Source organism: Miniopterus natalensis, chromosome 2 (assembly GCF_054644295.1).
Source record: "Miniopterus natalensis isolate mMinNat1 chromosome 2, mMinNat1.hap1, whole genome shotgun sequence".
Taxonomy (NCBI): Eukaryota; Metazoa; Chordata; class Mammalia; order Chiroptera; family Miniopteridae; genus Miniopterus; species Miniopterus natalensis.
The window spans coordinates 181,194,034-181,246,135 of record NC_142082.1 but is presented as its reverse complement, the minus strand read 5'-3'; the positions used below and the strand labels follow the sequence as shown (position 1 = coordinate 181,246,135).

The window sequence follows — 52,102 nt, the reverse complement described above, 5'->3', positions numbered from 1 at the left end:
ATCCATTCTACCCTGAATATGTCAACCTCTTCCCCCCCCACCTACTCCTCCAGCTGATTCTGCCCTCTTTCCACCTCCCACGGAACCCTCACTACTGCTTATGCATTCTCTCCTCCAATTCTCCATGATTTGCCTGGGCACTCCTGCCATCTGGAAAGGGCCAGCTCAGAAACACTTTTCCTTGCCCCTGACTTCTCCAGGAGACTCTGCTTTCCCTCCCTCAGCCTCCTGTAGCAGCCCAGGCATCCCTGGGACTATGAGAGAAGCACTGTGTCAGGCCTGGCTCCCCCAGTGGATTTGTTCTGGGCATCTCGGAAACCTTGAAGGGGCTCACAATGAGCCTCCCCAAAATGTGCCACTTTGGCATGTGGATGACTTTGGGCATTCAAGATCCAGCAGGCTCAAAAAGATATTTACCTTTCCCTTAATTACATAAAAATACATAGATGGGGGCCTGGCCTAGAAAGAGAGATGACTTTTTATTTGAATGATCTTTCTGTGTGACAGGACAAATATCTAAATCTCAAACATGTCTCTTCTCACCCTGTGAATTAGCCTTCTCCCCTTGGAAGCCCCAGGCTTCTGTTCCATTCCTTAGCTCAGAATGGCATATAAACCTCAATTGCCCAACTCCTCCTCGGGTCTCATATTCTTATGGGGCCCCAGTATGTATGTAATTTTGTTTTTCTCCCTTGAATCTGTCTTATGTTAATTTGACCAGCAAGAGAATCTAGAAGAGTAGAATGAAATGGTTTCCTCCTTTATACCCCCAAGCACTAAGCTGGGCTTAAATGATCATATCCCTTAATTTTCACAGCTCCCAGCAAAGTAGAGTAGGTGAAGTGACATGCCCAAGGTAGCAAGACTGGGGAGCCCTGGAACTGGACTCGACCCCAGGTTTGTGGGGCTTTCTCTACTTCACTCCTTGCCAGGATGTGAGGGCAGTCTGTAGCATTGGTCTGTCACCCAGTGTGTGCTCTTTCTGCCCATGATGAGCTCTGCTCCCCCCAAAACTATGAGCCCTGCAGGTCTGGATCAAGCCTGAGCCACAAACACGCCTTTTTGCCCTTTGAAAATAGTTAATTGATTTGGGTGAATAGATAATAGTCATGCAGTACAAATTTGAAAATTATTGAAGGGCGTCCAGTAAGATTAGAAAGAAGCATCCTGGCCCCCACCCTGGCTTTTTATCCTTTGAAAATATGCCCTTTTGTCCTTTGAAAATAGTTAATTGATTTGGGACAATAGTTAATAGCCATACATAGCACAAATGTGAAAATTATTGAAGGGTGTCCAGTAAGACCAGAAAGTAAGAAAGAAGCATCCTGGGCCCCTCCCTGGCTTTTTGTCCTTTGAAAATAGTTCATTGATTTGGGACAATAGTTAATAGCTACACATAGTGCAAATGTGAAAATTATTGAAGAGTGTCGAGTAAGACCAGAAAGTAAGAATGTGAACGTCCCAGCCATAGCCACAGCTACCCAGTTTCCCTCTAAGTAAGAATTTCACCTTTGTGATGTTTTTGGATGCAGTCTGTTTGATGTGAAACCATTTTATTGTGACCTAAAAACCAATCCACTACACTTATAGCTTGACTCCTTTTTTTTTTTTTTTTTTAATAAAGTACATAACAGACATCCTCACCTGTCCTGGAACCCCCAGGCCCTGCCCATGGGGCAGAGTGGGAGGTAAGGACTCGTGGGGAGGGTCCTACTGCACAGTGGTCACTGGTTTCAATCTAGGGTTTTGTACAAGTTACTTAATTCTCAGTTTCTTTGTGTGTGAAATGGGAATAAAGAGGTTCCCTCATCAGGCTGCTCAGAGGGTGAAATGGACCCTATATAAGAGGTGCCCTCCCTGGGGCCTGTCCTCCAGTCTGTCTTAGCTGGCACCATGACTGCAGGGCCACTGTCTTCTGAGCCCAGAATACAGGGCTGGGCATGCAGGACACACTCAATAAATATTTGGTGAAAAAGTGAACAAATGGCCCAGCTGGCGTGGCTCAGTGGTTGAGCATCGACCTACGATCCAGGAGACCGAGGTTCCATTCCCGGCCAGGGCACATGCCCAAGTTGTGGGCTCCATCCCCTGTGGGGGGCGTGCAGAAGGCAGCCAATCAATGACTCTCTCATCATCAATATTTCTGTCTCTCTCTCCCTCTCCTTTCCTCTCTCTCTGAAATCAATAAAAATATTTTTTAAAAAGAAAAGAAAAAATGAATAAATGAATGCCATTTGTGTGCAGATTACTTGTCATTAGCAAAACAGTGATTGTCCATTTTGGTCTAAAAATGGCTACTTTGGAAAACTGTGTCCCCAAAACCCTGCTGCAATGGGCTATACCTTGCATCCTTCACAAGGGCACCCCCACCCACATGTGGGTGCTATTGGGCCCATGCAGGGGGAGGGGCCCCAAGGCAGCCTCCCCCAGGGCAGAGCTGGCCGGGTCAGGAAATTCCTGTGGGCCTCCTCCTGGAGCGCCATCCTCCCCCTTACTCTGGCCTTTGTTCTTCTGACCTTTCCAGATTCCCAAGCTTCTTGGGCAGCCTCAGGAGAGTCAGCCCTTGGTTGGGGCCCTGTCAGAGTCAGCCTCTGTCTTCCCATTGCACTCTCACAGTGTCTAGGGAGCTGTGTGTGAAAATCGCTTGCCCTTCCAGCCCAACAGAGATGACAAGTGATTTACTTAGTCACACACAGCCTGCCCCTGGCAGAGCCGAGCACACCGGGCCTCCGCGCCACCCTCCTGACCCGGCCCTGCAGCACCAGGCGCCCACCTCTGAAAGAGCTGGCCAGGAGTGGGAACCGCTCCCACAGGCTTCCCTCTCAGCCTCTTCCCCTCCAGCATCTATAGAGGTCTGGCACACAGAAGGTGTTGGCAGGTGGGGAAGCTAAAATTATTGTGATTAAGACCTGGGTTCAAGTGGCAGGTAGCTCACTTGGTTAGCGTGTCGTCCTGATTTCAGTTTCCATCTTTGGTCAGGGCACATACAAGAAACAACCAATGAACGCATAAATAAATGTAACAACAAATCCATGTTTCTCTCTTTCTCTCTAAAAATCAATAGTAATTTTAAAAGATCTGGATTATAATTCGGTTCCAGTCATTTCAGTGCCCTAAGCCTCAGTTTCTTCATCTGGAAAAATGGGGAAAATCACTGCCCTGCTATGACAGTGCTATCAGTGGAATGGGACCTTTCCGTCCTCTCCCGCCCTTTATGTCCTATCTCCAAGCCATCAGAGGGGGTGTGGGGAAGGGCTGTGGCTCAGTAGGTGGTCCTCCCTCCCCACCCCCTCCTCTGGGGCCAGGCTGCCTGACAAGGAGGCTGTGGGAGCCTGGAGCCAAGAGGAGATACAAGATTAGCCAGCCTAAGGTGGTATCACCTTACAGCTCTGCTGTCCCCTTTCACCTGGACCCGATTTAGCTCTGGGAACAATTGCTAGGCCTGTTACCTCTTTCAGGCACTGCTGCTTGGCCCCTGCGGGAGCACATTCACCCTCCGCCCTCCGAGTCCTCTCAAGCCTAGCCCTGGGCTCCAGGGAGGAGTCCCCGGCCCTGTGCTGCAGGCAGAGTGAGCTGGCTCCAGAGTTTTGGCTTCATCTGTAGAGCGGTCATGAGGGCGGAGGCTTCCTGACGGCTGGCAGTAGTGGTATTCCAGTAACGTTTGGCCCCTTCCCTTCCTGAATTTCACCTTCATGGCCCACCCCAGGTGTCTGGGACCCTGTTAGGACCCTGAGCACTTCCCGCCTGGTATCCTGGCCTCCCTGTGAGCTCTTTGGGCACAAGGACTAGAGGGGTTTCCCCTGGCAGGGGTCTCGTCATGCTCCAGGTTGGCTGTTTGAGCCAAATCCTGCTGGCTAGACCCTCTCTGTCTGGGTGACCTTGGACAAGTCCCTTTCAGCAAGCCTGAAAGCAGGGGGGGTGGGTTAGACGGGTTCATTCCCTGGGGGTAGCACGGTGTGTTTGTGAGCATGTGAATGTGCTCGCCCATGCGTGAACATGGGTACGAGTATACTCTGTGCATGTGTGAGCCTGCCTGTGTGTGTGGATGTGTGCGCACGTGTGCATTTTTCTGGGAAAGCGTCCATGGCTATTATTGGATTCTTAAAGTGCTCAGGACCCAGGTGAGGGACTCCTGGCTCTCCCCTTTCAGAGGCCGGTCCCCCATTTCTCCTTGCTCCTCCCACAGCAGGGAATCCTGGGGGCTCCAGAAATGCACTCTCCCCCCTCTGTTGCACGCTCCCGCCTGTGTTTTTGCCATATCTTCCCCACTGGTGTTTCTGCTTCTGCTCCTGCCCCACAGAGCAGCCAGGATGATCCTGGAATGCAGGTCCCCTGCCTCCTTTGCTCAAACCCTTCTGTGGCTCCCACCTTACCCACAGTAGGGCCTGCGTCCTTCAGGGCCACAGGGTCCTCCCAGCCTGGCCTGGTGCCTCCCTGGCCCTTCCCTCCACACCCCCTGTTTGGACGGCTCTTCCTCCCAGTCTCGGTGCAAATGCCCGACCTCCCCAACCACCCCCTTCCCCGCCCCTCGCCTGCCCTCCTTTCTCCCCTAGCACTTTTCCCCTCTGTCACACTAGGTCATTTCCATACTTCTTATTCTTTCGCTTGCCTCCCCCTGTAGAACAAAAGCACTACCAGGGCAGGGCTCTGCGTCCTGACTTTGCTGTTGGCTCCCCAGCACCTAGCACAGCCGGCACATAGCTGCTCAGGAAATGCTGTTGCTTAGGAAGGATCCTCAAGAAGCTCCTGTGTTGGCCTCTGTGAGTGTGTTTGCGGGGATGCCCCGCATCTGTAAGTTCTTCTGTGGGATGTGGGAGGGTTGGTGGGATCCTAGAGAGAAAAGTGCCAGCCTTCCAGGCAGGGAAGACCTTTGGACTGGAAAAGTCCTCCCACGGTCCTTGGCTGCCATGTGGTTGCCGATGGATGTGACCCAGGATCCAAATTGCCTTTTATACGAGGAGCTGCACATGCAGCTGGGCCCTGGCAACCACCCCTGGAAACTCGGCTCTGTCTCCACCCTCTGCCTTCCCCAGGCAGCCCCTACAACCTCACATGCCTAATCCCCAGGTGAGGAAATGGAGGCACAGCACAAAAAGACTGGCCCACACAGAGGGAATAACTCATCCTGAGGACCCCACAAGCTCCAAGGACGCCACAGATGCTGAGAGTTAGGCTGAGTCACCAGCTGGAAGCTAAGCAAGTGACCCACTGCAGCCTATGGCCAGCACATGCCTGGCACGCCTATGGAGTGGGCCCCCCATCTGCTGGCAGGTGCACCCACTGGGAGACTCCCCACCCTAGTGTCACACACCCACATCCACACATACACACCAAGTGTACACACTGACTCACAGACACACTCCATGTGTACACACACGGGACACACTTTGCACCCACAAAGCCAGGCTGGGCACTCCCACAAGCTCATATGACAACATTCCACAGTGCCACCATAGGGAGGGCAGGGCTGGGCACGACCCATCCAGAGACCCCTGTCCTGACTCCCACCCCCTGCTCTCATCCCTCCACCATTTCTCCTCCCAGGTTCTTTATTGGTCAAAAACGGAGATGGGGGCACAGCCCAGTGATGCCAACTCACAGCCTGTCCATCTCTAGCAGCTCCAGCTCCTGGGGCCATCAGTGAGATTCCATCCTGACAGCTGCCAAGTCCTTGCCTGTGATCTTTGGAACATCCAGTCTGTTTTCCCTTGTCCGAGCCTGAAAGCCACAGGCCCAGAGGTGGCCTGCTAAGGGTCTCCGAGGTCCTTTGGGTCAGCAGGCTGTCTGGTCCTTTTTGATGACCAGAGATGTAATTAACAGATGCTGCTAGGAGCCCTGATCAGGGGGCCTGGCTGTTCAGCTGGAGCCAGGCTGATGGGGGAAACTGGAAGAAGAGAGAAAGTTGCCCATGAAATGCAGGGTAGGCCACAGGAAAAGGCCACAGGGCTGGCTTTCTGCCTGGTGGCCAGAGCTAGCAGCAGGAGGCTCAGCCCTGACCTTTAACCCATGCACACCCTGAGGCTACCAGGAATATTCAAATGTGGCTCCGTTGAACCTGCAAAGTGGGGGAGCAGTCTCAAGGTCACCTCTTCTGGTCCTTGTCCCCCCCCCCATGCAGGGTTGATTAGACGCCTCTTGTGAGGTGACACTCAAGCTCTCCCATGGCAGCCCTTTATCATGGGACAGCTTTGGATGCTAGAAATCCTAGACCCCGCCGCCTGGAGCCAGTCAGAGCAAGTCCGTTTCTGCGTTGGCACCAGGGTTCTTCAGAAATTTGGCGAGAGCCCCTCCACCATTTCTCCTCCCAGGTTCTTTATTGGCTCCTCCCATGACAGAGTTTCCAGACCTTTCCACCCCAGTCACTGTCCCATGTGCAGCTTCTTTCCCCAGTCACAGCCTGACCACATGGGCCCATGCAGAGGGCCCCTCAGCTCCCTGACCGGCCCATCCCCCAGTTCACGGGGCCTGCCTTTCCCGTAAGGTTTCTGGCTGCTGTTGTCCACATCCTGCAAACTACTACATGAAGGACAGGGGCTTGGCACTTGGAAAGGCTCAGGGGCTCAAAAAAAAATCTGGTTTCAAAACCCCTCCGCCCCACAATGGTAAAGGACTCTGGATTAGAGCATGGATTAGGAAGGCAGGGTTTGAATTCTGCCATCGCTGAGGCTTTGGGCTGGTCACTTGACTTTCAGTTTCCTCTTTAGTGAGATGGGGATAATAACTGCCACCACTGAGGTGGGTTGTTGCAAGGATTAGGTAAGTTTGTACATGCTAAGAGTTTAGAACACAGAGAGCACCCTCATTTCCAGAAACTCCGTCTGCTCAGCTTCTCTATGACTCTCCCTCCCCTTCCTTCTGGAAGTTTAGACTCATGGAATCTTCTAGTTGAGAGGGGCTTTGGAGGCCATTCAGTTCCAGCCTGTGCCCATTACACCAGTGAGGAAACTGGGCTCCAAGGTTGGGGTAGGGCCGGGGTGGAGCTGTTTGGAGGAAATCTCTTAGTATGGGGGAGGCACAGGGCAGGGCCGATGGAGGGCACAGGCCACAGCATGCTCTCTGCCAGCAAAGCCAAGGCAGGGCCCGCCTCATTCCCCACTGGGGCTTGGCCATCTCACCCTCATAGGGCAGGGAGCAGCGGGCAGGGGCGCGGGGTGGGGGGTAAGATCGAGCCTGAAGAGAGAGGCTCTGAGACCTCTGGGTCCCCTGGGCCTGGCCAGAGCCAGCCTGTCCTTCTCGTCCCACTGTAGCTGGGCCCCGGAGCCCCCTGGGCCCTTCCTCCACCGTATTCTCTGGGTCACCATTCACTCTCCACGCTTTGTCACACAAGAGTTGTCAGCAGGCAGCAGTCTGCTCTAAGGGTGAGATCCTTGCGTAGAATATCTGCCAAGACAGCTCCCAGCAATTCCTCCCCAGAAGGTAACTCGGGCCCCAGGCCCCACTACCTCCCCTCCCTTGGAGCCTGGGTGGCCTGTGTGCAGCTTGCCTTGACCGGTAAAATGGGGTGGAAGTGACTGAGAGATTCCAAGCCTAGGCCTTAAGAGGCCTTGCAGCACCCATATTCTCCAGCTTGGAAGCCAGAGGCACGTGAGCAAATCTGATCACCCTGCTAGAGAGAAGCCACGGGGGGGGGGGGGGGGGGGGGGGGGGGCTGAGAGACCGTGAGGGGAGCAGAGAGGCCCAGCCCCTGGCTGCCGAGCTGCTCCCGCCAGGAGCCAGCCTGCGGGAGGCCAGGCGCTCACCCCAGCCTACGCTCACACGGCAGAGACGTGCGGTCCAGCGCGCCCGCCCAGCTCTGTCCAAGCTGCAGAACTGTGAGAAAATCCACGCTGGGGGTTGCTTGTTACTCAGCAGTAAGTAACCAATACACCTCAAGTCCTGAAGTCTCAGGCTCACAGCAACATGACAGTCAGCTTCCTTCCACTGGTGGCCTGGGCAAGTAACATCACCTCTCTGGGAAACGCTTTCCCTCCAACAGGGATAACAGCACCCCAGGCCTGGGGTGAGGGTGCACGGCCAGTGAGTGTGGGGGCAGAGCCCAGGCGGGCCCAGAGGCTGTGTTTGAGAACATGAGCGAGGTGTGGGGGCCCAGCTGCTCCGGCTCCCTGGAGGCTCCCTGGGCCCAGCCCTGCCCCACAGGACAATGGTTTCTCTCTGCCTGACAGACAGACAGTACGGGGCTGGCACTGCTGCTTCCACCCAACCTGCTGAGGTGGATGGAGGGGGAGGCAGAGAGGGTCATCCTCTGCTCCCACCTCAGGGGAGTCATCGGGCCCCTGGAATTTGGGTCTTTTGAGTTAAAAAGTTCTCCAGGGACCTGGAGACACCAGGATCCTATCAAGGCTATTGCTGTGGGACCTACTAGGCGCCCTGACATCACTTCCCCTAGGGTCTAGGTGTTTGTGACTCAACCCAGACAGGCAGCTCCTCACATGTCCTTCCAGCCCACCTGGTCCTTTCCTGTTCTGAGAAAGATAGAGGGGGGTCAGTGGCCACCTGCCCGTGTGAGGCCACCACCGGCCATACCTCTGCAGCGCAGCAGCTCTGCGGTCAGCACTTCCCCACTGAGCCACTCTTGGGGGGAGGCGTGGAAGGGCTCAGCTGAGATGGCCCTGGAGGGCCCCGAGTCCCAATGCCAGGCCAGCAGCCCAGCCGGCCCCTCTGCTGCACCCCTTCCCCTTCTCCCCCAGCTGTCTCCAGGAACAGGGGCGCTCACCCCCACGGAGGAGCTGTGGGACCAAGTTTCTGCGCAGCAGGGCTTGTGCAAGAAGAGGCCTTGAGGAAGAGCGGTGCCCAGGGCTGCTCTTGATGGGGAGCTGCCTTTTTTTAAAACCTCAATTGTATATTAACTCGGGGCTGGGGAAGATCGGGGGAGCTGGTGGAGATTGGGGGTTACCAAGACCCCCTGAAGACCGCCTTGGTGCTCCCACGACTGCTGTCCACAGGTGTCTGCGCACCAGTCATGGGTCCACACTGACCACGTGCCCAGCTCTGCCCTCCCATCTTCCACCCCCTTTCCTGTGGGCCCGACCGACACACTGGCTGCCTCCCGAAAGCCCTGTCCCCACGCTCTGGCCCCAGGGAGGGGGTGGTTCCAAACAGCTGGGGCCTGGGGCTGCACCTGGGGTGCCGGTTCCTGAACTGTCTTCAAGACCAGGCCGCAAAGAGGAAGCAGAGGCCCAGAGAGGGTGCAACATGCTCATATCACACAGCGGGAAGGACACTAGGCTGGGCCTGAAATCCGCCCCCCCCTCCTTCCCGGCTCACAGGAAATGGCTCCTCTGGGACTGAAGGGAAGATGTGAGGTGGCCCCAGCTGACCCTAACCACCTCTCCTCTGCCACCAAAATTATCACCAACTTTAAAAACCACTCATTCCTAGCAGACGGCGCTTTGCCTTACCTCCACTTGCACCTCTGGATCGGGAGGGACCATCTCCACACAGGAGGGGCCATCTCCACTTTACAGATGTGGAAACTGAGGCTGGGGAGAGGTTTGGAAGTCCCAGGGCTCACAAGTGTGGTGCCAGCCCTGAACCCAGGCCTGTTAGGGAGGCTTCAGAGCTCCTGCTTTCTGACCCTGTGTCCTCCAGTGCCCAGCTCAGAGCAGGGAGTTTGCCCTGCCTGCCTCCTTCACCCACAGTCCCAGGCCTATGGGCATTGACAGTCACATGGCAGACCCTGAGGCTGCAGGAGGGGCATCTGCCACCTGGACTCCCTGGCCAGGCCTCCTGCATTTAGGTTTGCAAACAACTGTGACATTCTGGAGTCTCCAGCCCTGGTCTCCAGCCCTGGAGCCAGGAGAAGGGCTGCTTCTAAATCAGGACAAGATGCCAGTCACTCCTCCCTCCTTGAGCTGCCCCTCCAGAGTCCCAGGAGAGTTCCAGGCCCTGCTGATTCCTGTGTGTTCCTGTCCACCAACCCTAAGCCCATCCTAGGCTAGAGAAACTGAAGCTCAGACCTAGACGGTGACCTGCTCAAGATCACACAGACATGCCAAGTATAGTGACAGCCAAGTGGGGTCAGAGCCCTGGGCCCCTGCCCCAGCCCAAGGAATACCCCCAGCCCCACACCCTAAGGTATGGGGGAGGAAGAGGGAGTGTGGGGCTGACTCCCCAGTGGGGTGTCTGATGGGAAGTCTGGCCCCTTGGCCACCTACTCATGACAGCTGGGCTCAGGTTGGGTGCCGAGTATGACATCGCAGGGCAGAGCCAAGCTTGGTCTCTTTGCCTTGGGCAGGGACTGAAGCCTCACATCCAATAGGCTCACCAATAGGCTCACCCACACCCCATCTACTCAAACTTCCTCTTGCAGGATACACACCCCACCCCTGGAAGCCTTCCCTGATTCCCCCCCTCCACACCCAGCCCCACAATGAACTCCTCCTCCCTCTCCATTTGCATCCATGTATCTACTCACTCACTCACTCACTCACTCACTCAGGAAACAATCCTGAGACTGGCCCTAGTGCCAACCCCATGGGGACACAGAGATGACAGTGCCTCAAGCGAGACAGACCCAAAAGCCAAACCACAGTATTAATCAAAACCAACAATGCATGAAGGCTCTTTTAAAAAGAAAATATCTCATGGACCCGGGGTTTTCTGCAGTCATTTTTATTGCAGAGTTTAACTGTGCAGAGCTGGCTGTGACCTCCTGCACTTGTGCGCACCTCCATTAAAACCAGAGCAAACTTACAAAACAGGGTAAAAATATTAGCAGAACCAATAAAAATTCAAATTGACAAGAGGAAGGGACTTTGCCAGCTCTCACCACAAACAGTCGAGGGCCTAGGGCCTCAAAGAGGGGCTGGTTCTCTCCGGCCAGGTGGCCTTGACCACAGTGTGGGGGCCTCGCTCCTTCCTCCTCTGTGCACCCCCACACACCTGCGAGGCCCTGGCTGGGTCAGATCCTGGGCAGCACATAAGTCTCTCCCATCTTTTACCAGCCACCAGTGACTATAAAGTCTCAGCATCCCAGTCCACGCAAATCCAAACACGCTAGACTTATTTTTTTAATAGTGGTAAAACATACATAACATTATATTTACCATTTTAACCATTTTAAAGTGTGCAATTCACTGGCATTCAGTACATTCACTTTGCTGTGCAACCATCACCACCATCCATCTCCAGAGCTTTTCCATCTCCCCGAACTGAAACTCTGTCCCCATTAATCAGCAGCTCCATCCCCCTCCCTCAGCGCAGTAGCCACCATTCTCTTTCTGTCCCTGTCTCTCCGAGGGCACACGAGTGAGTCACGCAGTGTCTGTCCTCCCTCGACTGGCTTATTTCGCTTAGGGTAACGTCCTCAAGGTTCACATGCTGTAGTGCATGTCAGAATTTCCTTTCTTTCAATGAGTTATTTCCCATCGTGTGTGGACCACATTTTGTGTTCAGTGGCCCGTCCCCGGATTTCACCCAGCGGTGGGTCGTCCTCCCCTTTCCACGCTGGTGAACAGTGCTGATCAGCATGCGCGCAGAGATCTGTTCAGGTTCCCGACTTCAGGGGCACATGCTCAGAAGTGGAACTGCTGGATCTGATGGCAATTCTACGTTTAATTCAGGGCTGATTTGTTTTTATTACAGTTTACTTTCAGTATTATTTTGTATTAGTTTCAGGTGTCCAGCTCAGTGGGCAGACAATCATACACTTCACAAAGTGCTCCCCCCGATATTTCCAGGACCCACTGGTCAATATTATTGACTAGCTCCCTATGCAGTACTTTACATCCCCAGGAGTGTCCTGTAACCACCAATCTGTACTTTGTAATCCCCTCGCCCTTTTCACCCAGCCCCTCAACCCGCCTCCCCTCTGGCAACCAACAGTAGGACTTACTGCTGAGGCGACTGTTCCCAGGATCCTAAATAGAATTACAGCCAATTTATTTTTAATTCATAGACTCAAAACCCACTAAATTTTAAAACCCTCATAAACCACAGACATGTCCTGAGACTCCAGTTTGAGAGCCTCCAGATCTGTACCCAGGGCGAGCCTGGCTCTGCAGTGCAGGAACGCCGGGGCCCACAGGGAGGTGTTCTGTGTAGGTGAAACGCTCCCATATTTCAAAGACTTGGTATGAAAAAGAGATCTCATTAGTAATTTTATATATTGATTAGTAACTAGTAATGTTGCTATATTGAAATGATAATATTTTGGCTATATTGAGTTGAAGAAACTATAGCATTAAAATTAATTGCACTTGTTTCTTTTTACTTTTTAAAATGTGACCACTAGAACCTTGGCCGATGTGGCTCAGTTGGCTGGAGCTTCGTCCCATGCACCAAAAGGTTTGGGGTTCAATTTCTGGTCAGGACACATGCCTCAATTGCAGATTTGATCCCCAGTCGGGAAGGCAATTGATTGATGTTTCCCTCTCTCTCCCTTCCCTGCTTTATAAAAATAATAATAAATAATAATAATAATAATAATAATAAATGAAATGAACTGTGACACTGGCAAATCTAACATGGAGTTTGTGGCTCACATTATGTTTCTGCAGGAAGCTTAACCTAGTGGCTTAATCCAGGTGCTTCCCAAGTCTAGAGGAGCCGCTTAAAACCCAGAAGCCGTAGCTGGTGCTTTTATGTACTTATTTTGAATGGAGGTGAAGTTCATATAACATATAATTAAGCATTTTGAGTGGCACTTAGTACAGCTCTAATTGGTCAGTACAATGAACCGATTCTAAGTGGCATTTAGTGCTTCCTCCATGTTGTAGGACCACTACTTCTCTCTAGCTTCATACTTTCTCATCCATTAAGTAAGCACTCCCCACCCTCCCCTCCCTGGCCCCGACAACCACCAGCCTGCTTCCTGTCTCAGTAGATTTGCTTACCCCAGACATTTTATTTAAGAGGAATAGTACAACATGTGACCTTTTGTATCTGCTTCTTTCGCTGAGCAGAATGTCCTCAAAGTTCATCTGCCTTGTAGGAAGTGTCAGAACTCCATTCCTCTTTATGGCTGAGTAATAATCCACTGTATGGATGGTACCACCATCAGTTTATCCAGTTTTCTGCTCCTGGACATTTGGGTTGTCTCTGCCTTTTGGCTATTATGAGTAATGCTACTATGAACATTTGCATATACTTTTTGTGTGGACATATCTTTTCATTTCCTGGGTAGAACTGCTGGGTCATAAGGTTCTGTTTGTCGTTTTAACATTCATTTTACTTATTTATCAAAGTTCGAGATACACCCTGTCGAAGAGTCAACTTGGTCTTTAGGGTGTGTTGGGACAGACCCTTGAACTCCACTGAAGGGAGGCCTGGGGGGTGTTGGCTGGGGACCCCCTATGTCAGTGCTTTTAGGATTTTGTTCCTGGGAGGACCAGGTTCTCCAGGGAAGACACTTCAGTGTCCTGCCTGGAGGGTAAAGGCCCCACGGCCACTGGGAGCAGGGCAGGGGACCAGGCAGGGACTCGAGCACTCAGAAGCCCCAGGTACTCAGCTCCCTGTTTTGGGTGTGATGCCCCTCCCCCTAGGCCAGGGACCCCTGGCTTACCATCACCCGAGAATGACCAGTTTTCTGCCATGGTTGGGAAGGGTGAGTGGCTGGCAGTTCTGGGAGGAGACCTGAGGGACTGACTGATCATTACTTTGCCCCCACCCATTACCCCTGCCTGGGGTTGCCAGCTGGGGTGGAACCCTTGGCAATTTTGGGGTTAACCATGCTGGTGTTCAGCCCCACTCACTTGGGATGTGGCTTTTCTGAATCCCTTAAAGTTAGGTGGGCCAGGTATGGAAACCCAGGTATAGAAACTCACCAGGGCAGGAAGCCCCGATGCCCAGCAAGGGGCAAAACTGGGAAAACAAGAACCTCGTCCCCAGGGTAACCTTTCCTCCCCAGCATATTGCTGGTCATTTGGTTTAGCCCCCTGGAGTGTTTCCTCCCTAAAGATAACATCTAGGCCTCAGTGGTATTTCAGCTCCAGGCCCAGAAAAGCAGCAAAACCAGACAAGTGGCGCTGTGGTTGCCTCAGGACCAGATGCATTGACTGATGCCCCGGCACCGACCAATCAGTGGGGACCACGACCGTGAAAGAGCACATCTGGAGAGCTGATGAGTATTCTGAGACACTCCCCTGAGACCTCACCTCAGAGTCCTGTCTGCAAGAAAGCGACAAATAGGCTCAGGACCCAGGACCCAGGGCACACTCCCCACCTGGGGAGCACTCCAGTGTCATTTCCATTCCTCCAAGGGGACCCCATGAGACTTGCAACCAGGGGAGCTATGGGTAGCGGCAGCTTGTCCTGGGCTTAACCCCTGAACCTGTCTTCAAGGTCCCCAAACCTGCCTCCAAGGCCCCCTTTTCTCTGACTTCCCCGTGAGCCAAAGCAGCCCAGCCCAGGCTCTCCTGTGTCCCTTCCTTATTTCACCTTCCCACGTGTATTTTGCTGCCATCATGGACCCAATACCCTTTGACTCAGTGCTGTGTCGCCCATCCCTCCGGATGTCCCCACCCCCTTTTAATAAATTTAATTTTTCTTTGTCCCGTGTCTGGGATGGTATTTGGCCTGCCTGAGCACCTCCCCCAGTGACTGTCAACCTTCCCCTCCAGCCAGCTGCCACTCTACACCTGCTTGCCAGATTCAGAAACGGTGCAGATGTCGCCCCGTCCTGCTTGCCCATCTTTGTGGGCTCATACCTAAAAAAGAAAAAAAGAGAAAAAGTCTTCACGAGGCTTTAGAAGGGGAGAGAGTTGGTGCATGGGTTTAATCTGCCATCTTTAGCAAAGCCATCAAGTCAAGACTAGCCCGGCGGTAGCGGATGTCCCTACCCTTCAGAAAACATTCCAGGGCCCGGCGCCAGGCCCCCCCTCTGGGAAGCTTCCCAGAACCCACCAGGGGGAAGGGCCTCCCCTTGGCCTGGGGCTCAGGGCCCATTCTGTCTGGAATTCCAGGTGCTGGTTTATCTCCCGGGGAGACTGGGAGCCCTTCCAGGGCAGGAGGGCTCCTGACTCTTTTATGAGCTGTCCCCTCTTTGCCCTTCTGACCATGGTCCCCAGCGTGGGCTGCGCAGCGCCTGTGCTCAGGCTGCTTTGTTGCTAGACAAAGAGAAAAAGAGAAGGGCACGTCAGGAAGAAATACAGCCTGGGCGAAGGCCATCATCTCAGATGCTCTTTCACCTGCTCTTGAACCCTCCTCGACCTTCTCCCTGGGTCTAGGACCGACCCCAGGACGCTTGCAAGTTCAGGAAGGCTGGGCCCGGGACCTCAGCTGCAGGCGCCCCACTGAGGGAACTGACCGAGGCCCTCCTGTTCCCGCGTGGCAGGCACAGCAGGCACGGAGCCTCGGGCCCACCATACTTTCATGGGTCCACGGAAACCGTTTGCTTTCTTTTAAAGAAAAAGAAAAAATTTAGCTCAGTTCAAAAAAGTTTTAATAATAAATTTATTTGTCTTTATACCAATGCAGCCATGAAATACAATGTTTAATGCCTTTTTGTGGAAGAAGAGGCCACGAAAGTCACCATGTTTCCTTGCCCTCTGCTCAGGATCTGAGTGGGGTCCTGTTCCTTCCCTCAGAACATCTGGGTCCAGCTCAGTTCAATGCCACAGACACGGCTGTGTGCTGGGCACCTGGACCCAGAGGCCAAATGTTCATGGGACCTCACCAGGAGCCCCAGGTTCACTGCAGCCCTGCCCTGTGCCCAGGAGCCAAGGAGCCTGGGAGAGGGGTTGAACAGGGAAGGGAGCCCTGGAGAGCGCCGATGTTAGCTGGGTCCTAAAGGATGGATAATTCTCACCCTGTGAAAAAGGCCTCCCAGGCAGCAGGGACAGTGTCAGCAAAGACAGATGCACAAGGCTGAGCCCGTTCCCAGCAGCGTGGGGCCTGCAAACCAGGCTGGGCCGGGCCCAATCCTCGCCCCCCGCTGAGCGCCAGGCAGGAGCGGCCGGCCTCTGCTCCCCTACCGTGATGGCTGGGGCTCCTACCGCCCACGGGCAGCCCTGCCAATGTTCAACAACTGATATGCCACTGGAAAGTTCTTTCCGATTCTCAGCCGAAATCTGCCTCCTGATTACTCTGCCGAAACCCCTTAACCTATCTGTGCTCTAATTCCTCATCTCTAAAGTGGGGGCCAGCAACGGAACCCAGGGGACCTTCGGACATAGTCCCTGCCTGGCGGCCACCAGGAGTCCTCCCGTTGGAGATAAATGCCTTGCAAGTTCCCACCTGGCCTCAGCAATGATCATCACCTGGGCCCCTCAGCCTGGGCCCTGCTGGGTTCCCTGTGATGTGCTGAGGTCTACAAATCTATAGGCCTGAATCAGTGCACTTCCTTAAGTATCTATCTGATAGTAATTTTAAACATTATTTTTGGAAAAAAAGTTGCTTCTGTACCAAAACAAGCATGGGATATTATGGATTTGACTGCAGAATTCACCTAGATATTCGAAATAAATTAGGAAACATCTGGTTTCTTACAAACCCCAAACTTTGGGGGTCCTGTGGTGAGAGTTGTTTTCTGTAGGGTAAAGGTATTTCCTGTAGGAAAGTTCCAGAAGCTCTTCACAGGGTAACTCATCTATCTGTTCCTTCTTGTACATGTGACATTGCTGGGGGCAGGGCTCTCAGGGCTGGGGGAGATAATGAACACAAGTGACTCTGGTACATGGGGGGCTGGTGCCATGGAAGCTGTTGAGCTCAGCACTGTCTGGACCACAGGACAGCTTTGCAGAAGTGACAAGTGTGGGAGCTCAATCATGGAGGATGTGGAAACAGCAAAGGGGCTCTGGCCTTGAGGCAATAGGTGGGCTCTGAGGTCCCGGGCCCAGCCTTCCTGAACTTGCAAGCGTCCTGGGGTCGGTCCTAGACCCAGGAAGAAGGTCGAGGAGGGTTCAAGAGCAGGTGAAAGAGCATCCGAGATGATGGCCTTCACCCTGTCCCCTACCCCCGCCCACTCTGTGACCTGGGAGAATAAACCAGGGCAAGAAGGGGCTGCACTGGCAGCTGGTCCACATGGCCCTGGGGCCTCTGACCCCTCTGGGGATGTCAGGGCAGGAATGGAGTTTGTGAACTGGTGTCAATATCCCTCAAAGCAACTGCCGGACACTGTGTCTGCCCTGGAGGAGGCCATCGGGCTCACGGAAAGGGCACGCACCTGTCTTTGCCCTGGGCTGACATGGCCTCTGCTCATGCTGAGCCTGCCCAGAACGGCAGTGATCTGTGTCCTTGCTGGGTTTCAAAACAGGGGCCTCGGAAGGAAGAATCATGAAAGATGTTTTTGTTGAAAAAATGTTTGGGGGCCCATCTGAGAGCCTCTCTCTGGGCTTCAGCAGGGAAGAGACAACATCTGGGCTCCAGGAGAAGCCGCAAGTAGCACCTGCTACATCGGAGGCCCCAGGTGGAGCCTTCACTATGCATGACTTTATAGTGTGCGCCCACGTGTGGTGGCGGTGGCAGTGGCGGCGGGTGAGGGGCAGAAATCTCAGCTCATGCTCTTGCAATGTGTCCCAGTCCTTTTCAACATCGTGGGACAGGGCCATTCTTACCTCTGTGGTGGCTCAGACATATCAGGCCATCTTATGAAGTAGTGGGTCAGATCCTCATTTTATAGATGAAGAAACCGAGGCTCAGCATGGTCAGACGGCTCGCCCAAGGTCACACAGCTACTCACTTATTCAGTCATTCAACACACATGTGAAGGGCTACTACGTGGCTGGCACTACACTGACCCTGGGGCCAGGACCCAATGGATTAAGGTAGACAAAGACCCACTCTCCTGAGTGAATGAACATCTTAGTGAGTTATAGAGACAGATAAATGAGCAAGAAATGCTGACAGTGAGTTTCTGTGAAACAGATTAAACAAGGAGACGGGGCAGACATGGCTGCGGTGGGACCAGGGCAGGCCTCTCGGAGGAGGCAGCACTGGTGCTGAGGCCTGAGCAACAGGAAGGAATGAGCTGCATAAAGAGCACGATCAGGTGCCTTTCCCTAGATGTCAATGTCACAGGCCCAAGTGGCTCCTGACAGGTCTCGCTGCCAATGTATCTATTAGTGGTGGGGATAGAAACACCAACACAAACCCTACTGAAGATGGCCCATGGGCATCCACGAAGCTCCTGACGCGACCAGATGTGTTCCTTCTGCCCACCTGCCTCTGCCCCAGGACAAGCAGTGGTTCCCTATGGCTTGGCCCCATCTGGTCTGATCCAGGCCAGGCCCTCAATCAAGCCTGTGACTGAGTCCAAGGGACTCAAGGGACAAGTGAACACAGGCAGCAGGTGGTGGGTGGGCTTCCCTGGTTCTACCTGACCTGACCTCAGGGAAACTGGGCGCCTTCCCCACTGAGGCTGTGGGAGGGGGTCAAAGGCCAGAGAGGGGCTCCAGCTGGCTCCTGGCAATCTGCCCACCTCTTGTGTGAGACAAGGGGTGTGCTGGCCCATGGCTGCGCAGCTCCACCTGGCTGCCTCGGTTCTTCTTGTCCTGACCCTTGCCACTTAAATCTTAAAACAGACTCCTGAGCTCCCCTTCTCCTCCCCCTCTTACTCCACCAAAGGGAACCCGGAGGCTGATGCAGTGCCCCTCTTGCCCTCAGGAGGCAGGCTTAAGGGGACAGGGCACACAAAGCCAGCAGGGCAGTGCCCTGCCCCCACATGCCTAGGGCAAAGCAGGTGCTGGGAGGCCCTGGGGCCTATAGGGGCTAGACAGAGCCATCTGTGCTGGGACTTTTGCCCATATATCTGTGCCTCAGTCACTCATCTGTGAAATGGTTCGCCCTCCACTTCCCTCTCAGGGAGCTAGGCTGACACTGTGGCTGCAGGTCGTCAGGACCCTCTGGGGGACGGCCTCCTCAGCCAAGAGGCACAGATCCTGAAAGGCAGTTCTGCCTCTGCCCCACCTAGAGTTGCTTCCCAGCAGAGGGGAGGGAGGTGTCTGGGAGCCCACCACCCAAATGCTGAGCCTGGCTTTGTCCCTAAGCCACACAGCATTTGTTTTAGTTGCAGAGGTGGCTGTGAGTAGATGAGTTAGTTCTTAAGTCCCCCAAAACAGGAAGAGGCACTTTATGGACTGGTATTTATAGAATATTCTCCACCCAAACAGAACCAAAATAAAGCAAAGGAACCCCTGAACATCCACTGTCCTCGTGACCTGAAGCTCTGGCGGCCACACCACCACCGGTAGCCAGGAACAGGGCACCACTGCAACCACTGCCAGAGAGGCTGCAGCAGGGGACTGTTACCTTCTCCAGCTGTGCAGCCGCAGCCCAGGGGCCAGGCAGGAGGCCAGGTTCAAATACCAGCTCTGCCATCCTCAGCCTGGGAGCTGGAGGACAGGAGGCATCCGCCTCCCCTGACCAGGCGAGTTACACAAGACAGGAGTGAAAGCACCATTAACACCACTCTGTATAATACCACCATTTATTACCTCTTTACTGCGGTAAAAAGGTGATTCTATTTCCAGAGACCACACAGCATCACCAAGACATTCCTGGAAGAGAATTCCCTTTGTTCCCATGCCCTTGTGACTAATTTTAAATCTGTTCACCTGAAGAACAGAGGTGGCTTCAGTGGAGGGGAGGGAGGGCTCTCTGCTGAGAAGCGCACTTCCGTTGCTCCTCCAAGCTTTCCTTGGGAGCCGTATCCCGGGACCACAGGCCGAGCAGGTTTGGATCCAGCTTTTGACTTTTCAGAGTCCAAGCACACTAGAGGCCACACACAGTGGCTAGTCCCTGGTGAGCAGGGGTGAGGGCGGGGGGGCAGGGTAGAATCCAGGGGCCTCGGAGACTGACAGGTCTAAGACCTGCTCCACCAGACTGTGTCACTTGGGCACAGTGTGTCCCCTGGGCTTGCTTCTCCTGTGAAAACAGGACAATCTCTTCCCCAGAGGTCAGAGAGCACTTGTGAGGTGGTCTACCTCTGAGCCTGGCTGCCTTGGGCCTGCCCATGGCTGTAAGAGCCGTGCATGCCTCCAGCCCTGGCCCACAGTGGCGGGGTCTCGAAGAACCTCTTCCCTTCCAGAACCACTTTCCACGGCTTCCTCTCACAGGAGCCTGGCCTCACTCAAGACCTGTTCCCTACGTGGAGCCAGCAGCTCATCGTCAGTATTAAAGGTGGCTGATCTCTGTGGCTCCTCACCCTGCAGCCTTCCCAGCTTCAGGACAGAAAAGCACAGCGTAGTCTGTGGACACCAATTTGGGGCCTCCCCGCACTGGAGGGACCTGAAAAGAGGCCACGGCCCCCGCTCGGTCTGGACACATCTGCTCTCCTGCACCCCCATCTCTGGGGAAGCCCACCAGCCCAGCCTACCCTCTTTGGGGGCTCCAGGGCCAGTGCTCCTCTTGGACCAGCTACCTCGGTTCCTTTCCCCCTCACCTGCCCCTTCTGCAGCCATCCCAGACCCCAACATCTCCCTGGTCTTCCTGAGCAGTTACCACTGACAACGGCCCAAGCTGGCCCAGGGAAGGAGCCCAGGGACCGGTGCTGGCTTTGAAGGCATAGATATCAACTGGAATTTACTCTGCAGGTTGAAGAAGAAAGGGGGGACCCACCAGCCAGTGGTGAGGGGGCACTAGGACCAGCCATAAGCCCTTTCAGGGGGAGATGGTGGCGGGAAGGGGTAGCCTTGAGAAAGCAGTGGCTGCTGAGCCTGTGATATGAAGGGTCACAGGAGAACCTCTTCACGTTCTTCCCCACTTGGTGGCTTGTAGGTCAGCCCGGCTCCTGTACTCGAACCCTTTGTTCTGAGAAATGGCGATGGTCCTGGCTGAGGCTGCCTGAGGGAGTGACCTCCAGCTCCCTGTGCAGTGAGTGACAAGGCATATCTAAAGGGTCCACTCTACACTGGCGCTAAGAGGATATCTCTACAGCACTGGGAGCTGGGGGTGAGAGAAGGTGCAGGCTGAGAACTGGGCTCCCACTGGCCCCCACGGCATAGGCGATTGGCGAGGAAAAGCCCATCCTGCTCCAGCGGTGGGCTCCTTGTCCTCATGCAAGGTCCTGCTCGGGCTGCACTCCCCAGCCTGGGCTATGGTGCTGTCATCACACTCTGCTCGCCATGGTCCACGCTCCAGAGGCGGTAAAACTCAGCAAAGTCCACGTAAGGTTCAACGCGGCCATCCTCGCCAGGTGGGAGTGAGTGGACAGGCCGGGAGCGGAAGAGTCCCCCGTCCGAGCTGGAGCTGCTGCTCTGGGTATGCGTGTTGGTGGACTGCAGGGTCAGGGTTGGGCTCTGGCTACAGGGATGACAGGGGACAGAGTCAGTCAGGGCCCTTGGCTTCCAGCCTCCGGACAGAGAGGCCCCTGCCTCAGGCCACAGGCCTCTCTAACAAAGGTGACACAGAGCCAGCCCAATCACATGTTCTTAAGGAGCAGATGAAAAGTCAAATGTGCTTTTCAAGCTCTAGCTATGTGTAGCTACGTAAATGAACTAAAACTAAAATGGGTCACTGCATCTAGTATTCAATACTAGGCATGACTACTGGCTGCTGTACAGGACCTACAACCCTCAGAGCAGCACTGAGCTGGAGGTCATCCATCCCAATATCTCTGGTCCACCCTGATCCAACCCACCGATCACAGGCTGGCAAGCGCTCTTCTCTCAGAAAACCTTCCTTACTCCCTCCCTCTCATCGGTTGAGAAGATGGGTCTCCCATGTTCTCAGAGTTCCCTGGGCACCCACCCTCTGTCACAGGGCATGTCACAGCTGGGAAGTATCTGCTGGCCCACCAGCCTGCAAACTCCCAGCACCGCCCAGCACCCAGAACTGGGACAGCCCACAGTGGGGCCCAACTAATGCTCCAATGCAAAACGGAGGGAAGGGGCTCTTTAGGGGCCCACAGGGAGTTAGGGGGTTCTTCTGCCTGGTCTGGGACCACTGCTATCACGTTCTGCCTTTATGGACACAGCGGCTTCCTCTGGGCAGCCCTGCAGGGGTGGGGAGGCCACCTCAACTGTGCTCGGGATGCCCGACACTCAGCTGCCTGGCAGGCCCCTTCAGCCCTCAGTGGTGGTGGCAGCAGCAGAAGCAGCGTGGGGGAAGGGAGAAGGGAAGGCCCCCCCTTGGCAGAGGGAAACAGTGCCACTCCCTTCCTAATGGCCCTTCCAATTGGCCACTTCCTCTGAGTGGGCTGAGTATGGCATCTCTGTTATTCTGTGCAGGGCTGGAATGTGGAAACCAGATCCTGGTGTCCTGGTGCGGTGGGGAGGTGTGGGGGGCATACATTCCACAGAAGTGAAGGGGGTGGGGTGAACAGCAGACCTGCAGGCAGGTCCACAGTAAGGAATGGGCCTGCCACCCCACCTCAGACTCCAGACCTCCTGCTGCCTCTTCCCCACCTCCCTGCCTTAAACTAGAGAGCTTGCTTCAAAGCTAGATCAGAAATTTTAGTCAGAGCGCACTAGCTCTCACAAGCCAGTACAGGCCAATGTCCCCCAGGCACGGATACCACTGGGGAGGCCACCCCACATCACACACTTCAGGACCAGAAAAGAGGGGACAAGAGGAGAATCTTCCCATTCAATGAAAACGCATACACGGGATCCGCAAGAAAATGTGACCAGCAGGCTGTCAACATCAGGTGCCTGTCCCTCCCGTCAGCCTCAGCCATTCTGCCCCTGGGAACCTGCCCTCCCCTCCCAGGTCCCACTCTAGCAAGCTGCTGGAACCTGCAGTGCTGCCTCTGCTCCCTCTGCATCTAGGAAGGCCTCCCAGGAAGGGAGGTGGGCATCTGAGAGGTACAAGACCCCAGGGCATCTCATCCAAGACCACTCAACTATGGGACCTGGCCACCAGCATCCCTGTTCCAATACCAAGGGCTGTCCCCAGGGTGCAGGCCTGCAAGTGCTGAGGTGGGGTGAGGGCTTACTTGGTGAGAGTGGGAGTGGTTTCGTCCAGGGTGGAAGCACTGTGGGCCCCGTTGACCAGCTGGCCCTGCGAGGGCATGACGAGGGAGAGGGTCACGCTGGTCTTGCTGGTGCTCTGGGCGCTCGAGTAAGGCACGGACACTGGGTACACACGTCCTCCTGCAGCTTTGGAAGGAAGAGAGGGTGGGCCACAGGGAGTGACTGGTGTGATGGGAATAGGGCTGCTCCAGGGCCTGACGGGGGTGGTGTCTGTGGGCTGAGAGGAGAGGGTGGTGACCCGACCTGGCTCCCCAAGCTGCAGGTTGGCCCTCTGCCCCTTAGGACAGAGAAGGAGGATCCAGTGGCAAAGATTTCTAGGCCAGGCAGGGGCTTGCACTTGGCAGCACAGCCCGTGCTCAAAGCAGGAGCAGAACCAAGTGCTAAGCTGCTTGATGAAAGGGTTACTGCCTGGCTTCCCTCAACAACACTTTAATCTGAGGGGATCAGTGTGCTCCTCGTTGAGGCTGGCCCAACAAAAATATGGCTGCAATAACAACAAGCTAGAGAAACTCCAGTAAGCCTGGTGTCTGCGGGAGAACAAACCCATCCGGGCATGTTTGAGCACTCAGGCTTGTGTGAAAAAGAAAGAAGTGCAGGCAGGCCCCAAGCGTCTAGACGCCAGCAACATGGGAAGGAAGTGCAGAAAGAACCGCCGCCTTGCTTCCCCAGCAACTTGGTCCCAGAACCAAGAGTATGACGTAAAGCGCGTTCCTCTTCCCCCAACACGGCCCAGGCACAGCGCCAGGCTCTGGGACCTTCTGTCCACGTGCCTAGGCTCGCTTAAGTCTCTTCCTCCAAGCTTCCCTTTCTGTAAAAGGGGGTGCTATCCTCTTGAGGGTTGTTAATGAGGAATCATTTGGGTCAAGGACCAGGCCCTCAGTCAGTGGAAGCCACTGTTCTTATCACATGGCCTGGTGTCTCTGCAAGTACTTTGCATTCAGGTCATTAGGAGGCAGTCAGGGCAGTTGGTGTTTCCTCATTTCACAGACAAAAAAGAAGAAGCAAATAAAGGCAGCTCAGAGAGCTTGAAAGTCAGAGAGCCTGGATTAAAACTGCTCAAAGCCAGGCCTCCCCACTCTACCTGCTCTGTTTCAGGCAGCGAAGCTCATCGCCTCAGCTACTCTGCTCCCCACCCCTACCCTGACGGCCTCCTTATGTGGCTTCCTATCTGCACTGCACACTCACCTGGGGCTGGGGATGCTGTAGGCTGGCTCATTTCACCCAGCGGGTAGCCAAAGTTCCTCACCAGCAGAGTCATGTCCTCATGCCTTGGGCAGAACTTGGCACGCTCCCCGCCGCTGGCAAAGGTGTCACCATGGATCCGCTTCACCCGGTCCACCACGGCCTGGGCCACTGCATCCAGGGAAGTCTGCTTGGCGAACTCAGTGTCGATCATGGCAGCGATCTCCTGGGAGCGGGCGGGGGAGATCTGGTAAGGGACAAGAGGCCCAGGGACTGTGGGCCATGACTCTGAGCCTCCTCAGGACACTTAGGGTCACTGGTCAAGCAGGTGAAGGACGTCTCCATCAGCCACACCTGCAATCCGAGCTTTTTAAGGTATCTGGGATAATCCTTCTGGAACTTTCTCATTAGAGAAGGTGTGACCTTGTTATCTCTCTTATTGTTGGCCTCCACACCAATAAAATAGGGAAATTATCCACCTCACTGGGTTATTACGAGGACTAAGTAGCTTTAATGGATGTGAGGGCACTCTGGGAACTGCTAAAAAGCCCTGTATAAATTGTGGTCATTAAGCTTTCTTTCCTGGAACAAACTCATTGTAGGCTATGATATGCCAATTTTGCCAGAAAATGGGGACACAGAATGAAGACAGGGTCCTAAGAGAAGTCCACTGTCCAGTATATTTTAGAGCCCAGTAGAAGCCACTGGATAATTCTATCATGAAGCCCAAAGAAAAGAAAGAAAGAAAAATCACACTGATGATAAGATCAAAAACACAAAATCCTCTACATGCTGGATGGCCAGAGTTCCTTGGAGGTAGGGGGGCAGAGGCAGGTAATAGGAAATGACCTGGGGCCAGTCAGGTGGGCTCGGCTCCTCCACTGAACTCCGTGAGCCCCCGGCTCCCTAACTGGGTGTGGCGGCGAGCTGCTGCCCCTCTGTAGTGCAGGGCTACCAGAAGGAATAAGATAAAATGGGTGAACACAGGCATCAGAAGATAGGCAGGCACATGAGTTACGTTCCTACAAGACTCACGGACAGAAGGAGAAACACAATCTGAACTTATATGACCAACCCAATCACCCAGGTCAGGGAAAGGCAGCTTCTCTTCAGTCATCCTTGCAGCGGCTGCTCTAGTGATGACTGTCTGACACGTATGCACTCCCAGGTGCAGGAAAAGTAAGCACTTCCCACCAGCCCGGGACCTAATTTATCACACCTCGCCCTCACCACGATCCCATGAAGGCAGGCGCTATCGTCCCACCTTAGACATCAGGACAAATGGTAAACTATCCGCAGCTGAGAGGAAGGTGAAGGAAGGGTGAGGCGGGACTTGAACGCAGCCGGCACGACTGCCTGGCCAGTGCTCTGTGTGCGAGGCCTCCCCACTTCTGCATTCTCACCCTCGGCCCAGGACCTTTCCCTGACAGGCTCCAGGGCAATGTGTGCCCACAATTCATGCCCACCTCACCCTCTTCCCTTTAGGCTTGGCTCAGGGTCCTGGGGGCTGACAATGCTTCAAGCCCTAACAAGCAAAGTTTTGAATGGGATGGAAGTTTTTGGAGCTGAGCTTTTTCTTCCCCAGCTCTGAACCCAGAAAAGATACCTGGCAATGGCATTTGAGAATCAGAGCTCTGGGGCCCTGAGCACTTTGGAGCTGAGCAGGAGGGCTGGCAAGGTCCCCATGGGAGCATGCCACCCTGCAGGCTGGCAGCTGCTCACTGCTTAGGCCCAACTCACCTGGTTGGCCTGTCCAGGCCCATGGGCTGCCTCCAGGGCCTTGTACAGCCCCTCGGACATCAGCACCAGGAAGCCAGTCACCCCGTCGAGGGGCTGTGCGCAGTGGATTTCAGGCTCCGCAATGATCGGCTTGGACTTGGAGGCGCTGGGGGAAGAGAGAGTAGAGGGGACAGCTGTACTTGGAATGGCCCCCAAGGGACATTTATTCTGCTAAGGGGAAGAATCTACCCCAGAATGTAAAATAAAACACACATCTGACAAGAAGAAAAAGAGAAAAGAGAAACCAGAAAAACAGACCTGTCTTCTGAGTACAGCCACTAAAAACAAGTTCTGAGGGTCAGAAAAGGAGAGGGCGGCTGGGCTCAGGACGGCAAAGGTCAAATGTCCAATCCTGGCTCCACACTGCATCTCCTGTCCCCAAAGCCTGGGCAGTGCCGGGGGAGGTAGACAGCGAGAGGGTGGGGTTCTCTTTTTATAGCCCACACCTCCTGGCCTCCTCCAAAGCAAGTGTCAAGCTGACTCAGACGCACCGACACTCTATCTGCACAGGGTCATTTCTGATGCACTATCAGAGCCAGCAAGTGTCAGAAAGTTCCTGCAGGTGTACGTGCACACAGGCAACTTGGAAGAGCAGAGTCTGGAAACATCCTGAGGGGCCATCAGTAGGGGCCAGTAGTTGAGTGCTGACACAGCCACACACTGGAATCTTAGCAGCTGTTACCAGATCGCCACCAGCCTACACTGTAAGTGGCAGGAATGGAGCAATGGACACCTAATGAAAAAGTGAGCTGCAGAACACTGGAAAGGGTATGCTAGCATTTAGTGGGTGTTTTGAAAAGGGTGCCCGCCCCTGCCCCCACTCCACCAAATACACATGCACACACACAGGAACTTTAGGCAGGGTACACAAGAAACTAGCAGCATCTAGAGAAGGAGTCCTGTCTTGGGGGTAGGAGAAAAACGTACTTGGCACTGTTTGAATTCCTTTAAATCACATATGTACTTTCCAATAAAGAAACAGAACCCTACAAATTAGAAACAAGAGATTACAAACTCAACTGAACAAATCCTGTGAGAGTAAAGGGTTCTAACTCGTGCTTCTAAGACATGACAAGGTCTAGCCTCTGATGATGGGTCTTTGGCATGATTCCTCCATGGCTTTGACTGTGACATTAAATGCCCTACACGTGCATGTATGCGCGTGCGCGCATACACACACAGATGACTATTTTTCCAATCAATGTTAAAGACATGTGCTCAGAGTTCAGGCTGCCTGGGTTCAAGTCCTGCCTCTGCCCACGGCTAGCTCTGTGAACACAGAGGCTACCTAATGTCAACATGTCAGTTTCCTCATATGAAAATACCTTTAGATAGTAACAGTACCTACCTCCTAGGGCCTGAGGGAGGGCTGAATAAGAGAATGTATGTACAGAGCTGTGTACGGGCTGCCACAATAAAGGCTCACAGTTATTATCGTTGTTCACTTGCTGTTATGAGCACTGGATGGCAGCTGGAAGGGAAGTGTCCTTAGAGGGAAATGTTCAACTTGTCTCGCACCTCTGCCCTGGCCCTAGCCACAAACAGCACTGACAACAGGTGTTTGGTCTCTCCCTGCCCACACCAGGCAGCTCAGGCTAAGCTTGGCCTCTGCTGCTAGGTCCTGTGGCACCAGCTGCTGCCCTTGGCGCTGACCTTTTGCCAGCCTAGCTCTACAGGACTCTGACTCTGGCCCCACACCAATGTCTCTGGGAGGAAGGAAGAGTCTCCTTGGGTTCTGAGCTACCTCAACTGCACCTTCTGTCCCTAGAGCCTGGGGTGGATGGGCATAGCTGGGCTGGCCACCTACCTGAGCAGGTCGATGTCAGTGTAGCCATATTTGACCTTGTAGTCCCCAATGCGCCTGGTGCTCTCCTGCCCGCAGATGATCCCGACTTGCTTGATCTTTCCTGCGTCCAAACCTACCAGGCGAAGAACACAACAAGCCAGGCCTTGTTCAGAATGAAGAACAAGAAGAAGGGGACATCACATCCATGAAAAAAGGGGCCCAAGGAACAGGAAATAAAGTTATACCAGCTGCCCTGGAGAGCAGCTGACCCAATGTCCCCCAGTGTCCTCAGTCCTCATAACACCCCCTCACTGGGAGTCCTTCCTCCATGATCCATCAGATCCAGCACCGCCCAGTACAGCTGCCTGGGAAGGGCGGCTTCTGTGGCAGTGGCTGAAATCTCAGGACTCCTCTGGCCTCTCAGTAACAGTGAGCATATGCCAGGTACTCTCGGAAACATTTTACATGCATTAACTCTCTTAATCCTCACCACACCGAGGCAGGTGTTACTATTAGCTCATTACACAGATAGGGAAACTGAGGTACAGAAAACTTGAGTAAGTTCCAAACATCACTAACTAGTTAGCAACAGAGCTGGGATTCAACCCCAGGCAGGCTAGTCCCAGGCCCAGGGGCACAGCCCATCCACTTCACACCTCTCTCTACATGACCACCAGAAGAGGGCAAAGGTGAGCCACCAGGGGTGCCCTCCCACCACTGGCCCCTTGGCCCATGTCCCCACTCACCCAGCTGTGACAGGCGGAAGAGCTCATCCTCATTCTCTGTGGTGTGGTCCACGTTCAGCTGTGTCACCTGTAGCCCGTCCACTGTGGATTTGCATAGAAGTGCGCGGTTTGTACCTGCAGCAGAATGTGAGCAGCTGAGCAAAGACTGAGCATTGGGAGGAAAAGGCCATGTTGAAGAGAGAAAGAGAAAGAGAGAGGAAAGGCAGTCATCGCACACACAGAAATCCTTGAAACAAGCAAAGAAAATAGGCTCAGACCCCCGGGTGAGCAGGAGTCAGGGAGAGTTGACTTTATTAAGGAATTAGGTTAAAGTTTTCCAGTGTCAACCTAGGATGATTATGATTATGGTTTTAATAAGAGACCTTTTGTCTAGGGAGATGTACCGAAATATTTACAGATACCAGGCCACCAGGTGTCTGGTGTCTGCTTCACAACAATGTGGGGACAAAGGGCTGTATATGAAATGAGAGTGGCCGTGAGGAGGGGACTCTTGAGGCTGGGACAGGCACACGAGGGTTCACTAAATGCTAGTCACTCTATTTTTTTTACATTAAAAATTTTTTTCCATAAGGAAATCTTAAGGAAAGGGGGAAGAAGAGAGGGATATTATCAGTGAGATCTCTATAGAGCCCCTATAGTAATCGGTACCCTGGGGGTATACCCCTCTGAGGTTCCCAGATGGCCTCTTCTTTGCCCACAAATCCCACAAAACATCCCTGTGACTCCTCAGCCCCTGGCCCACACCCAGCCCAACTCACCGCCCTCCATGGGATGCCAAGTGGTCTTCCACAAACGACAACCTCTTCCAGAAGAGGAAGCCACTGAGACGATCCAGAGAGGGACACAACTCTCCCAAGGCTACAAGCTAGTTAGGGGCAGGATGGGGACTAGAGCTGGGCCACCTGCATCCCAGCCAGGTACTTCCAACTCCGCCCACTGGGACTGAGATGCTCTTGTAGAGTAACAGGGAAACCCACCCAATGGCCTCAGCAGACCTGGGCTGGAGGTCCCATGTGCCTGGAAAGCAGACTGCCCAAAGAACGCACGGACCCCCAAAGCCGACCTTCTCTCCCAGCCTCCCAGCGCCCCCCCTTCCCCCCCCGGGGCAGACAGATGGCTCACCGACATTGGCGACGTAGAGCTTGTTGTTGAGAAGGACAGCCACAACAGCCATGGCCCCTCCCGAAATCTCCCTCTCCAACACCTTGAGTCTTTCAAGGATCTTCTGATACTGAGGAGGTAGCTGGTGCTGGGGGACACCCTACAAGCCACCACTGGGGGTAAGAGCAGGCTGGGTCCTCAAAGACCTCACCACCACTCCACCCCCCTTAAAGAGCAGGGGCTGGAGGCTGGGCTGGGCTGGGAGCTGTACTTTCAGGTAGGCTTCTTTAGGAAAGCCAGAGATGACCTCACTTGTCCTGGCGGCTCTGAAAGTGCTGGTGGTGATGTGAGTGGGTAGGTGACAAGGCTGTGGAGAGACTCAAGTTGAGGACTGACCTCAAAGGGCCTTTCCTCACACCCTTCATTGCCTGCTCCCTGCTCAGCCTGAGTACAGCTGCCCACAGCAGCCAGGGAGGCCCCTTGGAAAGAACACCCATCACCTATGTCCCCAGTCAGAACTGTCCCCTAACTCATGCTGCTCTGGCCCAATGGTGTCAATGGCTTGGGAGTGACATGGCAGATGAGTCTTTGCTCCTAGCAAAGCCAGCCTTGCTGTGCATCTGCGGGGGAGCAGGTTAGGGAGTTACCTCTGGCAGCTGGGACTGCAGGCTCGCCTTCTCAGCCAAGCCATCATCGATGGACTCCAGGAAGCTCCTCTCCACCACATCAAAGGCCTAGAGGCACAGAGAGGCCAGGGACAGGCGTCAGGGCAATGGCCGGTTCAAAACACCACTTTGGCCCGGCCGGCATGGCTCAGTGTTTGAGCATCGACCTATGATCCAGGAGATCAAGGTTCTATTCCTGGTCAGGGCACATGCCCGGGTTGCGGGCTCAATCCCAAGTGGGGGGCATGTGGGAGGAAGCCAATTAATGACTCTCTCATCATTGATGTTTCTCTCTCTTCCTCTCCCTTCCTCTCTCTGAAATCAATAAAAGACATATTTAAAAACAAAAAACAAAAAACACACCACTTCACCTGATGCTGTAATGCACCTGACTAATAGTGACAAACTGTATTAAGTGCAGGTCATCATGTGGTGGGGGCTTCACACAGCACTGCAGAGTGACCAGAGAGGTTAAGGTTAAAGACGTAGAGGTTAGGAGCATAGGCTCGGAATCAGGCCACCTGGGAGTGAATTCCAGCTCTGCCGCTTGCCAGCTGGCAGCCTCGGTCTCCTCATCTAAGAACAGAGGTAAGTGTTGTTCTGGGTGACTGAGCACTCAGTACCTGGCTCGGAGTATGTCTAGATCAATGACAGCTGGTGTCATCACTACATCCCGCTGGCTCCTGAACACTGGGGGGACCAACTCAGAATTGCTGGCATGGGGCCCTGAGGTTGGGAGGGTGCTGGGCCTCTGGTGCTGAGGCAGGAAAATGGCTGGGAACGCTGTTTTCCAGGAACAGGAATCCATCTTCCTCATCCAAACTAAGTGCCTCCAGATGTGCTTCCAAGAAGAGATGCCAGGAAGAAAACCACCAAGACAGCAGCCAGCAGAAATGCAAAGCTGGCAAAGCAGTACTACACAACCAGAAGCGAGGAGGCGAGGCCCGGGGTGCTGGCAGTAACTAGAGGCTAAGCACCTAAGCAACACCCAAAGGAAAGGGACCATCCTAAATAACTCTAAATCAGCACCCCACTACACCCCTTTGTCCAAGGTTCCATCCCTACTTCCCCATTCCCAGGACTATCTCCTCCAGAGCTAACCCTGCCAGTTGTGGATAAGGACCGCTGCCAGCTGCCTGCCCTTAGAATCCCCGGAACTGGGGAGCTCTGCCACTGGGATAGGCTCCCAAAGCTGGGTCTTCTGCAGGAGAGAAGGAGCAGCAGGGTCTTCAGACCAGCCCTGGCTAACCCCACACTTTATAGTTGCAGTCAGCCGGCCTGAGCACTGTACCTGCAGCAGCACACGCCGCACATCAGCCTCCGTGTGCTCAGTGTTGAGCTGGCCCAGCAGGAGCTCTGCCGACAGGCGCTGGGCCACAAAGTTGGTCACCCGGTTGCCATCATAGCCGTTGAAGACCCCATACAGGAAGCAGTTGTTCTCACTCCTGACAGAGAGAGAGGGGCAGGGGGCGGCGTGAGGCCAGGGGCTCACAGAAGAATGATGCCAGTTCCCAAGTGGAAAGGGAAGAGGGAGAAAAATTGGGGGAGACCAAAGATACAGCAGCTGTGGCTTCAAGTGCCCACCTGAGTCCCCCACTTTGACCATCATTTTACTCTGGCCATGACCTTCGAGGATGCTCCCCGCCCCATCGTTGCAAGCCCAAGACTGGTCTGAGGTCTAGCTTAGGAAGGGACAGCAGTAGTTACCACCTCCCACGGGCCACATCTCACTGGCAAGCCTCACGCAAGACAGTTGCAAAACTGCTGCTTTTTCTTGCTTGCGAACCTACTTCCAATGCCCAGGAGAGCACTCCTGACACTCGCACCTGAACTTGAGCCAGTTGTCCTCCGGTGGGTGGCTCTCAATGCCTTTGCCATCAGCAGAGTAGCTTCGGTTGGAGGCTGAGCCCACCCCAGAGAGGTGGCAGAGGGGCAGGTCGTCTGTCCAGCTTGGCTGCTGCTCCTGGGAAGGACACCAGGAAATTATGAAGTGTTACCTTCTCCTCCAGGGCAGACCCCACTTCACCTTTTCTTTCCCAACAAAAACCCAGCAGGCCCAGAACCCCACACAGAGGGTTCTACTTCCTTCTGGAAATGAACTTGGATGAATAGACATCTACAGAGGGTTGGCATTTTTTTATGGCTAGTCCACAAAACTGTTCCTTGAAAAAGACCCGAGTTCCCAAATGCAAGGCTCAGCAGTGGGTTCCAGGCGTGAGCTATGCTACAAAACATGAATGAGACACACACACAATGAAGCAAACTCCTGGTAGAAAACTCTTTGGTGGCTCCTCACCTCTCACTGCAATGGCTCTGACTCCAGTCCCCTGGGTACTGGTTAAAACTACAGATTTCCAGGCCCCACTCCCGGAATGTCTGCTCCTGGTGGGACCCCCGGTATCTGCATTATAGGCAGCTCCTCCCAGGTGACTCTTGAGAAACTGACAAGTTGGCCTTAGTGACAGTCCCTATCCCTGGCACTGGGGCCTCCACTGCCTGGTCCCCGCTCCACTGTGTTCTCTCCCATCGCTCCCTGCCACACTTCTTCACCTGTACCAAATGTTTACAGTGCCCTGTCCACACACCACTCTTTCCCTCCACATGTGACATCCTCCTTGTCCTTGTCTAGCAACTCTCCATATCCTTTGGGACACTGGCACAGGAATCGCCACCTCCAGGAAGTCTTCCTTCAGAAAGACCCTCCCAGGCTTGGTTGAAAGCCCTCTTTTGTATTCCTACTACCTCTGTATACCTCACTCCTGCCCATCTGCGCCTGACTCCCATTTACCCCAAGGATGTCAAACCAGGCTGCTTAGTATAATCACGACATGGCTTTAAACACACACACACACACACACACACACACACACACACACACACGTCCGTCCGTCCGTCCTGGCCACACACACACACACACACACACACACACACACGTCCGTCCTGCCCCCCCCCCCCCACACACACGTCCGTCCGTCCTGGCCCCCCCCCCCCCCCCACACACACACGTCCCTCCGTCCGTCCCTCCGTCCGTCCGTCCTGGCCCCAGCCCAAATATAGATTTTGAATTTCCTAAATCTCCTTAGGGTACATTCTGAGCACCTGTGTTTTTTTAAGCCCCAAAACGACTCCGATTCTGATGCAAGGCCCCAGCACAATCCCCTGCAGCAGTGAAAGCCTCCCCACACTGCCCCCCCCCCCCCCCCCCCCCCCCCCCCCCCCCCGAACCGTGCCTGGTTCCTAAGGGCATTCCCAGGACCACAGTGTTGAACTGGAGCTGACAAAAACAAATGGGAGGATCCAAGTTCAACTGCAAGGAGAATAAAAGCTGGATTGAAAGCTTCACTGAAAATTTAAATAAGCACGAGCACTGCACATTTACAAGTTAGCAGTAAACCTTCAAAGGATGTGGGAACTACTTCAATAGGCTTTTGCAATCAGATGTTTAAAAAGCCAGTGCTTGGCTTTTGTGGCAAATTTCACCTTCTGTTTTACATATTGATGGGGAATGACTTTATGGCTTTCTCTTTTTCCCTCATTTTAATTGCTTTAATGCTGCATTTATTCCAGCACTTCAATTCTGTGCTCTGCACCCTGGAGCGACTTCTGTAGGGTTGTGGGAGTTTGCTTTTATTTTTAAACTAACATATAATAAAGTGGACATTTTTAGGTGTGCAGGTCTATGAATTTTAGCATGTGTAGAGATTTGTGTAACTACCACCGCAATCAAGATACAGAACAGCATCATCCCAAACTCTCCCTGGTTTTGCTCCTTTGTAGTCACGTCCTCCCCAGACCTTCAGCAACCACTGACCTTTGCTCCGTTACTACACTGTGTTTACAAGAATGGAATAAATGAATTAAGCAGCACATAACCTTTTTCTTTTTATTGGGATAAAACACACATAACATAAAATTTACCATTTTAAGTGTACAGTTCTGTGGCATTAAATACATTCACATGCTGTGCAACCATCACCACCACCCATCCCCATAAGTTTTTCCCTCATCCCAAACTGAAACTCTATACGCACTAAACACTAACTCCCCATCTCCCCCCTCCTCCCACCCCAACCCGACAACTACTTATTCTCTAGGTCAGAAGTGGGAAACCGTTTTTCTGCCAAGGGCCATCTGAATATTTATAACATAACGTCATTCGTGGGCCATATAAAATTACCAACTTAAAAATTAGCCTGCTATATTTGGTCAAACATTTAATTAACTCACCCCTAATGTGGTGGCTGGAACTGCTTCTCTTTGGTGAGACCTTGGCAGGGCCAGGCCAAATGATTTCACAGGCCGTATACAGCTCGCAGGCTGGACGTTCCCCACCCCTGCTCTAGGTCTTTAAGTACATAACCTTTTGAGACTGGCTTCTTCCACGCAGCTTTATGCCTTTGAGATTCATCCAAGGTGTCACCTGCATGAACAGTTTGTCCATTTTTATTGCAGAGCAGTATTCCATCAGATCAGGGTAGCATACTTAATCCACTCATGGACACCTGGGCTGTTTCCAGTTTTTAGCAATTATGAAGAGAGCTGCTATCAAGATTCATGGGCAGGTTTTTGTGTGAGCAGTTTTTCATTTCTCTAGGGTATATGGAGGAGACTGCTGCTTCACTTTATCAGAAACTTCCAAACTGTTTTGAGTGGTGTACCAATTGCATTCCCACCAGTAATGCAAGAATTCCAGCCTGGCCGGGCGTGGCTCAGTGGTTGAGCATTGCCCTAGGATCCAGGCGACCAGGGTTGGATTCCCAGTCAGGGTACATGCCCAGTTGCGGGCTTGATCAATGACTCTCTCATCATTGATGTTTCTTTCTCTCTCTTTTCCTTTCTCTGAAATCAATAAAGATATATTTTAAAAAAAGAAAAAAAAGAATTCCAGCTGCTCCACATCCTCACCACCACACGGTCTTCTTTTGTTTTATTTAATTCAGACACTGTTAAGAGGTATGTGGTATCTCATTGTGGCTTTAATTTGCACTTTCCTAATGGCTAATGACAATGTGGAGCATGCTTTCATGTACTTACTTGCTAAATCTTATGTCCATTTTTAAACTGGGCTGTTTGTTTTCTTAACTGTTGAGTTTTGAGAGTTCTTTATATACTTTGGATAAAAGTCCTTGGTTGGATATGTGATTGGCAAATATTATCTCCAGTATGTAGCTTGTCATTTCATTCACTTAACAGTGTCTTTTGCAGAGCAGGAGCTTTTAGTTTTGATGAAGTTCATTTTATCACTTTTCTTCTTTCATCGTTCATGCTTTTGGTGCCATGTCTCCGAACTCTTTGCCCAGTTGCGAGTCACAGAGATCTTCTCCTATGTTTTCTACTAAATAGTTTTACATTTAGACCTGTGATCCATTTTGAGTTAATTTCTGTATAAAGGAGGTTTATGTCAATGAGTTATTTTTTTGCATATGGATGTCCAATTGTTCCAACACTGCTTGTTGAAAATACTATCCTTTCTCCATTAAATTACCTTTGTACCTTGGGCAAAAATTAACACTCTTAAAATGAATTTCACCCTTTGACAGATTAACAATCTCACTCAGCTGTCTATCTTGTACAGATAAGTTTTTCTATACAGTATTTCAAAGGATTTCTAAAAAACTATGACCAGAACAAAAGGTGTGGAAGGCTAACCCTGGCAGGTGTCCACACCAAACACAGGATGAAAGTAACATTTCAACTAAAGGTTTGCTCTATTTGAAAAGCCAGATGTATTTTGGGGCCTCAAATGAAGAGGCTACACTAGAGGTGCAGTCACAGAAATAAGCATACGCTTTAAAACAAACCAATTGTTAGCATAGATGAACCTTGCCTGCTGCAGATTCTGACCTGGACCCCTGTTCTCTCTGTTAACAAAAAAGAGAGATTAGCAAGAATCAGGCAGGTGTTAAGGACATAGTAGGAGCAAACCAAGTCTTTCTCTTGATGTATCATCAGTTTGAAAGAGAACTGAAAAGTAAATAACCTTCTCAATATGTAACGATGAGTTTTATACCGGCACACACCAAACTACCTCAATGTATGTGTCCCAGACTCTGGGAAAATACCGCCAAAGGCCACAGGACCCTTTCCTGAGAAATCCATCCCTGTGGCCTTATCATGCCTATTGGTTACCCCACTCACTGGCCCTTAACAATTTGGCTTTGTGGCAACTCTCATGCTACAGCCTGAGCCTGGTATTGCTGATTAGCTACCTTATTTCACTGATTCAAATACATATATTTTCAACATTTTAATATCTCTGAAGTTGGTGGTACAGTTATTTAGCAGCGTGTTTTCTTTCTCAGCAGTATGTAAAATTATGACGTGTCCTCACAATTAATGGCATCTTAAATCCAATGACATATGAGCAACTCAGACACTTATAAGCACTCCTTCAGTGGAAGGCCCTGCCTAGAATGCAGTCCCCCCAGCACCCCAAACATTCAATAACACTGGCCAGAGAATTACAGGAGGTTCTACCCATGTGGGAGTGGGAAATCAGTGGTTCTCCCTGATTTCAGCAGTGGCCCGGATGTCACTCTCACACTGCTGGGGCCGGGTGGGTTGTGACCGTGTTCTCCCATTTCTTTCCACCTCCACAGGGATTTTCCAAACCAAGCAGCCATGGCTGATTCTATTACAACACACCAGACTCCCAAGTCTCTTGCTTCCTTCCTCCATATTTCTGAACAATTTTCAGAAAGGTCATGGATTTTCTATTCGCACAAACCACCCACCTCTCCACCCCAGCACACACTGATGCATACTTTCTCCCACACCCCAAATGCCAGGCCCGCCAGCACCAGCAGCAAGTGGCGCTGCTACACCCAGCACGTGAGTCCACTGGGAAGCTGAGAAGGGGGTGTCTCACGCTCACAGAGCAGAGTAAACGCATACAACAAGGAGCACGGGCCACTTTAACACTTTAGCACTTACAAATTAATCCCTCACAAGAAATTTAACAGAAAGTATGGTAAGAAAGAATGTTGTTTCAAAAAGCCTAATTTTAACTTGATTGTATGAAGGAGTTTCCGAGATTCATATTTTGGTATGAAAAGTTTCTACAGTGATCCAACTATATTTAACCTCTTAAGGGTGTTATAAACACCTTGGATAAATATATGTATAAATTAGCTCCTCATATACAAATGTGAGCACATCACATAAAAATAGTCCATTACAGCCCTGGCCAGGTAGCTCAGTTGGTTAGAGCATCATCCCGATACGCCAAGGTTTTGGGTTTGATCCCAGTCAGGGATCAACCAGTGATGCAAAAATAAGTGGAACAACAAGTCAAAGGTTTTTTCCTCTTTCTCAAATAAATTTAAAAAAAAAAGTCCATTACAATCCCCACAGAGACTCATCTCAAACTCTTGGGCAGCAGAAGTGGACAAAGCACAGTTCCAAGTTCAGGTCACAGCTTGAATATCAAATTATAGTATGAAAAGACCAAGTGTTTTTGTGGTGAAAGCACGCAAATTCCTTAGAGGCTAAAAGGAAGCTCAGAAAGGGAGGATGATGCCCCAGGAAGATGGCTGGGGGGGGGGGGGGGGGGCAGCAGTTCTTTCTCTCCAAAAAGCCTAAATACCCGATGTCTGTTGCCATCATTCTTTCTGAATGATCCCCTTTTCCTTTCCTACTTCTCTGGGATCAGCTCCCCTCTAACACCCCCATCTCTCTCACCAGGGTTTTCATCAAAGGTTCTCTATGTCTTCATCACAAATCTAGTCCTAATACACTCTTAAAGGGACTACTAAAAATGGTGGAGCACTTACTATGCGCTACAGCAGGTGGACCACATTCCGCCAGCGTATGAGATGGCTGTAGGTGAAGGCCTAATGAAGGTTTTATTTTAATGGGTACACACTTATTTTAATGTACATTAGAAAATCATAGCTAGCACTTATGATTGTATGGATATAACTGCTCAGGACATGTCTAAATTTTAAAAATTTGATTTCAAGTTGATTTTTTTATAATTTATAACAGTACAGGCAAAATCACAGTCCTCATTCTCCCTGCCCCCAATGCACTCCTGGATTCCGCACCTCAGTAAAGGGCACTGCTGTTGCTCTAACCAAAACCTTGTAGCCCTTTTTGACTGTTGTTCCTGTCATGTACCCCACATCCACTCTGTCAGCAAATCTTATCAGCCCTTCCTCCAGAACCCAGTACTTCTCACCACTCCTCTGCCTTCACTCTGGCCAAGCCTCTGTCATCTCACATCTGGACAACTGAGTACCACTCAGCAGGTCCCAGGCTTCTCCTCTTGCCGCCCAAGTGCTTCTCAATGAAGGGCTTTCTCCAATCACAAATCAGATCACATCATGACCCTACATAAAACCAGACAAGAGTTTCATATCACACTTAGAACAGAATCCAAAGTTCATCTGAGGATCCACAAGTTTCCCTTGAACCTCAGCTACTACCCTCCCCAACATATTCCATTCCAGCCACACTGGCCTCCTTGCTGCTCCCCAAGGAGTGTCTGTTTCCTTGGACAGGAATACTCCCTCCCATATGCCCCACTTCATCTCATCAAATATTGAGAGGTCCTCCCCTACCAGTTGGTATGAAACGGCCCCTCCACTATTCTGTGTGAATCCAGACTATTCCTCCTCACAGCATCCCCTGATGTTATGTTACAGATATTATTATATCATATATAATATGTATTTGTTCACTGTTTAATGTCTCCCTTCCTAGAACATAAGCTTCATGGAGGCAGTGTCCCCTGCACCTCCATGGTACCTGCCACATAGTGACATTTAAGGCAATGAACAGCAGGCACTCAAGGCAGAACTGAAGGTGGACCTTCACAGACGCAGTGACCATGCCAGGCTAGAAGTATAACATGGTAACTCATTTAATACTAACAACACGTCTGGAAACCCTCTTGGCTGGGGAAACCAAGGTTCAGGAATTTTAAGTGACTTGCCCAAGGCCATACAAGATTCATACTCTGTTTTATCAGGCAGCTAGATTCTTCTGTATACATCAAGTTATCTTCAAAAGCTCTTCTTTTGCCCTAGCCAATTTTGCTAAGTGCTTTGAGCGTCAGCCCATGGACTGAAGGGTCCCAGGTTCTTTTCCAGCCAAGGGCAAGCACCTTGGTTGCAGGCTCCATCCTAGCCCTGGTTGGGGTGAGTGCAGGAGGCAACCAATCGATGTGTCTCTCTCACATTGATGTTTTCTCTCTCTCTCTCTCTCCCTCTCTCTCTCTCTCTGTCCCCCTACTACTTTCTGAAAAGCAATGGAAAAAATACCCTCAGGTGAGAATTAAAAAAATAAATCAATTAATTTAAAAAAAAAAAAGCTCTTTTCTTCAAAAGACCTTTGAAGGTACCACACTGCCTGGGGAAGAAAGGAGAAACTCCTTGGAATGTCATTCCTCTAAGTACTCTGCCATCTGGCCCTAGTGCACCCTTCCAGCACCATGTTAGCAATTCCCTAGCCCTTCCTGCAAGCCTCCACTGGCCCGCTCAAATGAGGCCACCCACAGCCCCTCAACACATTGACACTGGAATAACTTACACATTGTGTTAGTTGTACATGCCCCTTCTCTCAAGCTGGTGTGCAAATGTAGTGAGGGTGGGCAAATGTCTTATTTATCTTCATATCCCCAGGCCCAGACTAGCAACCCTCACAGCCATCTGCTGAGTGATGGTGTTTGAGCTGCCCTCACCAACTCAGGACAGTGGAGGGCAGGACAGCAAACCCTACACACTCAGACATCCTGTGAGCAGAAATGTCTTGTTCATCATTAGGGTGGGAGGGGGCTTGTGTAGACATATCTGGCATCCCTTTGCCTTTCATCAGGATGCTATGTGCTTAAAGCTAACTGTCCTATCTTTCAAAGATTCCACCACCACCCAGGAACACCTACTGGTGGCTAATAAAGCTCACCTTCTGTCTAACCTCAGTCCCTTGGGCCCCATAGAGGGAAGGGAAGCTGGCAGCCAGTGCCCGCAGCAAGCCAAGTCAGCCTACAGTGGTTATCACTTTCAGCATTAGCTGCCATCCAGCCAGTGTTTCTGGGATGTTTATTACAATGGGGACATTTACACTGTCCTCTGGGAGCTTACAAAGCAGAGGGCCAGGTCTACCTAACTCAATGTCAGGGCTGACCTGCCAAGTAGTAGTAACAAAAAGGGGGTCAGTCAAAGGTGTGGAGAGGAAGATATCTACACTCCTCCCCAGCCAGCCACCCACTCACATTGGGAGCTGCTGTCCTGGAAGTGGAATTTCAGAGTCTACTCCAGGGGTAGGGAACCTTTTTTCTGCCAAGGGCCATTTGAATATTTATAACATAACATCATTCGTGGGCCACACAAAATTATTGAGTTAAAAATTAGCCTGCTAGTCTGGCCGGCGTGGCTCAGCGGTTGAGCATCGGCCTATGATTCAGGAGATGGAGGTTCGATTCCTGGTCAGGGCACATGCCCGAGTTGCAGGCTTGATCCCAAGTGGGGGGCATGCAGGAGGCAGCCGATCAATGACTCTCTCATCATTGATGTTTCTCTCTCTCTCTCTTCCTATCTCTGAAATAATAAAGATATATATATATTTTAAAATTAGCCTGCTATATTTGGTCAAACATTTAATTAACTCACCCAGAATGTAATGGCTGGAACTGCTTCTCTTTGATGAGGCCTTGGCAGGGCCAGATCAAATGATTTCCTGGCAGTATCCAGACGTTCCCCACCCATGGTCTACACAAAGCCTGTCATTAATATGCAGCAGTAAAGGTCACCCCCCACCCTCACACCCAGCCTGCAACACAGACACTCCAATTCTGATGCTTCAAGACCCTTAGGGGCAGGAGGGCCAATTGTGAGCACTGGACCCAGCTACAAATGCTTTACTCATTATTTTTTACAAATATTTATCAAATGCCTGGCACCTAGTGGTGGAAGGTAGCGGTGACACTATTCATTGCAAATCACAAGTCCCTGTCTTCAAAGAGTTCATTTTCCAGTACAGGAGGCACACAAGTCCACAGGCAATTACAACAGACTGCTATGGCTGGGAAGGACCCAAGGGAGAGGCACCCTGGCTGGGCAGGTGAAAATAGGCCCAAGGTGCCAACATGTGTGTGCATCGATATGCACAGGTGTCAGGAGGATGCAGGGGCTGGAAGACTCCAGCAACAAACCCATGAGGGTCCAGACTGCAGGTAGGGATGAGTCTCAAGAGAATCCTCCCACTGCCTGCTCTCACCTTATAGCTAAGGAAACTGAGGCCGATTGAGGCATAGTGAGTTACAACCAGGACCAGAGCCCCGGATGCCCGACTGCAGTCATTCCCCTGGTATAGGTTAGAGGCTAAGAGGAACGACTGCCTGATTTTAACTCTGTCTCTGCCACTCACCAGCTGTGTGGCCTTGGGCCTCTCTGTGCCTCAGTTTCCTCATTTGTAAAACAGGAAAAATCACAGTACCTATCTCATGGGGCTGTCATGAAAATTAAACTTACAAATGTAAAGCAACTGGCGCAAAGCCTGGGATGTAGTAAGCGGTACACCAATGGCTACTGCTGCTCTGATTATCATCACCCCGCGAATGCTCAGTGCCAGGGGTGGGCTCACCGCCCCGGCTCTCCCCGCCGCCGCGCGCCGCATTCCCTTCCGGCTCTAGAACCCGTCCACTCTCGACGTGCCCCAGGCGCCCGGCAATCCGGGGCCTGGAATCCGAGTGCCCGGCGGCCGGCGGCAGGTCCTGGTGATGGGGCGGGCCTGCCCCGGGAGGGGAGGGCGGCGGTCACACCCCGTCAGGGAGAGGTAGGGCCCAAGGCGAGGAGAGAGCCGCGCCTGCACCAGACAGTCCCCCCACAACCCCCCGGACTCCCAACCCCCGGCCCGGAGAGCGGGTTGGTTCCTCACACTCTGCAGTAGGCTTCTCCTCTGCGCCGCCATCTTGGAGGGACCCGCGGGCGCTCCCTCCTCCCGCAGAGCAGGCGAGAAGGGCGGCTAGAGCGGCCTGAAGCCGGCCGGGAGGACCGCGCTGCCAGGGAGCATGCGCCCAGTGCCAGTGCTCCGCCGCAGGGGGCGCGGCCGTAGCAGAGCGTGTGCGCAGGCGCGCGCTTCCACCTGACCGCTACCAGGGTTCCTCACGCGGCTGCTCCTCGCCCATAGGCATTTGCACAGTTTCCCGGGGTGCTTTTCAGGTGGGGCCCGCAAAGCGCCGGATTAGGGTTCCTCATGAACTATTCATTCACTCAGTAAGGGGTCGCTGGGCGACCATGCCTGGCCCCATAGGGGTGAAGCAGCAGGCAAGACAAGCCCTCCTAAAGCTAACGTCATTGGGGAGGACAATATTTTACATTCGTAAGACTTTCAAGTGAAGCTAAATGCTAGGAAGAGAAGTTCATGGATGTGGCGTGGGAGTGTGGTGTTCACCGGCAAAAGGGAAGGGAAGGGAAGGGGAGGGGAGGGGAGGGGAGGGGAGGGGAGGGGAGGGGAGGGAAGGGAGCCGGAGTAGGGAGTGGGGAGTGGGGAGTGGGGAGCGGGGAGCGGGGAGCGGGGAGCGGGGAGCCGGAGTAGGGAGCAGGAGCAGGGAGCGGGGACCGTGTGGGTTCTAGAAGACCTGTGCTGGGTCGGAGGGGAGGGGGAGTGAGCTGGAGCAGAGCAAGGTGGGCGGGCTCTGACAGTGGGACCCACGCAGGACTTGGGCTACTCATCTGGAGGGCAAGGGGAGGTTGTGGACTTCTGAGCAAGTAGTTGATGTGATCCCATTGGTAGAAAGATCCCTTTCACTACTGTGTCCAAAAAAAAAAAAAAAAAGATTTTTCAGGGGATTGGAGTAGAGACAGGAAGACCAAATAGGGGACTGTTGTACTAGTTCTACATGAAAAATGATAGTGGTTTGAGTCGGCTGATGGCAGTGAATGGACTTTATTTAAAAGAAGAAATAGTCAAGGCTTGAGCAGGGATTGGTTGTGGGTGGTGATGGGAAGAGATTTGTCAAAAATTCAGATTTGGGGGAAGAACAAAGATTTGGGGGGAAGGAGAAGAGAATGACTATGAGTTCACTTTGGACATGAGTTTGAGGTGCTTTTGAGACATGCAAAAAAGAAGTCGAATCAGTCCAAGATGGGGAAGATCTGTAATACTTTCAACAATAACATAAATAAAATGGAAGTCATCAGTCCGTATGGAGTGGATTAGAGCTCAGAGCAGAGGCCAATCTGGCAAAGGTGACAGAACAAGCAACTGTAAAGGCAGGCGGAGCAGAGGCAGTGCAGACCCCAAGGTGCGGAGTGCCTAAGGAGGGTGTGGGCAACCATGTGAGATGCTTTTGAGAGGTTTAGCTAGAAGGTAACTGAAGAAAACCCATTAGATGTAACTGTCTTTAATTGCCTAAGCAATTCAGGTAGAGTGGTAGACCAAAACCCAGATGCAGTGAGTTGAGGAATGGCTGGGAAATGGAGGCATGGAGACCTTGAGAATGGGCGCTTCCCCCCAACTGCTGGACTGGGAAGAGGAAGAGAAGGGAATATGGGACTGAGGAAGGGTTTTTCTTTAAGGCTGGGAGAAACTTGAGCCTGTTTCAATGCTGAAGGAAAGGTTTAATAGAGAAGAGCTGATGATTTTGAAGGGGGAAGGGGGAGCAGTCAGGCTGGGATGGTGACTCGCCACCTTGCTCTGGTTACCAAACTAAAGGGATTCTTTCACCTGTGAGCATCAAAGCCAATCAAGTGTGAACAGGAGTTTGCAGCAAAGAAAGTAAAAGTTTATTTTAAGGAAATGGTGACAAACTCGGAGCCACAGGTGAGCTATTAGCTCCAAAATCTGGCTTTTAGGGGATGGGTTACACAGGGGAAAAATCATTAATCAGGGTGGAGTTAGGGTTGTGGTCTCTATTGATTGGTCGTTGCTAGGGTAGGGGGTAGTTGATCATTGCATCTGGTCCTGATGTCAGCTATGGCGTAATTCTGTCCAGTTTTGCAAGGCTAGAGGAACAAGAGAGTTTCCGTGTCTGGGGATTTTGACTAGGAGCTTAACCAATGGATCCTTCAGGATTTGGTGAGTTTGCAGTGACTCCACCCTCCTAGCCAATCCATGGTTCCCCAGACTAGACTGACAGGCAAATGTGTGTAGTGTCAGACTGGTTGAGAGTCAAGCGGAGGTGAATGGACATATTGGTAGATGAGGCAACTGGGGGACAGGCAGTCACAAGGACCCCAAAGTGACTTAAGAGGGGAGCTGGACTTCAATTTGGGGCTTCCAGATGCCTCTACCCCTCTTCTTACACCTAACTCCCTAAACTGTGCACTGTGGCAGGTCCTCCTTCCAAAATTTCTCAGATCTCAGTTTCAAGGTAGCAAGAAGACACTGGACTTAGCCCGGCACTTGGGAGAATAAGCATTATGTTGGGACCTCCTGTTTGCAGGGCACTGAGCTCCCAAGGGTTGGGGGTTGACACAAGGAACTGCTGTGGACAGGCCCCCTTCTCCTCTGGGGATAGGTGCCTGGGAGACAAGCTGTGGGTCCTGTTTTCCTAGAACAGGCCTGTGAGTCACATGGGTTTACAATCAATCCAAGACAGGCTTCTGCCAGAGGAACTACCACAAGTATTGACCTTGAGAACCGTTTAAACAGCCTGAGTGAGCTCCGGGCCCTATCACAGGCACCCAGATGCCCTATCACAGCTGCCCAGATGGGTGGGCCGCCTGGCGGGACCAGTGCCCCTCTGCACTGTGAAAAGCATGCATGACCCGAAACATCAGATAACTCCCTGCCATTGTACCTTGACCTTTCCGAACCCCGGACTCCAGAAGAATAAAACAGCTATGAATGTCAGCCGTCTTCTGGGAACTGAGAAGGGCTGCAGCCAGGCTTTCTGTGCCTCCAGCCAGCTCCCCTGTGGAGCCAGCACATTCCATCAGTCCTTTGTTTGGCCTCACAGACTGCCGCTGCGACTCCCGTGGGCAGATAACAGCTTGGAAAGATGACGTCAAGGCCACTGAAGAACATGCTGAAGGCAGAGTAACACATTTGCCTATCACCCCACCATTTTCATCCTCACCTTCCTCCTTGGCCTTCTCCGTTCTGGGCAGGAAACCAGGCAGGTCTTTCGGTTTGTTTGCCAAACGAGAGTGCAGAGACCACCTTGGACCAGGTTCTTTGCCTTTCTGGATTTTTCTCGGTCACAAGCATTTGCCACATGGCTGTGTGGCCTTCACATTGGTCATCTTAGTGGATGTCCCCTTTGACTGGATACATCCTCATTTTCAAATGTTAGCTAGCAAGCTTGTTTCCAGTTGGGGCTGTTATAAATAGCTCTGCTCCTGAACAGTGATTCATGGGTTTAAAAACTACTTACCGGATCTCTTTGTGAAGCACAATGAAATACGTAGGGGGAAATCACTTGCTTTCCCATACTTTTTCAAAGAAAAAATAAAAAGGGGAGAGATGGAACCAGTGGGACAAAATCTGTAATCTGGGGTGGTGGGTGTATGGGGTTTCATGGTACCATTCTCTCCTTTTATGTATATGTTTGAAAGTTTTCATAATAAAAAATAAAAAATAGAAATGTAAACACAGTCCCTGCCCTTAGGGAGCTCACAGTCCAGCAGGGACGCAGACAAGTAACAGAGCCCTGGCAGAGCAGTGTGGCAAGTGCTGGGACAGGCCTAAATGCATTAAAAAAATAGCATAGGATTACAAAGGAAATCAATTATATTGAGACACATTAATCAAAATATATATTTAAATTGGGCTACCGGTGGCCCAAAGAAAGTGTGAGATATGTGGAGCAGAGCAGCTCCAGCCAACCACAATCAGCTGAACCCCACAACACCCACCGGTGTGTGATCATTGCTTTAAGCTACTGAGTTTTGGAATAATTTGCTACACAGCAAAGGCTGTCTGATACAACAAGGGAGGGTATCTGCCCACACAAGGCCTCACCTAAGCTTACACTTAAACCTGGAGCAGAAATGGTAAATAAGCATGTGAAAAGATGCTCCACAGCCTATGTCATCAGGGAATTGCAAATTTAATGAAAATGAGAGACCACTACACACCTATTAGGATGCCTAAATCCCAAGCACTGACACCACCAAATGTTGGCGAAGATGTGAAGCAACAGGAATTTTCCTTCATTTCTGGTGGGAATGCCAAATGGCACAGTCAGTTTGGAAGATAGTTTGCTGGTTTCTTAAAATGCTAAACACAGTCTTACCATATAACCCAGCAATTGTGCTCCTTAGTATTTATTCACGAGTTTAAAATTGCATCCGCACAAAAACATGCACACAGGTGTTTATAGCAGCTTTATTCATAATTGCCACAACGGAAGCAACCAAGAAGTCCTTCAGTAGGTGAACGCGTAAGCAACTGTGGTGCACCCAGACAATGGAATATAATGAGAGGTAAGAAGAAATGAGCTATCGAGCCATGAAAAGACATGGAGGAACCGTAAATGAATCTTGCTAAGTGATAGAAGACAATCCGAAAAGGCTAAAAACTGCATGGTTCCAACTATATGACATTCCTGAAAAGGCAAAACGAGAGACATGAAAAAAACAGCGAATCCAGGGGTTCAGGAAGAAAAAGGAAGGGTTGCATAGGTGAAGCTCAGGGGAGTTTTAGGGCAGTGTAAATGCTCTGCATGATACTATAGTAGTGGATACATGACGTGCATTTGTCAAAACCCATAGAACTGGATGACATAAAGAGTGAACCCTGACGTAAGCTCTGGACTTTAGTTGATAATAATGCATCATTACTGGTTTGTCATTGGGAACAAGTGTACCACACGCAGGGTGTTAATAAACAGGGTAAACTTGGGGGGCAGGGAGATGGGAAGTATCTGGGAACTTTGTTTTTCCTGCTGAATTTTTACGTAAACCTAAAACTGCTCTAAAAATAAAGTCTATTTTGAAACCAAAAAAATTGGGCTATAGTTATAGATGTGCTTCTTATTAATGCGTTTAACGGCAAGATCTCCTAGCAGGGCTCATGAGGCCAGAACTTTGAAGGGGTGGTGCGTGGTCCAGAGCTCTGCTACGCCACGGGCCCTGCTGACCCTACTGTGCTTTGCTGCCTACGTTCACAAGCGAAGGAAGCGCATAATTTCACTGAAAATAAAGACGTAATGTTTTTGTTCCCCATCCAGGCTCTCAGATCCTTGTGATACAGTAACCTTTCTTTGACCTTAGGATGTACTCCTAGAAACGGTTTTATTGAGTCATAGAATGTGCACATTTTTAAGGGTTTCTTTAGCACTTGGAAAGTTATCCAGTCTGAAGGTGTAGTTTTCACTCAGCCAGTGAATAAAAGGGGTGTTTCCCTGCTTTCTACCTGTAGGGGTCCTCAGATTCTCCATTCCCTGGGCCACTCTGCTCTTTCTTTGACACTAAAATGAAAACAGCCTGTGTGTCAGCCGATGAGACCAAGCCTTCTCAGGTTCGCTTCACCAGGTGACTTCCAAGCAAGGCTGCCTGTTCCTTGCTCTGACCAGGCTGCTCGTGACTTCAGCCACCCCCCTTCCTCTGGACAACTGTCCTGCTCCCCAGAAATGAGTCACCTCCTGCCATCTGGTGACATCTCCAGGTTTCAGCTCCCAGGATGGCTTCTCCTGGCTCAGCAGCCTCCTGAATTCCCTAAAACACAACTACCAACAGCCTAAAAAGACCTTACGCAGATTTGGGGAGAACAGAAGGTAGATTTAAACTGGAGGGCCCTGCTATCAGAGTCCACAGGCTGAGATTCCCCACTGGGCTGCCCTGGCTGCTTTCTTCTTAGCCCCCATCAGCGCAGGGATTGGCTGACCTCCCACTGTGAGTGCCCTTGACTGGCTTTCTATTTCCCAGAGTGCAGACCTCCACAGCCCCCCACCCCAGGGGAGGAGAAATCTGGGCCTCCTGTCTGAAGCCTGTTTCAGCTCCTGATCCTGCAGCATTGACTATGGGAATATTCCTTCTCTTGGGAGAACCCCCACCTTCATCACGGGGCCTGGTCAGGCCAGAACATAACATATGGCTGCGTATCCCAAGGTCAGGCTTGCTCCATTGCCTACAGCCCAACAGCCTGGGTCAGTGGTTCCCTGTTAAACCTGGGCAGGTTCCCTCCAGTGGCCTGCTGACCTCGGCCATCCCCAGTTGCAGGTGGTGGGACCAACACACACACACACATACACACGATTTTCTGCATAGAGTGGTCCAAAATCCAGAGTAGAAAAAAAGTTCTTCCCTGGCTGGGTAGCCCAGTTGGTTACAGCATCATCTCAATATGCCAAGGTTGCAGGTTCAGTCCATGGTCAGGGCAAATATAAGAATCAACCAGTGAATTCATAAATAATTGGAACAACAAATCAATGTTTCTATGTCTCTCAAAAAAAAAAGGAAAGAAAAGAAAAGAAAAAAGAAAAGAAAAGAAAAAAAAAAAAAAAGTTCTTCAATCAACAGACCTAGTTTAGATAACTGAATGGGATACTTAACATCTTAGTCTAAAGCAGCTGGCTTTGGGCTTCCCCAAGAGCAACAGGAGGCCCTCACTTCACAGCTGCCTGACTGAGAGAGCCCCCAACGTGGTCTTTCCAGAATAATCCAGAACAAAGGGAGGGTCTTCTCTGCAAATAGATTCCCTCTTCTGCCCTAGACTGCAAACGCTGTTTCTAACCTTTGAAATGGCAGTCTCCAGCATCAGCAGTTTGAAGATACATTCTCCCATGGCACCCCAGGACACTATCATTTCATTGAAATAAATGTGTGACAATTTGGCAGATTAAAAATGGTACCTCAATTTGATTTAATTTGTATTTCAACAATTACTGGGAAAATTGAACTTTCTTCCCATGTGATTGTTTAGATTGTGAACCTATATTTCTATCTGCTAACACGTGGAACATATTTTCTCCAGTTTTCCATTTTCATTAACTTTATTAATTTATTTTTTACATGCTAAACATTTACTTTTTTACACAGACAAATCTCTCAGTATTGTCCTCTATAGTCTCTGCTTTCTGTGTTATGCAGAGAAAGACCTCCCTGACCCCAGATTCACATAGACACTCACCTAAATGACCGTGTTTACTCCATTTGGAGTTCTAATGTGCTGTAAGGACTCCAACTTGACTGTTTCCATACACATGGCCAATTTTGTATTAAAGTCTTTTATTGCATAATCTCTTCTTTCTTCCACTGCGTTGAAATGCTGCCTTTATTAGTTTTGTAAATCTTATACACCGGTTCCTTTGTTTTTAAAATCCCTACCTCCCAGGGATGTTCTGTGGATTAAGCAAAGGGGTATTTTCGAAACCTTTAACACGGGAACATAGAGCCTGCTCCAGACATGTTGGTTCCCCTCCCATCTCCTTGTTCTTCTCTTTTCCAGGCCCGTTTCCCACTCCTCTGCCATATGCTTCTACCATTTGATTTGGCCTTGGGGTTGTGGGGACAGATCCAGGCACACAGAAGGTGCTTACTAAGGCCTCATCGCTGCGCCCACAAACTGCTTGTTGGCCTGTTACTGCCTCAGCCAAAGTGACCTTGGTGGGTGAGCTCCCCTCCATGAGATGGTAATTAGTGTCAAAGCGCGAGGAAACAGCTCATACAAACGCCCCGAAGCAGGCACATACTAGGTGTGTTCTAGGAACAGCAGGGAAGCCAGCGTGGCTGGAGCAAGGCGGAGACTGGCAGAGCATGGGGCAGAGAAGTGGCAGAGGCAGATCCCGAGGGGCCGCGTAGGCATTGAAAGGACTGGATTTTATGCTGAGAAAGACAGAAAAACTTTCTGAAGCACTCTGAGCAGAGGGGGACCTTGAGCTGACTTGTATTGTAAAAGCTTAGTGGCTAAGAATTCCTTGGTCTTTAGGTCCCAGTTGCACCACTTTCTAGCTGTGTGACCTTGGGTAAGTTGTTTAATTTCTCTGTGCCTCAGTTTCATTAGCTGTAAAGTGTGGATAACAGTACTCACTTTGTATGGTTATTGTGAGGATTAAAGTTAATGTAAAGAAAGCACTTAGAAGAGTACCTGGCGCGTTCTGAGCACTGTGTAGTGGGAGAAGTTATTATCGTGATAATATTATCATGGCTGCTGGTGCTGAGGACAGACTGGGGGGGACCAGGGTGGAAGCAGGATGCCATTTGGGCAGCTCCTGCAGTGGTCTGGGGAAATGACTGGCCACAGGAAAGGTAGAGAGAACTGGTCAGATTAGGAAGAGCTGGCAGGATTTGCCGATGTAAAATGTGAGAGAAAGAGGAGCTGGGGCGGCTCCAAGGGTTTTGCCCTGAGCACTCGGAAGCTGAAGCTGCCATTTGCTGAGATGGGGAGGCTGGGAGCAGCAGCTCTGGGGAGCAACACGAGGAGTTCAGCTTGAGCATGTTAAATGAGAGACGTCAGCTAGCTAGCTCAGCGTGAGGCAGTTGGGTATACACATGGTCCGAGGTGGGGGTGCGCAGTCGGGAATGGTCAGTGCACGGTGCATATTCAAAAACCACGAGACCAGATGGTGTCACCAAGGATGGGCCTGGGAGTCTGCCATGTGGACAGCAAGGGCTCAACCAGTGCCACCGCCCAATCGACATCACTTTTGACAAGCCTGCAGACTTTTGAAAAAGCTTGAGGAAAAGTGCTTTTGGGTTTTGCCGGGGCTCTCTCAAATGCTGGGAGTAGCATTTCTAGTACCTGTAAGACGGACAGGCTCGGGGCAAGCACAGAGAAGGAGGGGTGGGCACCAAAGCTCGAGTCTTTGCTGATCGGCAAATAAGCAGAGCTTTTGCATAAAGCTGGCTTTAAGGATATGTGAGTTACCAGGAGTGTAGTGTATGAAGATAATTTAACAAAAGGCAGCACAGTGGCTGAGAGCGTGGGCTTTGAAGGTGGATGCACTCTGGTTCCTCGGGCCCCGCTCCTCAGCTGCAGAATGGGATCAGCTCAGTGCCTCTGTCACAGGCGTTGAAAGAAGTGACATAGATGATGCTAACAAATGCTCAGCATAGCTCTGGCCCTAAAAGGAAACACACTGTTGTCTTTACTGTTATTCTCACCAACACATCTGACACCAAATGTGTGGCTTTTTCCTACATCAACCAATTCTCTGGTACAGGACGGGTGTCCCACAGTTCAATTCTGTTCTGACACTGCGACCTGGAGTTAGTGTCAGATCCCACAGGTTAAGGGCTCAGTCCCACTAGGGTGCCCTCCCTTCAAGTGCTTATTGTGAGTCCTTATTTACCAACTGTAAACCAGGGGTTCTCATGGCCCCTTCCCCAGGCTCCATAATTTGCTAAAATGGGTCACAGAACTCAGGAAAGTGCCTTACTTACTATTACCCATTTATTTGAAAAGGATTTGACTCAGGAACAGCCAGATGGGAGAAATGCACAGGGCAAGGTATGTGGAGGCGGCGGCAGAGCTTCCCTGCCCTCTCTGGGCGCACCACCCTCCCGCACCTTGATGTGTCCACCAACCAAGCAGCTCTGTGAGCCCCCTTGGTTAGGATTTTTATGGAGGCTTCATGACATAGGCATAATTGATTAAGTCATTGGCCATTGGTGCTTGAACTCAATGGCCAGGCCCTCCCCCCTCTCCAGAGGTCAGGGAGTAGGGCTAAAAGTTCAGACTCTCTAATCACAAGGTTGGTTCCCCTGGCAACCAACCCCCCATCCTTAAGGGCTTTCCAAAAGTCACCTCATTCAAGTACACTCAGGTGGAGTGGAAAGGGCCTTGTTTTAAATAGCAGATGCTCCCCTTAATCCTATCACTCAGAAATCCCAAAAGTCTTGGGAGATCTGTGCCAGGAACTGGGACTGGGTGAAGGCCAAATATATATTTCTCATTATAGCGCAGTGTTATAGGCCCACAACCAGTGCAGCTGTCCAATTGGCAAGGGGACTAAAAGCAGAGGAAAAGGTACCCCCTAGGGTAAAAGGGAAATGGACAGGGCACTGGAGTCCGTGTTCTGGGCAAGGCTGAACTCATGGGCATATGACTGGGTCAGTCGCATAGGACGCCACTCTCAGAATGGACTCAGCTCTGGGCTTAATGCTCTGC

The 52,102-nt window shown here is 51.6% G+C and overlaps 1 protein-coding gene across 2 annotated transcripts; it reads right to left on the bottom strand.

The window, feature by feature from the left end:
- Positions 1 to 19,347: 19,347 nt before the first annotated feature.
- TAB1 (TGF-beta activated kinase 1 (MAP3K7) binding protein 1) lies at positions 19,348 to 42,024 on the bottom strand. Of its 2 annotated transcripts, none has more exons than XM_016205293.2 (11): positions 41,984 to 42,024; positions 31,933 to 32,069; positions 31,398 to 31,551; positions 30,089 to 30,175; positions 29,463 to 29,601; positions 28,341 to 28,454; positions 27,616 to 27,727; positions 25,770 to 25,914; positions 24,033 to 24,255; positions 22,811 to 22,973; positions 19,348 to 21,177 (listed from the first exon to the last, which is right to left on the bottom strand). In XM_016205293.2, exons 1-11 carry the CDS (start codon positions 42,014 to 42,016, stop codon positions 20,970 to 20,972), a joined length of 1,515 nt encoding a protein of 504 aa, XP_016060779.1. In that variant the 5' UTR covers positions 42,017 to 42,024; the 3' UTR covers positions 19,348 to 20,969. The 2 variants fall into 2 exon arrangements, with proteins under 2 accessions (XP_016060779.1, XP_016060780.1); XM_016205294.2 differs by having other exon boundaries at positions 22,811 to 22,967.
- Between the last annotated feature and the right edge of the window lie 10,078 nt (positions 42,025 to 52,102).

Bases quoted from the DNA above. Each gene is read 5' to 3' on its own strand.
- TAB1 (XM_016205293.2), bottom strand. From the start codon at position 42,016: ATGGCGGCGCAGAGGAGAAGCCTACTGCAGAGT. The intron at 32,070-41,983 runs GTGAGGAACCAA...TGTCCTTCCCAG, and splicing joins GGAGAAGCCTACTGCAGAGT to GAGCAGCAGCCAAGCTGGAC. The intron at 31,552-31,932 runs GTGCGAGTGTCA...TCTCTCTGTCAG, and splicing joins GACAACTGGCTCAAGTTCAG to GAGTGAGAACAACTGCTTCC.